We start from the raw sequence: 72,089 nt of genomic DNA, 5'->3' as shown, positions 1-72,089 counted from the left end.
CCTTTATTTGGTTTAGGTTTAGTTTTTACTTTTTGCTTATTGATTGAATGTTTTTTAAATCAATGAATCAACACAGTCATATTTTCAACAGAAGTGTCACATCATCATCATCATCAACTTTATTGGAAGAGACTCTAGGTCCATTTTTTAAAAGACATACAACACTCAACTATAAATATAAATATATATCGTAGTCCGTGTGCAATATACACGTTTACATTTTCACACACTGTCAATGTTATCACCCGCTTCTCCCTAATATGTTTGTCACTGGAAATGTTGCTTATTTCTGTCTCGTGGAGGTTCTTATAGGATTTTCTTTATTAACGTGTCCCTGCCTCGATTTAATTTGTTGCTTCATACATTAGTAATTTTCTAATATTTTGAGTGACTTTAATATTTAAATTGCTCTTAAATTTACAATGTCAAATGTATTCAAGGGCTAATTTTCATATATCTGTATCCATAGGTCACCATCTCTTTTTAAGTTCAATTTCCTCTGCTAAGTGGATGCACATTAACAATAGAACCGCCAGAGATTTTTATACCTAAAACCGCCACCGGGGTCAAATTGACCCGGCATTAGAATGCATTGATTTTCAAGGTAAAAGTATTGTTTTAAAGCCCTGAATGGCAGGACTGCTTGATTACGTAATCTTGCTGAGTCCTACTGGGGTCCACTTGTTTCTGAAAGCGAATCTGGGCCTCCCTCAAAGCTAAGCAGCTCATGCTGAGAGTGACTCAGAAAAGACTGACACAGCAATGACCTCAGTCTCTGCTGATTCATATATGTTACACTCAAGACACTGTGATCCGTTTCCTGCGCTCACTCGCTGTGCAAGGAGGTTTCTTTTCACTCTCTGTGGTATTTGTGATAATAATCAAAACATCAACTAGGTCAGTGGGTCCATTTCAGCTCTTTTTCTATATGTGAGGTGGAATATCTATAGCATGGATACATAATAACAGCACAGAGCAGCCAACTTTGTGACTGTTAATTTCCCATGCAGTTAAATGTCTAGGGAGAGGAGTACACTATACAATGAGCTGGGTTGTGTTAGTGAGGCTGTTGAGGGGAGGGTGACATACTTGCAAAAAGGATCCTGTTGACATGACTACAGCATTACGAAAGTAGTCAAGGGTCAACCTAAAGCATAAATTAATACATCTGACCATATAGTTCACTAGCACGAGATCAACAGAACTTTTTTAATTATTTAATTATGAAAGCATTATTGGTGCAGTATAAAGTCTTGAAACTCTCCTGTAGTTCTTGTCACATTAACACACCCTGAAAACACAGGAAATTGCTCTTGATGTCAATCTATATCATGCTTCTCTGACTGTTTGTGACAGGTTACCACTGCTGCGGTCGGTGTTGTGCACTCAAACTTTAAACCATTTGACATACATCACGTTAAACCCTTCACATGCTGTATTGGTAGCTTGTGGAGGTGTTGAAATGCCTTGGTTAGAAAAAAACAACTAAGCACTGCTCAAGTGCTAACCTCAAACGACACAAGAATGTCAGCTTTTACCAAACGATTAACAGGATGCATGTTGTCTTTCTGGACCCACTGACATGATGGTAACCATAAAACATCATCAGAGTTTCCATAGTGTGTGAGATGCTGTGCAGCCTGTTACCATTACTAACAAGACAGATGACAGCAACAAGCATTAATAGCTCTCTGTTTCTGTTATACATTTTATCAAGGATGCATTTAACATGGAGCCTGCACACGTTGTTACTGAAATATTTGTTTTTGTCACAATACCACATGCTGTTGGGAAAAGCGGAGGAATTGATTGGAAAGAACCTGATGTTCAGAAGCCAATATGTTTTATTGTCCAACAGAGACTACAGCATGCATGTGATCAAATCCAAGTGAGTTACGTTCTAAAAAGTATTCACCTACGGAGGACAATATCCATATCAACATGAAGGCTGTACTTAAAATCTTCGCTTTGAACAGGATTTATACTTTAATGAATACCAAGATTATTAAAACATGAGATCAGCATCTTTCTCTGAACACCACAGGGTAGCAACTAACAAGAAGCAAGATATAAAGGTGAACATGGCCAGAGAAAATGACGCTAACAAGGAACCGACTGCACGGCTGGAGGTAGTGGACAGATGATGGGAGCAGTGAATTGGGTAACAGCTGGTCTGGGAACATTCCCAACACATCAGTATTACAAGGCCAAAAGGAAACAGAGGTGAAGACAGCGCTGGAGTAGGAAAGCTCATGGAAACACTCCGGGGGCCGAAAAGTGACGTGGACTTACTGACAGGTCAAACCACTGTTCCTCATCTAGGAAATGCATGATGTCCTCTCCAACCCATGGGACCTCTTCACCGTGTAAAGCAGAATCTCTGTGTTGTGCACAAAGGAAAGACCGTCGAAAAGCACATACTGAGCTTCTAATTCAGCCTATTAATTGGGTTGCTATAATCAAATTGACTTGGGTTGGTCTTGGCCTATTGCAATCAAAATGTGTTGGAGTGCTAGCCAATAGAAGCACAAGTGTTACATAGTGATGTCATTGTGTTACCTACATAAACAAAGGAGACCAATCGAGGCATTTAAGGAAAGGGGGGAGTGTGTGGGAGAGAACGTTTTGGATTTTAGCCTTTGCAGATCATTTACATGCAAAAAAACATACCACACTACAGGAAAAGAAAAACCCCAAAAAGCATAATAGGGACTCTTTAATTTGGTTTTACTGGTTTGGGTGCATCTGGTTTACTATACAATACGGATGAGAGATTGTAATTTGTGAGCACAAAGTCGACCTCCACCCATCTTTCCACACACCAAAGGTTATGGTTTCACAGTGGTACTTTGAAGTGAACTGTTGGGGCTCTGGCCCATTGTATATACCATCACAACACAAAGAATGTTACTGTTCCACACATGGGTCTTCAAGTTTTTTATTAGTTCTCCAATTTTTTCCCATGAAAAGCTGTTGAAGTGGAATGTGCTGCAGAGTCACTGCATGCGAGGTAAACATGGAGGTACACAGGGATCTCCCCATGATCCCTAACAAGATTGTTTGTCACTATTGACGTCACTATTTGTATTACATACACTTTATGGGAGTGCAATGATGGTGGTCCATTGTCAGACCCTCACAAAGGAGCCCTAACATGTTGCAATGATGCTGTTTTTCTCTAGCCATAAACCGACTTTTGTTTAGTGAATGGTGTGGTCCTTCTAAGTGAAGTAAATAATTACAACAGATGTCGAGCGACTCTATTTGCTTAGTTGCATGCAGTCAACAGGAGCAGCTGACACATGTAGTGCATATTTTGGAGAAGTCAGAACATTGTGGAACATGCAGATAGGCAGAAAAACATGCGTTATGTAGCAGGATCAGGTTATGAGTTAAATCCAAGATACTTTTTCTTCTTTGTCAGAATTGGAAAAAATCTTACCAGACATTAATTCAAAGCATTTCTGGGGGGAAATAATACATTTTAGGCAATCTTACTGTTCAGAACAAGCCCTCTCTTTATACCCTCATTGTTCTTATTGCCCTCCTCTGTAGGCCACATGTGGAAGCTATTTCCTGATGCTGTAGACCCCGGAAGAAGGGAAGCAGCAAGGGGCAGCTGCACATCACTGTTAAAATGGCTTTACTGTCAGCCTGTCTGATTCAGAAAAGCCATACACTAGCCAAAGCGGTAAAACGGTTTCAAAGCCATGACAGGAGTGAATGAAGAGACTTTTGTATTCAAGACCCAGTGATTCATGTGTCCATTTTGTAACTCCCTTTACCCCCTTGTATGTTCTGTAGGATGTCTTCGTGATTCAGAGCTTTTATTTAAAAATGGCGCTGTTTTTAAAATGATGATCAACACAAAGGCAAGGGAGGAGGAGAAGTATAAGGGAGTGTGTTATGTTTAGTGGTATAGAAGAAAAAAGGCGTAAGGGGGCAAGGGTGAATGAGTGAATGGGAAAATAATGGGCATGACAATAATATCCCACAGCTCTGCTATAAAGAAAAAGTTGTTACTTTGCCCAGAACACAACAGTGTTGGACAGCTTTGTCTGAATTTTTTAGACCTGATTGCAGAACAACTCTAGATGATATCTACAGTTCTGTATTATTGCTTGCACTTACTTACTTTCTTTCTTTTTAAATAAAAACAAAATCCTTTGCTTAGCACAGAGGGATACATCTTTGATCTTTCCGACTGGAATCAATTCCAGTTTTTATTTTGTTGAATTATGTGGGGAAACAATGGAACATTATGTAGAAGAAGGTTATGCCAGTGCTACAGGATATAGGAGAACAGATAACAACATTTAACGGTCTCTATACAACCCACATGTTTATTAAGTGGTTGCAAATTTCTAGAAAAATAAGAACAGCTGGGCTTTGTACCCATCACTGTCGCTGAACCCATTTGAGGTTTGAGGGGTGGTCTCAAACCTATAGACCTTCCTGTCTATACAGAATTGTAGGGTGGTCCACAAACCTTGTCCCCCCCACCATTGGTCAACCCCTTGTCATCGCTTAAAATCACTACCATTGATATAGTGTTTACATTGCAGCATTAACAGAAACAACTGGAGTAAGACAAACTTGTTTTGTAAGTGCTAAGATGGATGTTTTAAGGATACACCAAGGAATTTCAGGAGTTGATATCCACACGATTTATCAAATCCCTGTTAAGTCATTTATTATGGTGGGTGGAGTGAGTTAAAAGACATACAATAATAAAAACAACTTGGATTTATAAAGCGCCTTTCTTTTAAACAGCATAAAAGTCGATTCATATTGCTTTTGTTAATGTTGATTCTTAAAAACTGTTTATAAACACTTTATAGTCTGTCGTGTTGTGTAAAGTACGTCAAAGTATGAATCATTGACCTTAAACCATCATACTTAACCTTGGAGTGTGATCACAGCCGCACAGTTTGCTTCAAATAAAACACAGCAGACCATGTGCCTCCTGAGAGACTGGGAACAGCTCCAGCTTCGCAATGAAACCATTAATGAGAGAAAGTCAAAGTGAAGCATCAGTTTAAAATGTATAATCATAATCTTTGATGTTTTTCTTCTTCTACTTCTTCTTCTTCTTCTTATACCTCTGCTTTTTATACTTCTTCTTCTCATTATTCTATTCATGTACAGCAGTACAGACAAGAGAAGAGGATGGAACAAATTCATGCCTCTCTCATTTCGGCACTCTTTTCACAGTGCTTCCTGTTACACAAAGGATCCTCTGTGAGAGGAGATGTTTTGTGGCAGGGGAGGGGGTGAGCGGGGAGTTGGGTTTAGTCCAATGGGTGGAACTGTGTTGGATGGCGTTGAACTGCCGGCTAAAAGGATTATCAAAAACTCTACACCCCTGAATCAGAATCAAATCAAAATGCTGCCCTGGGACTGTCGTCCGTGTTGATGTTCGGCCCAGATTATCTGGTAATGTGAGGAGTTTAAAGATCCAGTCATACATCTCCTGTCATGTTTGATATGTACAGGTTAAAAGCTGGAAGATTATGTCAGCAGCATATGGTATCTACAACTTAAACTGTAGGGAGATCTACTACGTTACTTGACATCGCACATGTTTGTCCAGCTGTTCTGTAAAATGAATTCTTTATCACTAAACATTTTACGGTTAACTGACAGTTTTAAGTGTGTGTGTGTGATTTTGTTAAGTCAGAGTTGCTTTAACTGTCTCATATGGTTTAAGCATCTTTTAGCCTTTATCCCGCTTTTCTTGTTTTGCCAGCATCTGTTTCCAGTTTGCAAATAGATGCAAAAGCTCACTTTTAAGGTTAAAAGTGAAATGTAAACAGAATGATTGAAGTTGATATCTGCCTTCTTTCCACAGTGCCAGGTGGCTCAGAGTCCCCGCCCGTGTCCTTGGCCAGAGCTCCGGTTAGGACCCTGAAGTCTTGCAGAATTTTATGGCTCCTTAAATCAATCATGAATACAGATCCGGTGTTAAACCTCCCAAAATGTTTGCATAGTCATCAGGGCCGCCTCAATAATTTCAAACATGTTGATATTTAGGAGTTCAAACCTGCATGATTACGTCAAAGCTTTTCTAGTGGGACCACAGCAGGTGATGGTGTGGCATATTAGCATTGTACTGTTGACATATATTAAAACTGACAGTTAAAATCTCAACTCCACTCTGGTTGAAAAATACACCCTGTCTCCCAAACCATTCACTCAACCAGACTCTTTTAGACTCCTGTTTTGTTTTTTCTCACTGCAAAGCTATAAAAAAGCAAATTGTTACAACATGTCTAAACATGTCTCTTTTGTGTTTGAATTGGCTAAACCAAGATATCCTGCTTGGTATTGCATTGTTCCCATGAGGAGAATTTAAAGAGCCATTTTATACATTTAAGATAATTAAATCCGACTGAGAGAGTGAGCAATTTTCTGTAAGTCAACAGAAGCGTGCTGAATAATCTTCTCCTTCAAAAGCTAAAAGAGCAGCATTTGAGCATGTTTTATAATCAACATTTCAAAACAGCTTATCTGCATTCCTTTTTTTAAATAGACTTATGTCAGCAATCAATGAAATGAAAGCAGTGCTGAAAAAAGTACTAACATATTGTATTTCTATGTAAGTACATGTACTATTCAACCCAGTCTCACGGCATTTCGTGTAATAGTCACAAAATGTAATCTATTGATTCGTGTTCACCAACACGATTTTCCCTTTTTTTTCGTGTCACACAGAACGATTTTAAAAGCAATGTATTTCTATTGGTAGTATGTTTTGTGCCTGCACCACGTCTTTTTGTCCAGTCGGGTCTTGGAAGACCAGAAGCTGTGTGGTTCATAAAAACATTTTCTTACTCAATATCAAGCCACAATTATTGTTTTTATTTTAAATTGTATAATATCGGATTTTTTTTGCCGTCCACGAGGAAAATAAATGGGGCTCAGAATACTGAAATCTGTATTTTTTTATATATGTTTTTCCTTCAAATGTGTTATTATTGACATTGCTTTTAAATCGTTCTGTGTGACACAAAATAAATGGGGAAATCGTGTTGGTGAACACAAATCAATAGATTCATTTCGTGACTATAACACGAAATGCCGTGAGACTGGGTTGTACTATAAACAATTAAGAACCTAGTTTATTACTCATTATAAAACACTTATTAATGCCTTCTTCTACATGACCATATTCTACAAGTAATAAGCCATTAGTTGAGAGTTTTTTCCAAATAACCCTCTAATTAGTGCTTATATATTGCAAGTAAGGAAGTTGTTGTACATGCGTTTTGGTCTTAATATGCGCTGCTCAATATGGGCCTAATAAGGCAGTAGTACCACAAGAATAATAATTCTCCCATATTAACACTTACAACAAATATGATCTATTCTTATGTAACAAGACATGAAACTATAAGTGTTAATTGTGTCTAAATAACTCAAAATTAGGTTTTTATATCTAAGAATATGTTTTGGCGTATTGACAGTTCATCTACCAATAGCAAGGTGATATTGACCTGTATGTTTCATATTTGCACTTCGTATTTTTGTAAAATGTGCACTGAAGGTTAGACAGCAAACCGGGTACAGGAAGTAGGCGAGAGAGAGTAGCATGGCAGTAGACTGCTACTAATTTTCCCTATGCAACCTGAAGAGTAAAAGGTGTCAAGTCCGTAAGAAAGCAATGACTACTGTAAGGATTAGTAACATGTATTGTGTTTATGGGATGACATTCGGAGATGTTTAAACACAATGAGAAAATGTGTTAGCATTCACGATAGCGTTAGCATACATGCTAGCGTTAGCCATACTAGCCAGTATAAATGCTTATTGCACAGCTAGCTTTAGCTATATTTACCTTGTCTACATTTAGCGGTCCTATGTGTTAATCTGTGTATGTTACACTTGCATGTATGAGATCATTAAGTGCCTTATAACTTCTTTTTTTATAGTTTCACTCCGTTTGAATGTCAGTGGACTGCAAACAAGTCAATAAAAGAGCATGGCTGCTCATTCCCTGGCTCTCAAAAGAGTTTGGCGTTCACACTGAGACAGTACAACACATAGAGAGAACAGTACACCTATTGTGTAAGAACAAACAAGCAGGTCACACAGTATGATCACAAATACATAAAATCTGTTTAAAATCTTTTTTTCTTAAAGGCTAAATAGCATGTGTTCTCTGCCTTGGAGAAACTTGACATGTTTTGGTATGTGTCTGAACCTCTCTTTAGTGGTTCATTAATAAAACATATTTCAACGTGTGCCTACTTTGTTCATGTACTGTTGAGGTTAATTTCAGTAGTCGTGTGCTATAATGTATTTAGAAAGTGTGAAGAGGAGGCAACTTTAGAATAGGGAACCTGTTCAGGTCAATTAGAGTCAAACTAGCTTATTGGTTATATGAACAAGACTTCACTTTAAAATAGGGAACATGTTCTTGGATATAAATACCTACTTTTGAGTTATTTAGACACAACTAAAACTTATCGTTTCATGTCTTGTTACATAAGAATAGATCATATTTGTTAAGTGTTATTATGGGAGAATTACTATTCTTGTACTACTGCCTTATTAGGCCCATATTGAGCAGTGCATATTAAGACCAAAACTCATGTACAACAACTTCCTTACTTGCAACAAATAAGCACTAATTAGAGGGTTATTGAGGAAAAACTCTCAATTAATGTCTTATTAATTGTAGAATATGGTCATTTAGAATAAGGCATTAATAAGTGTTTTATAATTACTATTAAAGAGCCTATACTGCTAATATGCATGTTAATTAAAAACTAGTTGATGGTTAATTTGTGTACCTTAATATAAAGTGTTACCCTGGCAACGTAACCTTTTAAATAAATATATAAACATGCAGCTGTGCGCCTAGGCAGTTGTTTCATTTTGTTTGTTGTATTTTATCGAATATTTGTGTGGTTTTGACAAGTTTTTGCTTTGTGAGCTAAAATATCTGGTGATGTGTGTAATTTGGCAATCATTTTTATTTGATTCAAGCTTTATTTAAGTGCTAATAAGTGAAAGACTTTTCTAAACATCTGCAGAAGTACCCTTCATTAGAGAACTGGGGGACTTTACTCATAATTTCTAACTGTGTTTGGCCCACAGAATGGGTCTTTTATGTCTAATCGTTTACAAATGAAGTAAACTGCTCGGGAGTAATCACTGCTCTGTTAAACACATGGCTTGAAACAAATCACAGTTTATCTTGAAAGCTTTTTTTTCAATTCAAGTCCTTACCTTGAGCCTCCGACAACATATGGTATCTATAACTTCACTCTACTACCGGCTTGGGGGAGATCTACTAATCTACTTGAAGTCTAACACGCCTTTCCAGCTGTCCTGTGAAATCATTTCTCCATCGCTACAGATTCTCTGGTTTACTGAAAGGTGTTCAGGTCCCAAAGTGTGTGTAAAAGTCAGAGAAGTTAAAACCTTTAAAACTTTTTTTCTTTGCACCATATACTTTCATTTTGTGCTGCTCTTGTTTGAACATTCTCCGGAAAATAGATGCTTAAAGGTCACCTATGTGAAATCCACTTTTTCATGTATTTTATACATGTGTCCCCTCTGTGTAAAGAGATTCTGAAAGTTTCAGGAAAAAAGATTCTCTCACTTTTTTTCCTGATCCATTTATATAAAAACCTGTCTGAAAATGAGCTGATCAGATTTTGGCCACTTTATGATGTCATAACGATTTGGCTTGTGTAACCATTAGCCAATCACCCGCCCACCTTATCACCTGAATCTCCTCCTAGAGCACCATTGTGTTCTTTTAACCAAATATCTCTCAGAAGGGCGTGGGGAGTGGATCCTTATGTTCACCTAAAGTAACAGACAGAGAATCAGCACTTTTGAAACAGGGCCGAAACAGAGGGGTTTATGGCATGCTTCAATTATCTGTTTGGTATTTCGAGGCCAAACATTTCAGAGACATGTTTGTATATATCTGAGACATCTCATATATTGAGGAAAAACAGTCAACTTTAAAGCCCACTTTTTTAAGTTTCAAGTGAAGTGCAAACAGAATAATTGAAGTCGATGGCTTCAGTGCTGCCTGTCCTCCATCAATGCCAGGTGGCGGAGTGACCCCGCCCATGTTCTTGGCCGGAGATTTGGGTGAGACCCTGAAGTCTGCATGGATTGTATGACTATTTATGCCGTTAAATCTATCATGAATAAGAAGCACATGCGGCTGAAGTGCTGGCTCCTGTGTTATTCATTACATTTATATGAGTGAAGTAGTCTGTCATGAATCCGCCCAAACTGTCTCCCTACACTCCAGCCCTTAATATCTCAATTGTCATTTGATGCTGAATTTTCCTCTTTACTAAAGCTGTTTTCAACCACATTCTGGCACCCAGACTCACTGTGGCTCAACAAAGCGTTTCTCAAATCAATATTTTAATTTCATTTTAACTCCAATCGTTGATCTCTTTATCTCACAGGAAATTGAGTTAAGACGTGTTTTTACTGTATTGTCTTCAGTAAAACAGAAGTTTGTCATTTATTCCTGCATGACAACATATTCATAGTTTTAACTGCACAACATTTAAATTATTTCATAGTTCCTCTAGACATTTCAACATGACTTACTAATGCTCAGAAAGGTTACTTTATTGTACATATGAGTAATGATAAAGAAAATACTGTGCTGGACCAATTAAAGAGTGGGTAAACCATGACCTTTTTGATGGTGACACATTATTATACATAGTACCTAACTTTTTTCCCTTTTACCAGAAGAAAACTGAATGCAGACTGGTTTCCCATAAATGATGACCTATACATTTCCCAGGGCAGCTGCATATTCTCAAACTATGCCAATGGTCTGTAAATGCATCCCAAAAACAACTCAAGAGAAAGGAGTGGGCTTTGACAAAATACTGTGATTATATCTAAGTTCCCCAGGCAAAGTTTTGTTTATCTTTTACACAGCTCCATCAGTATGGACCATACAGCTTTCCACTCAACATATTTAAAGATACATACTACTTTAAAGTACAATGCCAGTGGTTATGCATCTTCCAACCCGTTTGGTTACAGTTTATGTTAATACCAATATTTTGGTTCAAAACTTGGTGTTTTATAAAGGTCCATAAAATTGAGTACAAAATGAGGATTTACTTAAAAACAGCAGTAAACTTGCTTGAGATAGATACTTTAATCCCTGATTAATCCCCATCATCTACGGCCAATTTTAAATTATGTGTGGGCTTTTGTAACAATGTCAGTCGGCTGATTATGACAACTCAATGTCTTCATATGGATTTTACTGACACTGTTGTCGCAATGCAATACAATGGAGAAACTTGTATGGCTAGGAAACAGGATAAATTGGTTGAAGAACAAACACATAAATGAATCCTGGCATGTCTATTTTTAATTTCCTTTTAGTAGTGCTTGGGTTATATTTCCGATTGGCAAGATTGACAGTGCACATCGATTTGAATGTCTTCACTGCTTTACCGGAGAATAATATAGCAAGTTTGGCAAGAGTATAAGCAAAACTATGTTGTTCTCTCTGATGTGATAGCTGTCACAAGAAATGTCCAATACGCAGTTTGAAACCCTTCTCTGTGAAACCCATTGCTGCACAGATTGTAAAGCTCTTTGAATTTGAAATGTTGGATTATACAGTAGGTGCGTAGACTTGACTACTGCTCACGGTTTTTAGTTTTTAAGATTCAGAGTTTGAAACTCTGTTTAAGGTGCAATTGGCAAAGATATCTGGAGAAACAAATATCAAACTAGTAGGTTTATGCATCTCTTGGTATGCTCTTTTTATGACAAACTTTCCTCTTTTCCGCTTTCTTAATGAAGGAGATTTAGTGCCTGTCATGGCCTGGCATGGCAATCTCAATGTGTTACTTACTTTGTTATGGTTACCCAGACTCCATTAGTTTACCTCAAACACTTGTCAAATGAATCCATTGCTGCTTCCAGTTAAATCTCTCGATGCATGCAGACTGTGGGCCATTTGTTTTTGTGAGGTGTGACTCAGATACACGTATGCTGCTCTGAGTCATGTGAACTAGCACTTTTGGTGTGTAATCTGTCAGTAATGCTGCGTGTGATTGTGTGTGTGTGTGTGTGTGTGTGTGTGTGTGTGTGTGTGTGTGTGTGTGTGTGTGTGTGTGTGTGTGTGTGTGTGGGGGTGTGTGTGTGTGTGTGTGTGTGTGTGTGTGTGTGTGTGTGTGTGTGTGTGTGTGTGTGTGTGTGTGTGTGTGTGTGTGTGTGTGTGTGTGTGTGTTTATGTGTGTGAGCCAATTTCGTTCTTACAAACCCTTTTTGTTAAATGTTTACAACAGATGACTAATCTAGTTATAAGAAATAATGACTGTATGAGATGTAATAAATATCTCTCTGTATTACTGTTTCTCCAAAATATGAGTTTTCCAAATGTCAATGCCTTTAAAGATCCCCTATTATACTGTGTTTCATCAATATATTATAGGTCTCAGATATATACAAAACATGCCTCTGAAGTGTTTGGCTTGAAAGACCAAACAGATCGTGCATTGCAGCATCCCATAATCCCCTCTGTTTCAGCCCTGTTTCCAAAGTGCTGATTCTCTGTCTGTTACTTTAGGTGAAAATAAGGAGCCCCTCCCCACGCCCTTCTGAGAGATATTTGGTTAAAAGAACACAAAGGTGCTCTTTGTGGTACACAAATGGTTACACAAGCCAAAACATCGTTATGACATCATAAAGTGGCCAAAATCTCATCAGATCATTTCAGACAGGTTTTTATATAAATGGATCAGGACAAAAAGGGAGCAAATGTTTTTACCTGAAACTTTCAGAATCTCTTTACACAGAGGGGACACATGTTGATATAGAAAATACATGAAAAAGTGGATTTTGCACAATAGGTGACCTTTAAGTAATAATGAAAAATGTAATCATGGTTGAGGACATTATCCAGGCTCCTAAAGCTGAACAACCACCATCGACTACATGATTGTGAGTTCACAAAACTGGAGTGAAGTTGTGTAACAGCAGAGACTCTCCCACAGTCTTCTGCAGCTGTGGCTAACATGGAGCCATACACCCACATGCCCCCCGGTGAGTGCTTGGCAGCCAAGTGAAAGAAGAAAGCAAACCATCAGATGGAAGAGGTGAAAAAGGAGACAGAGAGAAAAGCATAAACAAATGTCTGCTTATGACACAGCAGAATTTTATGATGTAAAGCAGTTCAATTCGTGTGGTCAGGTGTTCATGTTAAGATAGATAACACAGGTCTTATATGATGATAATATAGCAAAACAAATATTCACTATTGTTCTATGGGTTCTACGGACTGATTTACAGTTGTGTTCCCTAAACTAGATAACATTCCAAAATAAGGAGCAGTCAAATCAACTTACAAGGACAATTTGAACCAGTGCTGCTCTGCAGGTAAACGTTTGTTTTTCTTTCTTGAAGTAGACATACAGATATTTGAAAGAAATGTGACTTTCAGTCTCAAGAAACCAGGCACTCGTATGAGAAATACAACACAAGCTGTATAACATAATACAGGACAATGTACATGTCAGTGATTTGTTATCCACTGGGCTGTGGAGAATCATTTGAAGCTGTTGGGTTTCTTTAGTGCTGTTTGTGTTTCTGTGTTGAAGATCGCAGATTGATGGTTTTGACCAAAACCCAGTTCCACAACGCTGCATCCACTGCCGCCCTGTCCACCCACTGCACAGAAAATGGCCCATAGAATGGCCAGAGAAGCCAAGTGAAAGCCACCATGTGTGAAACAATCTCTGCTCAGGATTTGATGACGGAGAAAATCCATTACACACCTCAACATGAAACATGCTCTTTCTGTGCCTCCCTGATCTAATGTTGAGAAGGGACTGTGACACACCAGCTGCATGGCGTCAGAACTGCTCTGCTCACGTATGTACACTTTTGATTTCTCATCCCACCCAGACCTTTTAAAGCCCTACAGTCACCATCTTCATTATTTCATCTTATTACCAGGAGCGAAAAGCATATTATCCCCACGTCATCTACAAAATAGTTTCCAAGTCTTATCACGTGTGTGCAGATAATGAGGAACACATGTTTGGTGCTGGCTAATGTGAATAAGGCTAACAGGGGATAACCCATGCATGTTCAGCTTTGACCTTTTCTTGTACAGCCGTATGGAAAGGTTTATATACAGTAAGAGGCACCCAAAGGTCCTGACTGTCACTTTGCTGAACACATCTTTTCCTTGTGCCTCTGATAGCTCGGGACCCAAAAACCCGCTAAGTTTTAATAGGAATAGTACCATCCGTCCAAGAGCTGGGACCTCAGGCTGCAGAGAGCCAGCTGTGAATGCGCTCATGGCCATGAGGCTTGGCTCTGACTCAGCAGACCCATGAAGAAGTCTCTGGGTGGGACTCATCTGAGTAGACATTCAATATACATCTATATAGGCCAGTACATTCTGTACTCCCAAATGTGCTTGCATACAGATGCATATGATTATACAGTATTATGAAATGGGCAAAAGTAGATACACATGTCCCACTACTGCTCTGTCTTGTATGAACAGGCGTATAACAAAATCTTACACAAACCAGAAAAGTCATATTCATTTAGAATGCCAATACTAATCTGCAGGGCTACTCTAGATTTGCCAAACAGAATGTCTCAATACCGCATGTTTGAGGTTAGAGCTAGGTCTATGTATTTAGAAAAGTATACTTTTAAAAGTACTTTGTGGGTTCCTAAATGTTTGGAGTCGAATACTGTATTTTATGCATTGGACAGTTTAGTTTGAGTTGCTGCAATTCTATCCACCAATTGTTTATGAATACTTTCAAGTTTTGTATTCCAAGCCAAGGCGGAAAAGTATTGATAATAGCCAATATGTCAAAATTCACATTGCAAAAAATACTTGGCGAAGTGATCATGGCGCCCATAAAAGAAATGTGACACAAGAAACAGAGAACCTGAACTCGAGTGGAGAACAACGCCAACATGATATTGATTAACCCAGTGTGGTGGATTTGCATTGGAATTTGCATTATCATTTTTTGTAATCATCTGGAAATGCTGGTGAAATCTACCTGAAATTGGAAGGAAATGTAGCCAAAGTTCAGGTCTTTGTCTGGACAATAATCCATCATTATGTTCACTCCTGTACGAGTAAGACATTCAGATGGAAGGAAAAAAAACATATCTATCCATCTATCCAATCATTGCTGCTTATGAATCAGTCATAGTTTTTCATTATTAGTACTGTACGTGTTTCCCTTTAGGCAGCTGTAAATAATAGCATTATGTTGCATTTAATCACTCATGTTTAATCAGAATAGAAGACTGAGCGGTTTTTCAAGCAGAGCAGAAATTCAGCAATGAGTGCAGGCCATGTAGTTTCTCCAAACCCAAATCAGCACTGTAGTTGCCAAGCTCTTTCAAAAACAATTACGTTGACTGCCCAAATATTACAGTTTCATAATGTGAGTTAGATATCTGTTGATGGATTGGCTACACATGTTAAGCCAAGTAACACTTCCATCATGCATGCACAGTGCACACCCTTCACGAACACTACCAAAGCTGCTCTAATCCATTCTTCTTTGTATTTTTTGGTCAAGCATGACTGAATGGGAATATTGTAAAAAAAAAAGTCTTTCTTTTCAAACACATGTTAACACATAATGTGCTCACAAATGATTGGTTGCTGGAGGGTATGGAAGCGCTCGCTTTTAGGCAGCAATCTTGCCGTAAACAGTTAAATTGCCATAATTGGGGTCTACATCGGCTTTGATATTCGCGAAGTATCTTACAGATGCTGCCATAGGTGATTGCAGCTCTAGTTGAAACTCACAGTCTGTGTCTGGAGTTTCTGTGCCCTCACACTGGAGCCAAGTATGTTTATAATTTCACCTTTGAGTACTGGGACCTTTAGCCATGTTATGTAAAAGTTATAGATCTCCAGAGGATTTGGAGGCAGGGGCAGAGAGGATGTGCCCAGGGTGTGTTGGGACTTTAGAATATACAACAGAGGCCCACCATGTATTCTGTTGACATCTCTGCGGGGTTTGAAAGATTGGCAGACGGGGCAGAGAAGAGAAAGAGAGGGACAGAGAGAAAGAAAACAGCTTGAGCTGTCCCAGCTGTAACAACTCTAGTGACGGAGAGGTCCAGAACAGCATCTGCAGCATGTCGCTCCACTCCCAGTCTTGCCATCATCCTAAGACAATCTGGGTGGCTGAGAAAACTTTTAAGAGAGACCACACAGCTTCCCTGTGCTCATGGCTGGTTGTTAATGCACTTAGAGTTACTCTGCTGTTACTCTGCTACAGCATCAGACAAAACTGATAAAAATTCTCACACAATATATACAGCAACCATGGAAGTTGTCCAACTGGGAGTCTGGCTATCAACTTAATTGGGCATTTACCTTCTCGTTTACAGATGTTGCAACAAAAGATATATAGGCTGCAAATGTCTGTATAGAATGAATGGTAGGGGAAATAAAGTGAAGAGGAGAGCAATATAGAAGGAAAGGAGGAGGAGGGTGTGTGTGTGTGTGTGTGTGTGTGTGTGTGTGTGTGTGTGTGTGTGTGTGTGTGTGTGTGTGTGTGTGTGTGTGTGTGTGTGTGTGTGTGTGTGTGTGTGTGTGTGTGTGTGTGTGTGTGTGTGTGTGTGTGTGTGTGTGTGTGTGTGTGTGTGTGTGTGTGTGTGTGTGTGATGATTAAATGGGGGTGTACACCAGAATGAGTTATTAAACTGATAACATACCTAGTCATGTGACAATGGATGTGGTGCAAAAATAGTTTTAAATTGATATCTTAACTAAAAAAGATCATGCCTAAGTTGTCTAACATTTTGTGCATTGCATTACTAATGGTTTAATTGTAGTTTCACTTCGATTCAATGCACGCAACACTCTGGATAATGATCTGCTGGGTAATTGAACTTGTAATTCTGCTGTATGCTTCGGTCTCTCAGGGGGAAGAGAAGGGAGTTTTTCCTAAATAATGTGGCAAAGGGGAGCCAGTATGGAGCTGTGCATGGTGATGGGCTGAGGGGAGGGGGAGTGGTCTCAATCGTGTAAGGCTACAATAAAAGCCACTTGTCAGGACCTCTAAGGAGCCCAAACTTTCCAGTAGCACCACCGGCGGCTGCTGCATAAAGACAGACAAAAGAGGGACAGCTAAATTAATATAAAGCAGAGGAAAAGTTGTAAAAGCTAATATTTGGCTCTCCTAAAATATTTAAGACAACTCAGTGCAGTTTTTACCTATCAAGGTTTATATATTACATGTTTTTACTAGAGAGGGCCTTTTGTGCAAAAGAGAAAATGACGAGTCTGCTGTGCATCACAATTATCTCCCTCACCCTGGCTGGCAGTGCGTTCAGTCTGCCAACAGGCTCTGCATCCCAACTACAAGGTAAGAAAAGTATTCATATAAAAAATTTGATATTTAAATATGTGAGTCTGTAACCAGCCATTGTGAATGCATATGTCTGTATGTGTGCAAGACTCTTACCATGCATAAAGGAAAAAGATCAATGTAAAGGACCTGAAACACGTGGTACCTCATCTTAGCCTCGTGTAACAACAGGGTCTTTGTAGCAGTAGGTAACAGAGGAGTCTCTGGGGTAACATGCACACACACACACACACACACACACACACACACACACACACACACACACACACACACACACACACACACACACACACACACACACACACATGCACACACACACGCACACACACACACACACACACACACACACACACACACAAACACACACACACACACACACACAGTGTAACTCACCATTGACAAGCTGCAAACAGACGACCACAGGATGAACTGGCTGTAAACTGTAAATGACAGTACCATTCAGGCTCACTCCCCACACTACTGAATGAAAACCACACCACAAATACTACTGTGTGTACTAAAATTAGTCACAGGTTCCTCAGTGGCTAAAACTTGGCTAGTACTACTTGTCCATTTTTGGATATAAATCCTAGAGTGCCAAAACAGTCAGGAAATTCCCACAGTAAAGTCTTGGCTTTCTCTCATTTTTCTTGTAATTTGGTCGGTGGTTTGTCCTGCTTGTTCCTGCGGCAGACACACAAATGAAACCCTAGAAGGATGTCCGTATCGCAGAGCACCTGCACTCCATCATAAGGCTTTCATAATTCAAATTCACATCAGCCTTCAGGATGACACACTGAGATGGTTGCTGCATCAACCTGAATATATATATACCGCTGTGGTGAAAGAAAGCTAGGAGCTCATCATCATATGAGTGATATTTAATGCGCTTTCAGCAGCCCTGCTAGCTGACTCAGTGGATGTCAAATTAAGGGCTTCTCAGCTCTCTCTGTTCCAAGACGGGAGGAAACGGTTTGTCTATGGGGAGAAAAGTTTCACTCACTTAATATAAACATTGGAAATGTTCCCATTAGCCAGTGATGTCACAGGTTTGTTTGTGTGTGTGTGTGTGTGTGTGTGTGTGTGACTATACAGTACAAATATGTTTATATATGACCTCATTGTCTGCATGATATAAACACTTTGGCAAGGCTCAGGGAAACGTAATCATATAGTATAGCTTTTATTGGCTATATGAGCAGTGTAGTTTGTTCACGGGGCGTTGCCTTTTCTTATACCTATACTGACTCACTCTGGCGCTGATGCTTGTGGAAATCCACCATGGCAACAGGCAGCCTGACAGGAGCAGAGTTAAGATTAATGTCCCGCAGCCAAACGTATAGGGCCCCATGCTGAACAGCAGCCAAATGACTCTCTTTCCCTGTGAGGTAATAGTCTGCTAAGTCTAATGCTCAATGTAGTTGTTGGGTACTGAGGCTTGGCCCCGTTGCTAGGGCTGGGTGGGAAAAAGGAGCTTGGCCGGAAATGGGTTGGGGCGGGGGGCTCAGTTGAAAATGTGTTTAGGCTAGGAGATAGGACGTTGACGGAGCCACGGAGCATTTTTGGTGCTTTTGCATTTTGTGTTAGCGTTAGACATTGATGATAGTCTGCTGTACATGCGTGAGGATTGCAAAAGTGTACCCAAAAGAGCCATGCACTCCCACACCCTGGGCATGTCCTGCATGACAGGGAGGAGGAAAGAGTTTATTGGAATAAGTGTGTAGGAGTTGGCCTGCTGTGTTTGTCACAGCTGTGCTTGTTAATTATGTTTCCATATTGACAAAAGAGGCCAGCAGCAGAACAAAACAAAGCTGTGAGATATCGCAAATCATCCCACATCTAGATGCTCTGTCAGTGGGTGTGGCACATTGTTGCATAAAGATGTGATTCCTCCCTGATTTCCATCCTTTCACAGAGGAGGGATTTCAGCCAAATTAACATTTTGTTCATTCAATAACCTAAAGTGCAAATTATGCTTAGGGTTTTTAACAACATAATTACACTTTTGTTGATTCAGGTCACTGAGTAAACTTGGACCACAGTAATGTTGTTGTTCATTTACAGTTTGGTGTTACGATGAAGCAGATGGTTCCAATCCCTTGCTATTACCTCCTTTAACACAGTCAGAGAGAATTGTGCTCGATCATAAAATGGCAGCGGGTCTTGGCTGCAGCTGTGGGGCTTTTTATTGTCATGCCCACGTATTCATTTACTTTGCTGTGTTTTCATCCCAAGCCGCATGCACCCCACAGAGATTTCTGATGGAATCCGTTCAGAATTATTTGACAGACATTTTTCTGTTAAATTTGACAATTTGACACAGCCTTTGACCTCAGAGAGACTTATATAAATAGGATGTGGGTGAGGTGTGACAACGAAAAGAATGGCTTCCTTCTCCTGAAAGGCTAAGTACACACAACAGGCTGCTACTTTATGAGTGCAGTGAGCATGGTCGGGGCCACATTCTCCCGTGGGACATGTCTGCTGGTAACTGTAGGAGCACATGCCTGTTCCTCTGTCTGCTACTGCTGTCTCGCAGGAACCATTACTGTAGGTAATGGTTCCTGCAAGGTTTCTCCATTTCAAAGAGACATTAAGTGATCTATAAGGTATTAAGTTGGTCTGTAAACCGTAAATCATTTCAAGCTTTTTTCAGCATTATGTTGGCACTTTGATGTTTAATCAATCCCCTTCTATCTCACATTACAGGGTTAGAAACTGCATGCAGGGGTTGGTTTCAGAGCAAATACAGCAAAATGAACTCCTTTGTTTGAGCTTCTCCTTAATACCAAGTAATGTTTAAAACTGTGGACATTTGAAGGCATACATGTCTGAAAGCTGCACATCTGGTGAGCTGGTGTTGACGTCACCATCGGCTTCACCTTGGCCAGGGCTTTGATGAGCGGATTAGTCATTCTGGGTCCTACAGGTTTCAAACGCACCTCATGCAACTACTACTCATGTGGAGAATTTATGAGGCACTGCGAGGCTGTGAGTCATTCCTCACTGACAGAATGGGCAAGGGGAGCCTTGTCCAGACTGCTTTTAAAATCTGCTTTCGAAGACATTAGTAATTAGCAGTGGCAAAAAGGGGGTTTAGCCTGCTCATAAAATACCTGGCATCTTAGTGAACAGTCAAGAGGTGAATGGGGCTACTGGGTGTGATGATGAGGTAATAGGAGTAGTCTGGAATATGAGAACGTTTGCAGTGTAATGAAAATAAATTGAAAAGAAGTGGAAGAAGAACTGGCAAGAGGTTTAACTGAAGGGTAGAGTAGGTATGTCAGCACTGCTTCTGCTAATTAAATCTTTCTGCAGGAGAGCTCAATACTAATGATCTTAGCACCACTGAATAAAGTCCAGGCACACGTGTACTGTGTGCTTAGAGAGGAGGTTTGGGACAGTTTAGGCATGGGGTTGATTAGAAGCAATTTCATCGTCCATATTTGTGTGTGTGTGTGTGTGTGTGTGTGTGTGTGTGTGTGTGTGTGTGTGTGTGTGTGTGTGTGTGTGTGTGTGTGTGTGTGTGTGTGTGTGTGTGTGTGTGTGTGTGTGTGTGTGTGTGTGTGTGTGTGTGTGTGTGTGTGTGTGTGTGTGTGTGTGTGTGTGTGTGTGTGTGTGTGTGTGTGTGTGTGTGTGTGTGTGTGTGTGTGTGTGTGTGTGTGTGTGTGTGTGTGTGTGTGTGTGTGTGTGTGTCTGTGGTTGCAGGCCAGTGGCTCATATTAGTTCCTGTATTTCCCATCTGGGAAACATTTCCCTGTTGAGGAGCCAGTGACACAGTATTCAATTCATGGCTTTGGTGTTTCTACTTAACTGAGTCGCCTCAAACACAAACACTGGCATCATCCATCAGAAAAGAGAAACAGACTGGTTTAGACTGAGTTCATCCATTTTGAGTAAGTTGGAAGGAAAACCACTTGAAACAGAGCAAGTTTTTTTTTTTAAACTACAAGACATGGCAATGGCAGTGAACCAGGATTCCAACAACGGCTTGGTTGCATTAGATAACTAGTTATACCTGCAGACTACTTATAGCCACAAAGCAAGTTTATTCAGGTATATAATTACCATATTCTCTTACAAGTCCTGTGCATGACAGGATTTGACTCAACTTACAAGGTTGAGTGTTCAAGGCTGTACCTGCGGTGGTGGGGGTCAGGGGTTGTGTACATCCATCCATCTGGTGCTTATTATTGCCTGGCACAGTCGGCCTTGCTGGCTGGGGTCCTCTTAACTAAGCAAGCCCTGTGAGGTCTAAACATGGAGGTCAGCAAGATTGTGGGAACCCATAGAGAGGAACAAATGACCTGAGGGGTAAAGGCTGGCCTACTCTGGACAGGAGTGCAACACATATATATGATTGAAATTACGACAGCTGAATTCTGTATTTCATTATCTTATCAGATACAGTGGATGAAAGATAAGAGCTTTATTTTGAAGGTTAATGCTAAGGAACCAAAGGTTTATTAGAACCACGATTGACAAGAATAGGAAGGAGACTGAAGAGGAGGATTGGCTCCAGGGCCTGACGACTGGCTGCTTTCCAATACTGAATCTAATAAAACAAAACAGGCTACACTAAGAGTCTTTGAACGTTTTGTGGGAGAAAGAGTGTATGCTGTGTTTACAATAATACATACAGTAAACACATGCCATAACGTGATGTACAATCATGAACAAAAAGGGTGACCAAAAAGGAGGTAGACATTGGAAAGGTCTTTTTGTTTAGATTTGTAGCTGTAATATTTGGAAACAAAGTTTAAAATAGAGCTGTAATCAAATGAATAAAACATATTTTCCAGCATATGTACAAGTATCATAATCCATATCACTACCACTCTAAATCTCAAAGAGGTTATATAATGTTCTCCTTTTTTCCAGTTAAGGTATTCGCAGACCTCGGTTCCAACGTCACTCTGCCCTGCAGACTCCTGTCCCAAGATGCCATGGCCTTTGGTAACAATGGTATGCGGATCAAATGGACCAAGGTGGAAGATGATGAAGCACTGAATAAGATTGTTCTGACTTCAATGGGATTCCATAAGAAAACCTATGGAGGCTTCGAGAACCGTGTCTTTTTGCAGGAGCTCGACAATGAAGATGCCTCCATGGTAATAACTGACTTCTCCAGGGATGACGTAGGAAAGTACCACTGTGAGATCATCAACGGAGTAGAAGACTACATGCAAGAGGTTTCCTTGGAAATGTTGGGTGGTCTGATTGACGGTAAATCCTCTTTATCTGTTGTGAAGCTAATCTTAGGGATAGGCCTAAGAATGAGTTAATATACCAACTGTGATTACAATAGGAGTTCTTTCAACAGTCATGCACATACATTTCCATATAAAACATGAATCAGAATTAATCATCACATTTTTCTTTCTTGAGTTATTGAAAACATCCACATTTTCTTTTCTTGTGGTAAAACAAAAAGAAAGAAAACAATCAGCCTCTGCTGTTACATCCAAACTGCGGTGATGATTCAGCCAAGATTACATTTTAATAGTGTTCAACAAAAGTAAACGGAAACACATTTTCGATGTTTTACAGCCCATGTCCTCAAACAACTGACCGACTGATTGCTTTGGTGTCTAATTATTAGCACATTGTATGCCTTTAGTTTACATAAGACGATCCTTTAATTCATGCAGAGTGATAGAGAAGCCCAATATTATAAATTTTTGGCGTATGAGACAACTGCCTTTCACTTCACATGTACATTTGTATCTTTTCTGCTTTGCTCAGGCGTTGTGTTCCCATATACCCCACTTGTTGCCCGCTACAATCTGAACTTCGACGATGCTGTGCAGGCCTGTCAGAAGCAAAATGCTTCTGTCGCCACCTTTGATCAGCTATTTGATGCCTGGAAGGGCGGCCTGGACTGGTGCAATGCTGGTTGGCTCAGTGATGGCACAGTACAGTACCCCATCAACAACCCCAGAGGGCCTTGTGGAGGTACCAACAACGGGCCAGGCCTGAGAAGCTATGGCCGCCGTGATAAACAGATCAGCCGATTTGACGTGTTCTGCTTTTCTAGTGCTCTCACAGGTAAGTTCTTTTTATTTGTTAACCATTCTCTAATTTTAATACATTTTATATTCATTGTCCCTACACCAGAAAACACATGACATGTATGGTTCTGTAAAAATGTGACTATCGATGGCCTAGATTGGTAGACCAATGTGGGAAGAGGATACTCAACGCTACTTGAAACCTACTAATAGTTATATTTTCTCCAGACCATTCATTTTGCTCTCTCTGCTGCAGGACGTTTCTATTGGCTGGTTCAACCCGACAGGCTGACCTTTGATGAGGCCGTGCAAGCATGCTTAGACGATGGTGCAGAGATCGCCAAGGTGGGCCACATATACTCCGCCTGGAAGCTTGATAGCTACGATCGCTGCGATGCCGGATGGTTGGCTGACGGAAGTGTCCGCTACCCCATTTCCAGGCCCCGCAAGAACTGCAGTCCCGAAGAAGCTGCAGTGCGCCTTCTTGGATTCCCAGACAAGACTCAAAAGTCTTATGGTGTCTACTGTTTCGAGGAGCAGTAAGGCTTTAGCTAGGAAAAGGGAAGTCATAACCACCAAAGAGCAGCAACAACCACAACAAATAAATACAACAACAAAGCAGATTAGCTTTGGATCTTACCTAGCATGAATACCTTTCTGAAGCTGTGATAACCCTCTTTAACTCCTTAAAAACAAATACTGTACATCTTACTTCCATATGCAATGACTGACAACATATTCTGTAGCCATTAAGTTTTGTTTTTCTCGACTGTGCATTCATTCATTTTAAACAGACTGTTGGGGTAAATGCGACACTGTTAATATGAGTGATGTGACAGAGATTAAAACTTGATTGTTGTGAAACATTATCTCAGTTTGGTTTGTCCTCCACTGAATGATCAGATGTGTGAAGTTCAAGATTAATAGCATTCATGCTCATGTGCAGATGATATTTGCTGCTTTGAAAATGATCTTAAGAAAAGACCAATGTAATAAGCTATGCATTTATCAAGTATCACATCGATGAAATACCTAAGATTGATTAAAGACTCATGAACAAAACTACCACTATTGAGCGATTTAATTGAGCATTAAACTGGATCATTCTCTTATAAGAGTAAAGCTCTGTTTGCCCTGTAAAGCTCTAGACATATTTTCAACCTGAGAAATGTACTGTTTAACAAGAAAATGAATTTAAATGTCTTGATGGACTGTGATCTATTCTGCATCTATAGCTCCCATTACATCATCTTTGTTACAATTTGAAAGACAGTTGTACTATTGTAACCATGCTTGTTTTAACATTTATTATAAAACATGTTGTAATAGTTTCTTCCATGACATGTTTATTTTTAAAGACGGAAAAACTAATTCTCTCACTTGCAGATTATTTTGGGTGAAATTTAGTTTTTAGAAAACAATACAAACCAGCACGATTTCAGCCATAGTGAATGCAGAATATGTACAGATTTTCCTCTGATACCCTGAACCTTTTATACCCCTCACATTTGTAGTCCTTCCCTAAGACAAACAAAGCATTTAATATCACAGTAAGTAATACTGGCGGTCCCTCTTAGTTAAACGATTCATTAAAAGTATGCTGCGGTAACTATGATCTGAACCATTATCTGGTAATAAAGAAATCTAGACGACAGCACCCTTTTTAGGTACCGTTACAAAAATGATTTGATATTTCGTGTTTTACTTTTTGTAACCCTGGGCACTGAGTTGGGGTACTTACTGCAAACTACATGTGAAAAAATGGTGATTACTTGTTTTTAAAAGCAAAACTTGTCTCACATTTGTGCATTTGTAAACACTTGTGTATGAAAAAAGTGAAGACATGTTTGTATCTTATCGCCATGTAGGCTACCTTTTTACAAAAAAACAGTTTGAAATAAAGAATACGACTTTTACATTAAATTTGATTCTTTTTTTACTTCAACTACAACCAAATCAACATGCAGTATGTGAGGACGTAGAGGTTTAAGCAGATTGCAACAGTATTGTTAAAGCTGCCAAATAAGGGGCCATGTATCTGGCATGAACCCATGTCGTTGAGAGGATTTAAGATTAAACTTTTCTCACATTTATGTATTCTTTGGCATTTTTTATTCAGTGCCAGCATGCCCGCCCACCATTAAGTTAGACAAAGGGTATAGTAACACAGTGCTTAAGACTGCTTGTGGAAATGCATGGGAATGGGGTCAGATTAAGGTTTATGCAGCAGTGAAATGTAAATGTGTGTTGTGGTAAAAAGTCCATTGAAGCAAGCTTGTTGTTCAGTGGAAGCTATATTAGATAGCAAAAGAAGAAACTGAGAATTTGCAGTAAAGGTTTTACATTTTTTTCAGCATAGAGAAATGTAATTATGATATTGAATCCTCAAATGTGAGAAGTAAACTATACTCATGCACACTTTGTGCCTGTACAGTTTAAGCATAGTGGACTTTTCTTTTTCCTTTAGTTTGGTTATGCTAGAAACAGACAGTTTAATCGGTGAGAAATTGTGAATTGAGGCTCTTGTGGACCACCTCTGTTTCATTGCTGAGTGATTTTATTTGGTTTGCTTTTGTGGCTTCAACCAATAAATGTTGGCTGACTCCCATGAAGTCTGGAGATGCTACATCCAAAAAGCTTGTCACTTACAGGACTCCAGAGTAAGTAATGTGACTGGAAAATATAGCAGATTATGGAATGAATAATGCCCAAACATGATCTCCTTCTAAAACTTACCAAGTATGTTTGTTCTTTCAATTTAAGATTTCTTTCAGAAAGCCCAAAAGGCAAGCTTCTCCAATGCGAGCGAATGATATATACTCTGCAACTAACTAGACGCCTGGCAAATGGAAACAAAATCAGGAGCCAGGGTGGGTTTCCTTTCCCAAACAAACCGAGTAAGCCTGTTAAATCCCAGAGAGAAATGCGCTGAGAGGGCCAGGTTTTTCCACTGATCACCCATGAGACATTTTATGAGGTAAGAGTATGGTTTTACTCCTGCTGGGGCACCCAGGAGCCGCCTTTAATCACAAGTCAAGTCTGCTCTTAATGACATCAGTTGGCAGTCACAGTAAAAACCAGCAATCCATACTGACATGAAGATTACATAAACCAACTTGATGTTATTACACTGGTAATGCTGCTTTTTGATATTAGGCATATTATGATATCACTGACAACTTCCAGTCAGTGTAAAGAGGCCAGTGGGAACAGCGGTGCATTGTAATGTACTAAAGCAGCTTCTGTTTTTACACCCAGTTGAACTATCTGTTTCCTTAATGCACGGCCATGAAGGCATGACAAATATGTTACATTCCATAGGAGCCACAAACAGCCATGTTATCGGAAAACTATATTGTAATTGCAAGTCCACAGTTCTGCAGCATCAGCCATTTCAGAACAAGCGTCCTTAATCCAATTCTGACTCCATATGTTAGCTATAATTCACATCTCCCACTTCCTTTCCACTCCCCCTGAATGTACTGTCTGTCGACCAAGAGGTTTGTTGCATGTCTGATTTGTTTATGTAGGGGCAAGAAGCGACACTACTTTGAACATTGGTATGATCCTCTGCAAAGCTTGATTGTGATTCACAGAATTCAGTGTTAATTCCATATATTATGTTTATATTTTGTGTGGTGGCTTTACAGAATTCAATGAAAGGTCTACCCTTGTCTTTGGTATTCTGCAGACAAAATGTCAGGTTTATGGTCTAGTCTTATAGTGCTACCTGCTGGTGAAACACCCACACTACTTACTCAATACAAAATGTATCTTGGTGTATGAGGACATCTGAATTCATTTAGCCTCTTTAACTGCCTATTTGAATAGTGAACATACTTTTAAAAGGTGGCTTCTCCATAAAAGCGCTACAAAACTGAAAAACAAACATATTGCTAATTGAATTTCTGTTGAATTGAATCGTAAAAATGAACATGCACAACTCTCAAACACTGTACAATGCTTTCCAATACATTTCCCAAACATTTCCTTAAAAAGTCCAAATGAAATGTTATTAGTATAGAATATCCATATATTTATTTTTATTTCTTTGGTGATTTAAAGCAGAAAAAAAAACACTTTGAGCTCTTTAAAAAAAATTCACAAACATCCCAGACATTCACATTGTAAAATAAAAACAAATAAAAAACAGTTTAAATAGAAAATGATGTTATGTGCACATTAAGGCACACACACTGACATTCACAGGCAGACAAAACAAATACATTTTCCCTTTAAAAATGCTGGAGAAATACACAAACATACACATGTAAAAGTGTGTTGTTAATTTTACAGAACATTATTGCAGCCAATGGGGCTATAGTCTCTGGTCCACTGCTGGCCTTAAAGATCCATTCGCTTCCAACAGCCTGTGATTGTGGCTGGTCTCCTCTTGATCATACAATAGAAATATATGAAGAGTACAGCTGGGACAGGGGATAGAATCACATGTATCTGTAAGTGTAGAACAAGTAAGGAGTTCAAGAGCAGCTTGAAAATAAATTATATGCATCTGTTCCTAAACAGCCGTAATGTTCAAGTCTTTTTGAGTGTTTCACAAAATACATTCTCTCAAAGGCTGATTTTAATCGATCACAATAACAGAAAGGTTACGTGTCCCGAAGAAAAGCATAACCTAGAAAAACCATCACAGGCTACAGCACAACAGCAACAGATGAGAGCAGGACTATTTGGTGTGTAATTATAAACTGCAATAAAGTTATTGTAAACATGCTGTGGCAACTCAGTTTTGCACTGAACACACAGGAGCAGAAGATACAGGCTGCTGAGACACCTCCATCTTTCATTTGAAAGTAGTGATGGACATCAACTTTGATCAGTGGATAAAGGCTTTGTCCGTAAGTACTTAGAGAACAATCTCTCATATTAAATTGCTTAAAATCACACAAAATAATATTAATAAGTTTAAAAAATGTCTGTGTAAAGAAAAGTTTTCATAAACATTATCCTGACAACACATTGATGATAGCCATTGACGAATGGAAGTTGAAGGTCTCCATCACAGACATGGGCCTGTTAATAATCTGGACTCTAAATATTTCCATGGCTCCAATTGTGTAGTGGGAATTTGGATGTCTTGACACAGAATAAACAAGGTTAAAATGTGAGGACTTCAATATATTTATATCTGCATATGCATGCATGCTCTTTAAAATGAAGTCCAGCTTAAAACAGCACGACAACATAATGGATTGCTTTACATAACATAAGCGCTATATTTTCACAACAGCTTTTTTTTCTATGAATAAGGAATACTTATGGTGATTTTAAATAAAACATTTGGTGTACAAGTCATTAGACAACAGTCATGAATGTATTATTTGATAAGCTGGAAAAATAAAAAACGTCCGCAGTTTAAAAAGAATGAGTACACTTTTTTGCTTTTCCAGTAGCCAGCTGAAAGTGTTAAATCAACATTGTCATTGTTATAAAACTGTGCTCCTTGATAAGAAATGTTATGTATCAACATCTTTTCAAAAGGCACTTGATAAGATTCCATTGTCATCCAAAACGCAACAAAAGCTGCAGGTTATCCGCCTGGTTTCTTTTGATGAGTTTTCTCATGTGCTTTTTCTTGGGGAATCGTTTTCCTCTTTCACACAAGCATCAGCCATGTGTTCTTGTCCAGGGGAAGCTGTGCCCCGTTAAATGGCATTACTTTCTGTTCTGCTTATGTTCAGTTCTCTCTCTTCTTCCCCGGTAGCGCTGATGGTGAAAGCGAAAGGCTGCGTCCGGCGAACTTTCAAAGTTGTTTACGCTGTAGAGACTCTTGTGTTGATGTCTTTGGAAAACATTCCTCTGATAGCTTGATGCTGTTAGAAAAAAAAGGATGTATTAGTTAAAAAAACACGTATTGTAATTGTCAAAATCCTAAACAGTAAGAGACACTAAGAATATTATTTTTTGTACTTACGGTTATTGCAGGCTATTTTAGGGCTATCCCATCGTCCATCTCCACGACAACGGATAGTTGGGACGTGCCTCTGAATAAAGCCTGTTCGACACTGGTATCTCACCAGCGAGTTGATCTCATACCTCTCACGCTTTTTACCAAAGGTACGTGCATTCTCCACCAGAGGGGGCTGGTTACAGGCCACTGAGAATCAGAGGTGATGATAACATTTAAAGTGAGTATTTTTTACAGTAACAGAAGACCTTTCTCCTCTCAAAAACACATGCAGTAAAGTAAAAGAGGATATGTGCTAACACCAAAGTCCTTTTTACCTGTGCCCTTTTTGCAAGTGTAGGTCAGATGGTAGTTGCAAGGAACATCATTCCATTGGCCGTCCTCGTGCCATATCATCACAACACAATCCTCACCAGAAGAGAAGAAGCTGTCAGGCTGGTTGGGTCTCCAGTTTTCATATTGCTGAAATAAGAGCAGAGAATTAAGAACTTTGATTGTAAATATAGTCTATTATACCTACACCAAAAATCTTAAAGTGGTGTTGCCAACTATGTTCAGCAAATCTAATTGTAAGCTGTGGAATGAGCAGCCATAACAGTGATTTGACAGGTTTCTAAAAGACAGTGTCCATTGCCCTTTACTACGATTCATGACGAACAACAACACACTCACATGTCACTTCATATGGGAAATAATCGGTATACAGTTAATGCCACAGGTACTGACCGAAAGGGCTGCATTAGAATGAAAAACCATAAACGCAATGTTATTACGTCACACCTGCATACCTAGCATTACATGTGTAGTCTGCAATAATCCCAACGAACACAGATGTACATTTACAAAGTAATACAGTATACACACAGCTGTAGTGCTGTGGGGCATTCAACCAGGAGTCGCTGCTACCTGAAGTCTTTCAGCACATTCAAGGTTCAAACAGCCTCTTCAAAGCTGTGACCCCCATCACCCACCCACTCCGATCATGCCTTGAGGCTCTGCTACTCTGTCATTATGGTTAACAAACACACACTGACTTCCTGCTCAGCTCACTAAAAGTTACAAATGGGTGACCCATCAACTGCACAGCAGGCCTGCATCCTACTCAAAACAATCACACAAACTTTGATCACCCACACGCACAACCAAACATACACCAACCTGACCATTTTGGTTGATAATAATAAAATATATTTTAATGTTTGCAAAGCAAACATGTTACTGTTATTTATTAGGTATCCATGTTTAATAGTTAGATCAACTAGAGGGGACCACCCACCCAGGTCCCCTGGGCTGCTTCCAATGTTTTTGTCTCTCTGCGGCCAAGCACAGGTGCTGTCCATCTGTGTGTCTGCCTGCGTGGTAGCCCTTCCCCCGGGTGGCTGTCTACTGGCTGGACCTTCTGATATGTGTGAGGGTTGAAGGGGGATCCTTCCTGTCCACGCCTGCCAAACTCCCCTCTACACAGTCTCACTCACACCCTCAACCCCCCTCAATCTCTCAGCTGAGCAAGGGTCCCCATAGGCAGCCTCTGCTTGTCTTTTTACCCCCAGGCTGCCTCTATGCTTCCCCTATCTCTGTTCCTGGATGATTATCTTTAAAGTGAGGACATCTATCTGTACGACACGGATGCACATAGTCGTTAGAAACTTTCCTATCTAGTGAGGGGAATTTTCAGCAGCTGATTACTATCCTAAACATGCTTCCACTTCTGTGCTGTTTTTAAACACTGCATATATGAGCAGCATGCATTTCCAATCTGTGCCATCTCCTCTAAATTAGATTTATCTTCAAGTATTTTTGAAACTATTGGTTTTCTTGTACTGGACTGACACTTATTAAAAACAACCTTACGATATGTGCTAAAACAAAGCAGCCACCCATCAGGCTGTAACAATGTGAGGCAGGAGAGAACGTCATGAGAAATCCACCAAAGACCCAAATAATAATAACTCTCCCAAGATGACTGTGTCTATCATTGGCAGCTTTTACACATGTTTAACCTGTCTCTGTGCCACATTTCTTGAGACAAAAAAAGGTGAGAAATTATCTTACCACAGGTCTGCCGTCAGTCCAGCTGAAATCACTGTCAAACATCTTATCATTCAGGCCAATCCACTGGTAGTCCTGTCCAAGACCTGCCATAGAAGAAAGAGTGAATTACAGCAGATTGCGTTTCCCTCTGGAAAAATGTCCAGGACTGGTTTCAAACAAAGGAAGATATAGGGATAGCATTTTGATTAATACTTTTCCTGCCTTGAATGTAAAGCTGAATTGGTGTTTAATGATAAGGGTTTAATAAATATCTTGTTTTGCCCTTGTTGATAGTCTACAAATGTGATTTTTAACTTACGGTTGACATAATGTTGCTCCTCGAGGGAGAGGATGCTGGTGAGATGAGCCCCATGCATGCGACACTCTCTCTCTGCTGTGTCCCAGTTTCTTCTTTGGGGGAAGTACTTGTAGCAGTGGCCCTGGAACTTATGCCAGCCATAGTCACATGTTTCTGTATCTGATGGTAGAGAAAGCAATATGGGATGAGGTACATATTTGCAACAGATTGATAGACATTACATGCATTTAAAAAATGGAAGAACCCTATTTTACTTTCATCCATGAATCGATGTATCTACACCTCCACCACATAATGACATTATCTGATCTACTGCATCCAAACTACCTCTAACACCTGATATACTGAGCCTTCAGGCCTGCTGTTATCTCTGACTCTAACCTGGCTGGGAACAACATTATGGATTAGTTATTGCAGCCCTTAACATCATCACTATAAGGAGGTGGAGGCAAAACTAGAAGGAATGTAATTCAGTGCCAATTATCATCAAAAGGTAGATGAGTATGGTTCTTTTCAGAGTACTTCACAGGTAAGCAAGACTGCAAAACCAAATCAATAAATCAAGATTCCGAATTACAGACAGAAAAATCAATGGAGCTATGGAGTTGCAAAAAGGTCAAATTGATGTCAGACCCAGACACTCAAAAGATGATGCGATATGAAATAGATTTGGGATAAGGTTAAATTGTTTTTAGATATTATTTTACCAAACATTTGAACTTTTCTCTGTCACACCTTGATAGTGTCTTCTTCTTGACCCTACCAATGGTATATTTCCCTCAGATATAAAGTATTATTTTACTCCTTCCACTCCTCCGAGGCACTGAGGAAAAACATTTTTTGGGTTGTTTCATTTTCTCACGTTCTCCTGGCAAAAAATTTAAGACAGCAGCTGTGTCTGAGTACAGCGCTCGGGTGTGATTCACTGATGAGTGATCCCTACTTCTGGTTCTGGTCAAGACTAATCGGATTCAGAATTCAGATGATGCCCTGGGTTTCAACCCATTTGATAAGAAAGGTGGCCATAACTGGAAAACTATATAGGGATATAGAAATGACAGAATACATTTTAAGGAGTGACTCAATGTCTAGCATACCTAAGGTATAGTGTACACCGCATTTAACCTAGCACTGAGAAATGAATGTCTGTGTGTCTGTAACATGTGGAAACTAAAATTCAATAGTTCCTGAAGTACTTTCAGACACAACTTTCTGATTGTGGTTATGAGATGATTAAAGTGTTTATGATTCAGCTAATGCAGTGGAGAAACAGAAGACAATGCTCTATAGATGTATTGTGAGTTTGTCATTAGTGATTCACAGTCTATATTTTCTGTTTTATTTCCCAGGGCAGCAATCGTGTGTAACAATTGCCTAACAAGTTACCAAATTCAAGACTTACCCATAGGTTACAATTATTTATCATGTAATTTAAAAATGGTGCAAACTAAATGAAGAGATTTTAGCTGAACAGCTGGACCAATTTAGAATAATAATGACATGAAAAAATGGGGTTATCTGAAATAAAATAAGACAAGAAGAGAATCATTCCAACCAACCACAAACTTACCCTCCTCGCAATACAGCCCAGAGTAGCTCGGTAGGCAGACACAAGTAAAGTAGGCCAGCCGATCAAAACATGTACCTCCATTGCGGCATGGGTTTGACTGGCACTCATCGATATCTACATAAGAAACAGACATAATGAATAACAAAATATAGTTAAAACAAGATTTGGCAGATGCTTCCTGGTTCAAAGTTAAGGCCATGAGAAATTGTGAGAGAAATAATTGACAGTTTAATTACCTGTTTCACAGCGATAACCACCGTAACCAGGAGTGCAGCTACACGTATAGATGCTGCCACTCTTGAAGCAAGATCCTCCATTGAGACAAATATTTTCTGTACACGAGTCTGTACATGAAAAAGTGTAATAAGAGTTGCATGAAAAGGAAATTATTATGAGCATACACATTTTGTTGTATTGGAATATAAGCCGTTAAAAGACATACCTTGTATTTCGACTGTCTCGCCAAGGACAGTGTGCCCCAACTCGAATCCTAGGTCAGCTAATGCAGTTGTTTCCTCCCCTGTTAGTGGTGGTTCTCCTTTAATGACTGTTGTGTCATTATGTTGTTCCTCAGAAAAAGATGACGGAGTGGTGGCTAGAGATGCAACCAAAACTGAATGGCTTTGGGCTTGAGCTGGTGCCGTTGTGAACTCTGTTTGGGTCCTTGTGGGTATTTCAGTGTAAGTAGAGGCGTCCATTTTGCTCTCATCTTCTTTATCAGAGGTACTATCAACACTAGAGGACTCTATCTTTGAGGCTGTGGTAGCATTGACCTTGAATACTGTCAGAATTTCATCTAGGGACAGGGACTGTTGCTCCGTATTGATGATCTTTGGTTTCTTTGTAGTAATTGTAATTTCATCAGACACATTCTCAGAACTGACGGACCCACTTTCAGCCCTAGTGCTAAGGATAAATGGTGACCTAGTCGTGGCAGATATCATTTCAGGTGTGACGTTCGCAACTTCATTATTATCGATCTTGATCAACATGCTTTCTTCTGAGCTGCTAATGCTTTCTGAACCACTCTCAGAACTAGAGGAGGATGCTGTACTGACGGGAGCTGAAGCAGAAGGCAAGAAAGTGATAGCTGCTGCTGCTTCTACGGGAGACTTCGTAGAAGACCTTTCTTCTGAGCTACTTCCAGAACTGCTTACTGAGTCGGTAGGTTGACTCTCAGATGGTTGAGGAGCAACAGCTGGTGTAGTAAGGAACACTGCTGTGTCTTGTGATTTTTTGATTTCATGGGATGGTGGAGTTGATTCAACAATGGTAAGGTTTGGATCTTCATAATCTGGGATGGGATCATCTGCATCGAAATTATATATATTTTCTAAAGAGGTGGGTTGGTGAACTGTATCTGGAGATGGTTCTGGCTTTGCACCAGGATTCAAGGATTCAACTGTCCCATCTTCCACTGAAGCAGAAACAGCTTCAGCCACAGAAGAAGAGGTAGCGGGCACAGTTGTTGATTCTGTAATCTGGTTTGCTTCATGACTTGTGAACATAGGGCGAGTCGTGGTCAGTGATATATCCTGAGAAGAAAGATCAGTGTGAGGCATGTGTGTTATTGCAATCTCTGATCTGGCCTGTTCAAATGACCTCTGGGGAGTGGTTAGGTGTTCTGCAGGGGAAAATGTTGTGAGAAATTGGACCATGACTTCAGGCTGTGATGGTGATGATTTTGAGGGAACATTTGAAGTAGATTCAAGGGAAATGTGTTCTGTTGGCATTGTGGTGACTACTACTTTAGTCTCTGAACTCATAGAGATTTCTGCTGCATGTGTAACACCAGTAGGTTGATGTGTGCTTGTTAGGTCTGCATCTTGTGTCTCTTCACTTTCAGAAGCTGTTGAACCTGATTCAACAGAAGTTAATGTATTTGGTGACTCTTCAGTGCTGGTCACAGCAGTGTATTGTGTTGCATAAGCGTCAGTGATGAAGGTCTCAGTTGCCTTCGGACCTGAGGTTTGTTCAGAGGTAGAGGGTTCTAGTTGATCTGTTTGGGTGTTTGCCATCTCAGGTGATAAAGTGCTTGTGGTTATATCCAAATCAATAGTACCGGAAACAGAGGAAACATCCGGAGTGACAGAACCTGAACCTTCTTCTTCTGTTAAAATGCTCATAGTTGTTTCTGTTAAAACAGGGATGTCCTCACTCTCCGATGATGTACTTGCAAAACTTGACACTGCAGTTGACTTTTGATAGGTGGATGGGGAAGTTGCAGTCTCTCCTCTCTTTCCTGTCACCGTTTTGGGCAATGTTGTTGATGACTTTTCAAAAGACACTCGATCAGTGACATCAGAAATGGAAGCAACCAATGGAGTCTCGGTGCTAAAAGGTGAGGACACAGTTGAGGATGGCATCTCTTTTGTTGGCATTGAAAGTGAAGAAGCTGTTGCTTCTAGAGTTTGTTCACTTGAACTCACTGCAGATGTTTCCACTGAGCTTGAGTCTGCAGAGGAAGGCTCTGTCCCTTTAGAATAAACAGTTTGATCAGTAAGATGGGAAGTTATTGACTCGTCAACAGATGTTTTACTATCTTCAACTGTGCTACCTCTAGCATCAGTTGAAACTTCGTTGGTCATAGCTGCTTGGCTCTGTGCTTCAGCTGTTTTCTCTTTCAGTGATGAGGGTGTAATTGCAGTCTGGGAAATCACATCACTAGGTTCAAAGTGCTGGCTTGACTCCTCACTTGGCATCATTGGGCTGGTTGTGGCCAACACAGTGTTCTCAGAGGAGATTTCAATGTGTGGATGATGAGTGAACATGATCTCAGAGCGGGCCTGTTGGAAGGACACCTCAGATTGTGCCGTATCTGGTTCAGGTACATAAGTAGTAACAAACTGAACCATTACATCAGGCTTGGGAGTGCTTGAAAGAGAAGATTCTGTCAATGTGGAAGTTGATTCTTTTGTAGATTTAGAGGTAACGTGGTCCCTTGTGCTCTCTTCATGTGCTGGGGTTGATAATGCACCATTGGTAGGAGTTGAAACTGTTTCTGATGATGATGCTTTCACTAACTCTGTGGTTATCTCACTCATTTGAGTTGTATACTCTAAGGTCATTGTGGTGGGTTTCTCTGTGCTGAAATGATGGGAGAGTGGAGGGGCCACAGTATTTTCAGTCTTGATTGTCAAAGTCTTAGATGATGCAGTTGTGGTTTCTGAAAGGTAATCTCCAGAGCCTACAACATCAATGTTACTTGGGATTAAAGATGTATCTGTGCTGTAGTGAGGAGGTGATGTCATTGTGGAAAGCAATTGGTCCATTGTACTGTGCAGAAGAGTATCTTTTTGTGTTGCAGGTTTTGTGACAGTGTAATCATCAGAGCTATCCTTCCCAGTAACATCAGGAGATGATGTGACAGTTGGCTTCTCAGTGCTATAAAGACTGGAAGCAGTATGTGATACTGCAATTGCTATATGCTCCATGGCAGGTTCAGTTGAGGTCACGGAAAATGTTGAAGTTGTTAGTGTAGCAGAAGTTGGATACATTGAAGTGTCTGCATCAGTTACGTCTTTCAAAACAGTGACAGATGGTTTCCCTGTACTATAAAGAGAAGAGGGAGCACTTGCTGGTGACTTTGTAAACTCTCCTGTGGCAGTGCCAGGTGAGGTTGGTGAGATGTGTTCTGCCTTATCTGTTGTTATTATGCCCTCAGTGAACACACTTTGATTTTGTTCACCTGGACTCACCTCATTTGTATGTCTTTGTTCAGGGGCAACAGTTGGTTTTTCAGTGCTGAACAGTGAAGAGACTGTTTTCTCAGATGCTGTCCATTCACTAGAGTCATCACCTGAAGATTCTTCATCAAAAGCTTTACTCGTTGTTTTCAGTGTGCCAGGTTCAGTGGACACTGATGTAAGTTGTGTGGCAGCAACAGTTTGCGTGGAAATGGTCACACTTAATGTTTCATCTGTTGGGCCATGACTTGTGTCAGGAACGGCTGTGGGTAAGGATGTCATGTCATTTTCTTTTTCCACTGTGCTGAACATATACTCCTCACTTGACACCGGTGTGATTGAGCTTGAGTCTGTTGTTTCAGTTAAAGTTTGAGAAGGCACAAATGATGAAGCAGCAATCTCAGTGATAGACTCAGTAACATTATCAGCAGTGTCATCGCCTGAAAATTCATTGTCCACCAGCTCTGGAACTGGTTTTGATTGTGTCTCATTAGGAAATACAGTATATGGTGTAGTTAAATGGGTTACTTGAGAGACTGAATTTGTGGACGGAGTGTTAGCTGGAGTGGCCTGTGGTGCAGATGTAACCACCTCTTCACTAGATGTCTCCACCTCTTCACTAGATGTCTCCATACTAGATACACCTTCCACAATTGTTGGTTTTGGAGTGGGTGTTGAATATTCTGAAGACGAAAAGGCTAATGCCAATTCAGTGATTGAGGTTGCATCTAAAGTTACTGGTGTAGGAGTAAAGAAGGTGGCATCAGTCCCTGAACCTTCTGATTGTTCTGTTACTTCCAACATTTGAGACATTGTAATTGGTGTGACACCTCCAGCTTCCTCTGTCTGAATTGTTGGGTAAAAGGAAGAAGAGGGAACTATGGAGATAGTGTCTGCATCAATGATATTATCATCTTTGGTAATAAGTTCGGGAGTGGGGCTTCCTTCCCTCATACTGTCTGTAGCTGTAGAGAAAAGCTCATCTTCATCTTTTGCATCCTCTGTGAATATGATGGTTGTGCTGTCTGATGGTTTAGACACATGCAGGACCATGGTAGGTGTTTGTTCAGTTAGGTCAGTTTTGGCTATGCTGCTACTGGGAGTAATGATGACAACCTGTTGGTCTGTGATGCTTTGATATATAATGGAGGGAATAGGGGGGGACATCATTGTGCCTACAGTTTGCTTATGTTCAGTGCTTGAGCTTTCTGTGGTGAAGTCAATTGCAGAGTGATCACTAACTGACGCTTCTTTTGTATGGGGGGAGACAGTTGTATAGGATGACTGCGTTACGTGCTCGGCTAGAGTAAATTCCTCCTGGTTAAAGCTTGAGACAGAAGGCACTGTCGATTCAGAAGCTATGGGTCTTTCTGTATCTGGAGCAATGTCCCCCGACTCTGAGGAAACCTGCTCATCAGTGGTTGCTGTGAAAGACACAAGGGTTTCAGTTTCACCTGTGGCTTCTCCAAATGTGAAGGCTGAACTTGGTGTTGATGTAGCTGTTGCAGATAAAGACGTGTTACCCAACTGGGCAGATGTTACAGCATATACTGTTATGTTTGGTTTCTCAGTGCTGTAGAGAGAAGATGATACTGTTTGAGCAGATGTTGAAACATATGGTCCACTTTCATGCAATGATGTTGTTGTTTTAGGTGTCTCTGTGCTGAATAGGGAAGAAGCTGTACTATTTATCTCTATATCTTCAATATCCAAGAAAGCAGTTGTTTGGTCACTTGAGCTCTCCTCAGGAAAAGCAACAGCACTAGATGATAACATGATTCCTTTTGTAGCTGCAACAGTTGTGGACAGGGGATGACTTGTGACTCGTTCAAATGTAGTTGGTCCATCAGAAAGATCATCACCTGAACTCTCATCCTCCAATGTAGAGTCATCGGTTAAGACCCCACTGCCCTGTTCAGTAATAAAATGCTCACTGCTTGTCAGGTGTGGTGATTGAGTTGATGTCATAAATTCCTTGGTAAGCTGTGTGTTGGATTGAGTTGAGGATGTGACACTTAACATGTCAGGGGTGCTCTCTTTGTCATCAAATTCAGTCTCATCTATGGCTTCAGTCAATTCTTTCTGGGGTTTTATGGTAGTCTCAACGGATATCCCTGCACCAGATCCATCTGTACTAGATTCCAAATCATCTTCATCGGTAGAGCTGCCAGAGCTCTCCATGTCAATAAATGTGGAGGTTTCCTTTAAGGTATACACAGTGACACTAGGGATCGCCATGGGTTGAAAGGTTCCCAAGGTAAAAGTACTTGTTGGGACTGTTGTAAAATCTCCTGCACTTGAACTTTCTCCTCCCATAAAAGTGGAGGCAATTGATGGCTCAGAGGTCATTATTGTGTGTTGATCAAAGGCTGTTGTTGTTGGAGTTTTATCTGTGGATTCAGATGTGTCTTCTCCTGAGCCCTCTAGTTCAGCAAAATCACCGCTTTCTAACTCAGAGTCTGATACAGAAGTAGCCTCAATTGTGGTAGAAAAGTGGGTAACATCTGTAGATTCTTCTTTCATCAACAGTGAAGTAGTTTGGGATGATGATTCAACAATAGGTTGTGATGTGGTCTGAGTCTCAGCTATTTCAATTGTATCTGTGGCTGTAGAAAATGGGATTTTGGTTTTAGATTCGATGGATGCAGTTGGTGGTACTAGTGTGGGTTTCTCAGTACTGTAGAGAGAAGAAGCTATGGTTACTTGAGATTTTAAAACGTCAATGGTTTTAGTGCCATGAGAGGAGGTTGCAACCGAAGAATCTTTCACAGCTGAGATCTGAGCCGACATATCAGTGAACTGGTCACCAGAGCCCTCTGCATGCATTGTGCTCGCTGAAACCACTTTAGGTTTTTCAGTACTGTGAAGAGATGAAGTAATATCTGTCATTGTCTTTGAGGCTGCCACACTTGCAACAGTTGTGATCATAGGTTTCGCTGTGCTGAACAAAGAGGATGATGAGATGTCAGTTGGAGGAGACGTAATAGTAGATTCAGAGGTATACATTTGTTCAGGTTCAAGTAATCCTGTGGTTACTGTTGGTCTTTCTGTGCTGAACATGGAAGAAAAAGTGCTTTTTTTACCAGCAACAGTGGTGGTTTGATAAATCAACTCACTCTCATCGATTATAGGAATGGATGAGCTTGTGAAGCTAGGAGATGCAGTAACTGTTTCCCGTGAGCTGCCAATAACTATAGCTGAGTGACTGCTTGGATTCACTTTTTGGTCAGTAGTTGGCACAAAAGACAGAGTGGATGATTCCTCTGTTAGAATTGCAGTTGTGTGCCCATTTGAGCTGTCTTCTTCTGAAAAACTAATTGTAGAACTTGTCTCCAAATCTTCAATGATCTGGATTGCTGAAGTTTTACTTGTTTCAGTTTCACGTGATGCTGTGATTGGTGGCAAATCTGTGCTAGACATTGATAAGACAGCAGTTACTGTGGTGAAGGGCGCTTTAGTGAAATTGTCAGTGCTGTCTGTTTTCGAGAGAGTAGGACTTGTCTCTGGTGTAGCTGATGTTTTACTTGTTACACTTGTCGTAACAGTATCTTGAGTTTTAGCTGATCCCGATGTTGGTTTCTCAGTACTGTATAATGACGAAGCTCTGGTAATAGCTGTTTTCAAAGTGTCACTTGTTCCAGTTTCATGTGATGCTGTCACTGATGGTGACTTTGTACTCGACAATGAAGAGAAAGTAGTTGCTCTGATGGTTGACTCTTGAGGAAAATCATGGGTGATGTCTCCAGAACCCTCTGTTCCTGTGGGAATGAGCAATGATGATGTTTCCGGTTTAAGGGTTGATCCAATTGAGGTAAGAACTGAATCAGCCTTTATAGTTCCACTGCTAATGTCTTGATCCTTACTGTCTGAAACAGCAGATGATGTAACCGGAGATGTTGCAGTTGCTGCCTCAGTGCTAAACAGAGAGGTTTTAGACGTGACAGACGAAGACTGCGTGGACATGTCTTGGGTTTGGTCACCTGAGCCATCTTCATCTGTATTTGAGAGAGTATAACTTGTCTCTGGTGTAGCTGACAATGTTTCTGTTTGACTTGTGGCAGTCACTGATGGAGTTTCAGTGTTTAACATTGAGGGCGGAGTGGTTGCCTGAAGTAAGGACTCTGCGGTGAAATCAACACTGCTGTCTCCAGACTTTTCAGCATGAGTGGTTGGTTGAACTGCCAATGATGCAGTTCCAGGGCCCATGGTTGGTCCACTGAATGAAGGAATGGACTCCACCATTGTAGATATATTGCTGATAGAATCATCATCCATTAACGTAACAGAGGATTTAACAGATGCCCAACTTGGAGACATTGTCATTGAGCTTGTGAGTGTCTCATCAGAGGATGGCGAAATGGATGGTTCTCCTGTAAATGATGGCAGTTTTGTGACATTTATGACGGAAGAGATATCAGTGTACATGTCAGATGTTTGGTCACCTGAGCCATCTTCAGCTGCTTTAGTGACCATGGCACTTTGTTCCGTCTTATCAGTTATTGCAGAGACTGAGGACCTCTCTGTCTGAGCTGTGGTAGCACTGGCTTGTTCCCCAATGGAAAGAACAGTTGATTTCTCAGTGCTAAACAACGAAGAAGATGTAGGAACCGTAGTGTCTTTGCTGGACATTTTAGTAGTTTGCTCTACTGAGCTCTCTTCCTCTAATGTTGGGAAACTAGGACTTGTCTCTGGTGTAGCTGATGTTTTACTTGTTACACTTGTCGTAACAGTATCTTGAGTTTTAGCTGATCCCGATGTTGGTTTCTCAGTACTGTATAATGACGAAGCTCTGGTAATAGCTGTTTTCAAAGTGTCACTTGTTCCAGTTTCATGTGATGCTGTCACTGATGGTGACTTTGTACTCGACAATGAAGAGAAAGTAGTTGCTCTGATGGTTGACTCTTGAGGAAAATCATGGGTGATGTCTCCAGAACCCTCTGTTCCTGTGGGAATGAGCAATGATGATGTTTCCGGTTTAAGGGTTGATCCAATTGAGGTAAGAACTGAATCAGCCTTTATAGTTCCACTGCTAATTTCTTGATCCTTACTGTCTGAAACAGCAGATGATGTAACCGGAGATGTTGCAGTTGCTGTCTCAGTGCTAAACAGAGAGGTTTTAGACGAAGACTGCGTGGACATGTCTTGGGTTTGGTCACCTGAGCCATCTTCATCTGTTATTGAGAGAGTATAACTTGTCTCTGGTGTAGCTGACAATGTTTCTGTTTGACTTGTGGCAGTCACTGATGGAGTTTCAGTGTTTAACATTGAGGACGGAGTGGTTGCCTGAAGTAAGGACTCTGCAGGGAAATCTACACTGCTGTCTCCAGACTTTTCAGCTTGAGTGGTTGGTTGAACTTCCAATAATTCAGTTCCAGGGCCCATGGTTGGTCCACTGAATGAAGGAATGGACTCCACCATTGTAGATATATTGCTGATAGAATCATCATCCATTCCCGTAACAGAGGATTTAACAGATGCCCAACTTGGAGACATTGTCATTGAGCTTGTGAGTGTCTCATCAGAGGATGGCGAAATGGATGGTTCTCCTGTAAATGATGGCAGTTTTGTGACATTTATGACGGAAGAGATATCAGTGTACATGTCAGATGTTTGGTCACCTGAGCCATCTTCAGCTGCTTTAGTGACCATGGCACTTTGTTCCGTCTTATCAGTTATTGCAGAGACTGAGGACCTCTCTGTCTGAGCTGTGGTAGCACTGGCTTGTTCCCCAATGGAAAGAACAGTTGATTTCTCAGTGCTAAACAACGAAGAAGATGTAGGAACCGTAGTGTCTTTGCTGGACATTTTAGTAGTTTGCTCTACTGAGCTCTCTTCCTCTAATGTTGGGAAACTAGGACTTGTCTCTGGTGTAGCTGATGTTTTACTTGTTACACTTGTCGTAACAGTATCTTGAGTTTTAGCTGATCCCGATGTTGGTTTCTCAGTACTGTATAATGACGAAGCTCTGGTAATAGCTGTTTTCAAAGTGTCACTTGTTCCAGTTTCATGTGATGCTGTCACTGATGGTGACTTTGTACTCGACAATGAAGAGAAAGTAGTTGCTCTGATGGTTGACTCTTGAGGAAAATCATGGGTGATGTCTCCAGAACCCTCTGTTCCTGTGGGAATGAGCAATGATGATGTTTCCGGTTTAAGGGTTGATCCAATTGAGGTAAGAACTGAATCAGCCTTTATAGTTCCACTGCTAATGTCTTGATCCTTACTGTCTGAAACAGCAGATGATGTAACCGGAGATGTTGCAGTTGCTGCCTCAGTGCTAAACAGAGAGGTTTTAGACGTGACAGACGAAGACTGCGTGGACATGTCTTGGGTTTGGTCACCTGAGCCATCTTCATCTGTATTTGAGAGAGTATAACTTGTCTCTGGTGTAGCTGACAATGTTTCTGTTTGACTTGTGGCAGTCACTGATGGAGTTTCAGTGTTTAACATTGAGGGCAGAGTGGTTGCCTGAAGTAAGGACTCTGCGGTGAAATCAACACTGCTGTCTCCAGACTTTTCAGCTTGAGTGGTTGGTTGAACTGCCAATGATGCAGTTCCAGGGCCCATGGTTTGTCCACTGAATGAAGGAATGGACTCCACCATTGTAGATATACTGCTGATAGAATCATCATCCATTCCCGTAACAGAGGATTTAACAGATGCCCAACTTGGAGACATTGTCATTGAGCTTGTGAGTGTCTCATCAGAGGATGGCGAAATGGATGGTTCTCCTGTAAATGATGGCAGTTTTGTGACATTTATGACGGAAGAGATATCAGTGTACATGTCAGATGTTTGGTCACCTGAGCCATCTTCAGCTGCTTTAGTGACCATGGCACTTTGTTCCGTCTTATCAGTTATTGCAGAGACTGAGGACCTCTCTGTCTGAGCTGTGGTAGCACTGGCTTGTTCCCCAATGGAAAGAACAGTTGATTTCTCAGTGCTAAACAACGAAGAAGATGTAGGAACCGTAGTGTCGTTGCTGGACATTTTAGTAGTTTGCTCTACTGAGCTCTCTTCCTCTAATGTTGGGAAACTAGGACTTGTCTCTGGTGTAGCTGATGTTTTACTTGTTACACTTGTCGTAACAGTATCTTGAGTTTTAGCTGATCCCGATGTTGGTTTCTCAGTACTGTATAATGACGAAGCTCTGGTAATAGCTGTTTTCAAAGTGTCACTTGTTCCAGTTTCATGTGATGCTGTCACTGATGGTGACTTTGTACTCGACAATGAAGAGAAAGTAGTTGCTCTGATGGTTGACTCTTGAGGAAAATCATGGGTGATGTCTCCAGAACCCTCTGTTCCTGTGGGAATGAGCAATGATGATGTTTCCGGTTTAAGGGTTGATCCAATTGAGGTAAGAACTGAATCAGCCTTTATAGTTCCACTGCTAATGTCTTGACCCTTACTGTCTGAAACAGCAGATGATGTAACCGGAGATGTTGCAGTTGCTGCCTCAGTGCTAAACAGAGAGGTTTTAGACGTGACAGACGAAGACTGCGTGGACATGTCTTGGGTTTGGTCACCTGAGCCATCTTCATCTGTATTTGAGAGAGTATAACTTGTCTCTGGTGTAGCTGACAATGTTTCTGTTTGACTTGTGGCAGTCACTGATGGAGTTTCAGTGTTTAACATTGAGGGCAGAGTGGTTGCCTGAAGTAAGGACTCTGCGGTGAAATCAACACTGCTGTCTCCAGACTTTTCAGCTTGAGTGGTTGGTTGAACTGCCAATGATGCAGTTCCAGGGCCCATGGTTTGTCCACTGAATGAAGGAATGGACTCCACCATTGTAGATATACTGCTGATAGAATCATCATCCATTCCCGTAACAGAGGATTTAACAGATGCCCAACTTGGAGACATTGTCATTGAGCTTGTGAGTGTCTCATCAGAGGATGGCGAAATGGATGGTTCTCCTGTAAATGATGGCAGTTTTGTGACATTTATGACGGAAGAGATATCAGTGTACATGTCAGATGTTTGGTCACCTGAGCCATCTTCAGCTGCTTTAGTGACCATGGCACTTTGTTCCGTCTTATCAGTTATTGCAGAGACTGAGGACCTCTCTGTCTGAGCTGTGGTAGCACTGGCTTGTTCCCCAATGGAAAGAACAGTTGATTTCTCAGTGCTAAACAACGAAGAAGATGTAGGAACCGTAGTGTCGTTGCTGGACATTTTAGTAGTTTGCTCTACTGAGCTCTCTTCCTCTAATGTTGGGAAACTAGGACTTGTCTCTGGTGTAGCTGATGTTTTTCTTGTTACACTTGTCGTAACAGTATCTTGAGTTTCAGCTGATCCCGATGTTGGTTTCTCAGTACTGTATAATGACGAAGCTCTGGTAATAGCTGTTTTCAAAGTGTCACTTGTTCCAGTTTCATGTGATGCTGTCACTGATGGTGACTTTGTACTCGACAATGAAGAGAAAGTAGTTGCTCTGATGGTTGACTCTTGAGGAAAATCATGGGTGATGTCTCCAGGACCCTCTGTTCCTGTGGGAATGAGCAATGATGATGTTTCCGGTTTAAGGGTTGATCCAATTGAGGTAAGAACTGAATCAGCCTTTATAGTTCCACTGCTAATGTCTTGATCCTTACTGTCTGAAACAGCAGATGATGTAACCGGAGATGTTGCAGTTGGTGCCTCAGTGCTAAACAGAGAGGTTTTAGACGTGACAGACGAAGACTGCGTGGACATGTCTTGGGTTTGGTCACCTGAGCCATCTTCATCTGTATTTGAGAGAGTATAACTTGTCTCTGGTGTAGCTGACAATGTTTCTGTTTGACTTGTGGCAGTCACTGATGGAGTTTCAGTGTTTAACATTGAGGGCGGAGTGGTTGCCTGAAGTAAGGACTCTGCAGGGAAATCTACACTGCTGTCTCCAGACTTTTCAGCTTGAGTGGTTGGTTGAACTTCCAATAATTCAGTTCCAGGGCCCATGGTTGGTCCACTGAATGAAGGAATGGAGTCCACCATTGTAGATATACTGCTGATAGAATCCTCATCCATTTCCGTAACAGAGGATTTAACAGATGCCCAACTTGGAGACATTGTCATTGAGCTTGTGAGTGTCTCATCAGAGGATGGCGAAATGGATGGTTCTCCTGTAAATGATGGCAGTTTTGTGACATTTATGACGGAAGAGATATCAGTGTACATGTCAGATGTTTGGTCACCTGAGCCATCTTCAGCTGCTTTAGTGACCATGGCACTTTGTTCCGTCTTATCAGTTATTGCAGAGACTGAGGACCTCTCTGTCTGAGCTGTGGTAGCACTGGCTTGTTCCCCAATGGAAAGAACAGTTGATTTCTCAGTGCTAAACAACGAAGAAGATGTAGGAACCGTAGTGTCTTTGCTGGACATTTTAGTAGTTTGCTCTACTGAGCTCTCTTCCTCTAATGTTGGGAAACTAGGACTTGTCTCTGGTGTAGCTGATGTTTTACTTGTTACACTTGTCGTAACAGTATCTTGAGTTTTAGCTGATCCCGATGTTGGTTTCTCAGTACTGTATAATGACGAAGCTCTGGTAATAGCTGTTTTCAAAGTGTCACTTGTTCCAGTTTCATGTGATGCTGTCACTGATGGTGACTTTGTACTCGACAATGAAGAGAAAGTAGTTGCTCTGATGGTTGACTCTTGAGGAAAATCATGGGTGATGTCTCCAGAACCCTCTGTTCCTGTGGGAATGAGCAATGATGATGTTTCCGGTTTAAGGGTTGATCCAATTGAGGTAAGAACTGAATCAGCCTTTATAGTTCCACTGCTAATGTCTTGATCCTTACTGTCTGAAACAGCAGATGATGTAACCGGAGATGTTGCAGTTGCTGCCTCAGTGCTAAACAGAGAGGTTTTAGACGAAGACTGCGTGGACATGTCTTGGGTTTGGTCACCTGAGCCATCTTCATCTGTTATTGAGAGAGTATAACTTGTCTCTGGTGTAGCTGACAATGTTTCTGTTTGACTTGTGGCAGTCACTGATGGAGTTTCAGTGTTTAACATTGAGGACGGAGTGGTTGCCTGAAGTAAGGACTCTGCAGGGAAATCTACACTGCTGTCTCCAGACTTTTCAGCTTGAGTGGTTGGTTGAACTTCCAATAATTCAGTTCCAGGGCCCATGGTTGGTCCACTGAATGAAGGAATGGACTCCACCATTGTAGATATATTGCTGATAGAATCCTCATCCATTTCCGTAACAGAGGATTTAACAGATGCCCAACTTGGAGACATTGTCATTGAGCTTGTGAGTGTCTCATCAGAGGATGGCGAAATGGATGGTTCTCCTGTAAATGATGGCAGTTTTGTGACATTTATGACGGAAGAGATATCAGTGTACATGTCAGATGTTTGGTCACCTGAGCCATCTTCAGCTGCTTTAGTGACCATGGCACTTTGTTCCGTCTTATCAGTTATTGCAGAGACTGAGGACCTCTCTGTCTGAGCTGTGGTAGCACTGGCTTGTTCCCCAATGGAAAGAACAGTTGATTTCTCAGTGCTAAACAACGAAGAAGATGTAGGAACCGTAGTGTCTTTGCTGGACATTTTAGTAGTTTGCTCTACTGAGCTCTCTTCCTCTAATGTTGGGAAACTAGGACTTGTCTCTGGTGTAGCTGATGTTTTACTTGTTACACTTGTCGTAACAGTATCTTGAGTTTTAGCTGATCCCGATGTTGGTTTCTCAGTACTGTATAATGACGAAGCTCTGGTAATAGCTGTTTTCAAAGTGTCACTTGTTCCAGTTTCATGTGATGCTGTCACTGATGGTGACTTTGTACTCGACAATGAAGAGAAAGTAGTTGCTCTGATGGTTGACTCTTGAGGAAAATCATGGGTGATGTCTCCAGAACCCTCTGTTCCTGTGGGAATGAGCAATGATGATGTCTCCGGTTTAAGGGTTGATCCAATTGAGGTAAGAACTGAATCAGCCTTTATAGTTCCACTGCTAATGTCTTGATCCTTACTGTCTGAAACAGCAGATGATGTAACTGGAGATGTTGCAGTTGCTGCCTCAGTGCTAAACAGAGAGGTTTTAGACGAAGACTGCGTGGACATGTCTTGGGTTTGGTCACCTGAGCCATCTTCATCTGTTATTGAGAGAGTATAACTTGTCTCTGGTGTAGCTGACAATGTTTCTGTTTGACTTGTGGCAGTCACTGATGGAGTTTCAGTTTTTAACATTGAGGACGGAGTGGTTGCCTGAAGTAAGGACTCTGCAGGGAAATCTACACTGCTGTCTCCAGACTTTTCAGCTTGAGTGGTTGGTTGAACTGCCAATGATGCAGTTCCAGGGCCCATGGTTGGTCCACTGAATGAAGGAATGGACTCCACCATTGTAGATATACTGCTGATAGAATCATCATCCATTTCCGGAACAGAGGATTTAACAGATGCCAAACTTGGAGACATTGTCATTGAGCTTGTGAGTGTCTCATCAGAGGATGGCGAAATGGATGGTTCTCCTGTAAATGATGGCAGTTTTGTGACATTTATGACGGAAGAGATATCAGTGTACATGTCAGATGTTTGGTCACCTGAGCCATCTTCAGCTGCTTTAGTGACCATGGCACTTTGTTCCGTCTTATCAGTTATTGCAGAGACTGAGGACCTCTCTGTCTGAGCTGTGGTAGCACTGGCTTGTTCCCCAATGGAAAGAACAGTTGATTTCTCAGTGCTAAACAATGAAGAAGATGTAGGAACCGTAGTGTCTTTGCTGGACATTTTAGTAGTTTGCTCTACTGAGCTCTCTTCCTCTAATGTTGGGAAACTAGGACTTGTCTCTGGTGTAGCTGATGTTTTTCTTGTTACACTTGTCGTAACAGTATCTTGAGTTTTAGCTGATCCCGATGTTGGTTTCTCAGTACTGTATAATGACGAAGCTCTGGTAATAGCTGTTTTCAAAGTGTCACTTGTTCCAGTTTCATGTGATGCTGTCACTGATGGTGACTTTGTACTCGACAATGAAGAGAAAGTAGTTGCTCTGATGGTTGACTCTTGAGGAAAATCATGGGTGATGTCTCCAGAACCCTCTGTTCCTGTGGGAATGAGCAATGATGATGTTTCCGGTTTAAGGGTTGATCCAATTGAGGTAAGAACTGAATCAGCCTTTATAGTTCCACTGTTAATGTCTTGATCCTTACTGTCTGAAACAGCAGATGATGTAACCGGAGATGTTGCAGTTGCTGCCTCAGTGCTAAACAGAGAGGTTTTAGACGTGACAGACGAAGACTGCGTGGACATGTCTTGGGTTTGGTCACTTGAGCCATCTTCATCTGTTTTTGAGAGAGTATAACTTGTCTCTGGTGTAGCTGACAATGTTTCTGTTTGACTTGTGGCAGTCACTGATGGAGTTTCAGTGTTTAACATAGAGGGCAGAGTGGTTGCCTGAAGTAAGGACTCTGCGGTGAAATCAACACTGCTGTCTCCAGACTTTTCAGCTTGAGTGGTTGGTTGAACTGCCAATGATGCAGTTCCAGGGCCCATGGTTGGTCCACTGAATGAAGGAATGGACTCCACCATTGTAGATATACTGCTGATAGAATCATCATCCATTTCCGTAACAGAGGATTTAACAGATGCCCAACTTGGAGACATTGTCATTGAGCTTGTGAGTGTCTCATCAGAGGATGGCGAAATGGATGGTTCTCCTGTAAATGATGGCAGTTTTGTGACATTTATGACGGAAGAGATATCAGTGTACATGTCAGATGTTTGGTCACCTGAGCCATCTTCAGCTGCTTTAGTGACCATGGCACTTTGTTCCGTCTTATCAGTTATTGCAGAGACTGAGGACGTCTCTGTCTGAGCTGTGGTAGCACTGGCTTGTTCCCCAATGGAAAGAACAGCTGATTTCTCAGTGCTAAACAATGAAGAAGATGTAGGAACCGTAGTGTCTTTGCTGGACATTTTAGTAGTTTGCTCTACTGAGCTCTCTTCCTCTAATGTTGGGAAACTAGGACTTGTCTCTGGTGAAGCTGATGTTTTACTTGTTACACTTGTCGTAACAGTATCTTGAGTTTTAGCTGATCCCGATGTTGGTTTCTCAGTACTGTATAATGACGAAGCTCTGGTAATAGCTGTTTTCAAAGTGTCACTTGTTCCAGTTTCATGTGATGCTGTCACTGATGGTGACTTTGTACTCGACAATGAAGAGAAAGTAGTTGCTCTGATGGTTGACTCTTGAGGAAAATCATGGGTGATGTCTCCAGAACCCTCTGTTCCTGTGGGAATGAGCAATGATGATGTTTCCGGTTTAAGGGTTGATCCAATTGAGGTAAGAACTGAATCAGCCTTTATAGTTCCACTGCTAATGTCTTGATCCTTACTGTCTGAAACAGCAAATGATGTAACCGGAGATGTTGCAGTTGGTGCCTCAGTGCTAAACAGAGAGGTTTTAGACGTGACAGACGAAGACTGCGTGGACATGTCTTGGGTTTGGTCACCTGAGCCATCTTCATCTGTTATTGAGAGAGTATAACTTGTCTCTGGTGTAGCTGACAATGTTTCTGTTTGACTTGTGGCAGTCACTGATGGAGTTTCAGTGTTTAACATTGAGGGCGGAGTGGTTGCCTGAAGTAAGGACTCTGCGGTGAAATCAACACTGCTGTCTCCAGACTTTTCAGCTTGAGTGGTTGGTTGAACTGCCAATGATGCAGTTCCAGGGCCCATGGTTGGTCCACTGAATGAAGGAATGGACTCCACCATTGTAGATATACTGCTGATAGAATCATCATCCATTTCCGTATCAGATGATTTAACAGATGCCCAACTTGGAGACATTGTCATTGAGCTTGTGAGTGTCTCATCAGAGGATGGCGAAATGGATGGTTCTCCTGTAAATGATGGCAGTTTTGTGACATTTATGACGGAAGAGATATCAGTGTACATGTCAGATGTTTGGTCACCTGAGCCATCTTCAGCTGCTTTAGTGACCATGGCACTTTGTTCCGTCTTATAAGTTATTGCAGAGACTGAGGACCTCTCTGTCTGAGCTGTGGTAGCACTGGCTTGTTCCCCAATGGAAAGAACAGTTGATTTCTCATTGCTAAACAACGAAGAAGATGTAGGAACCGTAGTGTCTTTGCCGGACATTTTAGTAGTTTGCTCTACTGAGCTCTCTTCCTCTAATGTTGGGAAACTAGGACTTGTCTCTGGTGTAGCGGATGTTTTACTTGTTACACTTGTCGTAACAGTATCTTGAGTTTTAGCTGATCCCAATGTTGGTTTCTCAGTACTGTATAATGACGAAGCTCTGGTAATAGCTGTTTTCAAAGTGTCACTTGTTCCAGTTTCATGTGATGCTGTCACTGATGGTGACTTTGTACTCGACAATGAAGAGAAAGTAGTTGCTCTGATGGTTGACTCTTGAGGGAAATCATGGGTGATGTCTCCAGAACCCTCTGTTCCTGTGGGAATGAGCAATGATGATGTTTTCGGTTTAAGGGTTGATCCAATTGAGGTAAGAACTGAATCAGCCTTTATAGTTCCACTGCTAATGTCTTGATCCTTACTGTCTGAAACAGCAGATGATGTAACCGGAGATGTTGCAGTTGGTGCCTCAGTGCTAAACAGAGAGGTTTTAGAAGTGACAGACGAAGACTGCGTGGACATGTCTTGGGTTTGGTCACCTGAGCCATCTTCATCTGTTTTTGAGAGAGTATAACTTGTCTCTGGTGTAGCTGACAATGTTTCTGTTTGACTTGTGGCAGTCACTGATGGAGTTTCAGTGTTTAACATTGAGGACGGAGTGGTTGCCTGAAGTAAGGACTCTGCAGGGAAATCTACACTGCTGTCTCCAGACTTTTCAGTTTGAGTGGTTGGTTGAACTTCCAATAATTCAGTTCCAGGGCCCATGGTTGGTCCACTGAATGAAGGAATGGACTCCACCATTGTAGATATATTGCTGATAGAATCATCATCCATTACCGTAACAGAGGATTTAACAGATGCCCAACTTGGAGACATTGTTATTGAGCTTGTGAGTGTCTCATCAGAGGATGGCGAAATGGATGGTTCTCCTGTAAATGATGGCAGTTTTGTGACATTTATGACGGAAGAGATATCAGTGTACATGTCAGATGTTTGGTCACCTGAGCCATCTTCAGCTGCTTTAGTGACCATGGCACTTTGTTCCGTCTTATCAGTTATTGCAGAGACTGAGGACCTCTCTGTCTGAGCTGTGGTAGCACTGGCTTGTTCCCCAATGGAAAGAACAGTTGATTTCTCAGTGCTAAACAACGAAGAAGATGTAGGAACCGTAGTGTCTTTGCTGGACATTTTAGTAGTTTGCTCTACTGAGCTCTCTTCCTCTAATGTTGGGAAACTAGGACTTGTCTCTGGTGTAGCTGATGTTTTACTTGTTACACTTGTCGTAACAGTATCTTGAGTTTTAGCTGATCCCGATGTTGGTTTCTCAGTACTGTATAATGACGAAGCTCTGGTAATAGCTGTTTTCAAAGTGTCACTTGTTCCAGTTTCATGTGATGCTGTCACTGATGGTGACTTTGTACTCGACAATGAAGAGAAAGTAGTTGCTCTGATGGTTGACTCTTGAGGGAAATCATGGGTGATGTCTCCAGAACCCTCTGTTCCTGTGGGAATGAGCAATGATGATGTTTCCGGTTTAAGGGTTGATCCAATTGAGGTAAGAACTGAATCAGCCTTTATAGTTCCACTGCTAATGTCTTGATCCTTACTGTCTGAAACAGCAGATGATGTAACCGGAGATGTTGCAGTTGGTGCCTCAGTGCTAAACAGAGAGGTTTTAGACGTGACAGACGAAGACTGCGTGGACATGTCTTGGGTTTGGTCACCTGAGCCATCTTCATCAGTTTTTGAGAGAGTATAACTTGTCTCTGGTGTAGCTGACAATGTTTCTGTTTGACTTGTGGCAGTCACCGATGGAGTTTCAGTGTTTAACATTGAGGACGGAGTGGTTGCCTGAAGTAAGGACTCTGCGGTGAAATCAACACTGCTGTCTCCAGACTTTTCAGCTTGAGTGGTTGGTTGAACTGCCAATGATGCAGTTCCAGGGCCCATGGTTGGTCCACTGAATGAAGGAATGGACTCCACCATTGTAGATATACTGCTGATAGAATCATCATCCATTCCCGTAACAGAGGATTTAACAGATGCCCAACTTGGAGACATTGTCATTGAGCTTGTGAGTGTCTCATCAGAGGATGGCGAAATGGATGGTTCTCCTGTAAATGATGGCAGTTTTGTGACATTTATGACGGAAGAGATATCAGTGTACATGTCAGATGTTTGGTCACCTGAGCCATCTTCAGCTGCTTCAGTGACCATGGCACTTTGTTCCGTCTTATCAGTTATTGCAGAGACTGAGGACCTCTCTGTCTGAGCTGTGGTAGCACTGGCTTGTTCCCCAATGGAAAGAACAGTTGATTTCTCAGTGCTAAACAATGAAGAAGATGTAGGAACCGTAGTGTCTTTGCTGGACATTTTAGTAGTTTGCTCTACTGAGCTCTCTTCCTCTAATGTTGGGAAACTAGGACTTGTCTCTGGTGTAGCTGATGTTTTTCTTGTTACACTTGTCGTAACAGTATCTTGAGTTTTAGCTGATCCCGATGTTGGTTTCTCAGTACTGTATAATGACGAAGCTCTGGTAATAGCTGTTTTCAAAGTGTCACTTGTTCCAGTTTCATGTGATGCTGTCACTGATGGTGACTTTGTACTCGACAATGAAGAGAAAGTAGTTGCTCTGATGGTTGACTCTTGAGGAAAATCATGGGTGATGTCTCCAGAACCCTCTGTTCCTGTGGGAATGAGCAATGATGATGTTTCCGGTTTAAGGGTTGATCCAATTGAGGTAAGAACTGAATCAGCCTTTATAGTTCCACTGCTAATGTCTTGATCCTTACTGTCTGAAACAGCAGATGATGTAACCGGAGATGTTGCAGTTGCTGCCTCAGTGCTAAACAGAGAGGTTTTAGACGTGACAGACGAAGACTGCGTGGACATGTCTTGGGTTTGGTCACCTGAGCCATCTTCATCTGTTTTTGAGAGAGTATAACTTGTCTCTGGTGTAGCTGACAATGTTTCTGTTTGACTTGTGGCAGTCACTGATGGAGTTTCAGTGTTTAACATTGAGGGCAGAGTGGTTGCCTGAAGTAAGGACTCTGCGGTGAAATCAACACTGCTGTCTCCAGACTTTTCAGCTTGAGTGGTTGGTTGAACTGCCAATGATGCAGTTCCAGGGCCCATGGTTTGTCCACTGAATGAAGGAATGGACTCCACCATTGTAGATATACTGCTGATAGAATCATCATCCATTCCCGTAACAGAGGATTTAACAGATGCCCAACTTGGAGACATTGTCATTGAGCTTGTGAGTGTCTCATCAGAGGATGGCGAAATGGATGGTTCTCCTGTAAATGATGGCAGTTTTGTGACATTTATGACGGAAGAGATATCAGTGTACATGTCAGATGTTTGGTCACCTGAGCCATCTTCAGCTGCTTTAGTGACCATGGCACTTTGTTCCGTCTTATCAGTTATTGCAGAGACTGAGGACCTCTCTGTCTGAGCTGTGGTAGCACTGGCTTGTTCCCCAATGGAAAGAACAGCTGATTTCTCAGTGCTAAACAATGAAGAAGATGTAGGAACCGTAGTGTCTTTGCTGGACATTTTAGTAGTTTGCTCTACTGAGCTCTCTTCCTCTAATGTTGGGAAACTAGGACTTGTCTCTGGTGAAGCTGATGTTTTACTTGTTACACTTGTCGTAACAGTATCTTGAGTTTTAGCTGATCCCGATGTTGGTTTCTCAGTACTGTATAATGACGAAGCTCTGGTAATAGCTGTTTTCAAAGTGTCACTTGTTCCAGTTTCATGTGATGCTGTCACTGATGGTGACTTTGTACTCGACAATGAAGAGAAAGTAGTTGCTCTGATGGTTGACTCTTGAGGAAAATCATGGGTGATGTCTCCAGGACCCTCTGTTCCTGTGGGAATGAGCAATGATGATGTTTCCGGTTTAAGGGTTGATCCAATTGAGGTAAGAACTGAATCAGCCTTTATAGTTCCACTGCTAATGTCTTGATCCTTACTGTCTGAAACAGCAGATGATGTAACCGGAGATGTTGCAGTTGCTGCCTCAGTGCTAAACAGAGAGGTTTTAGACGAAGACTGCGTGGACATGTCTTGGGTTTGGTCACCTGAGCCATCTTCATCTGTTTTTGAGAGAGTATAACTTGTCTCTGGTGTAGCTGACAATGTTTCTGTTTGACTTGTGGCAGTCACTGATGGAGTTTCAGTGTTTAACATTGAGGACGGAGTGGTTGCCTGAAGTAAGGACTCTGCAGGGAAATCTACACTGCTGTCTCCAGACTTTTCAGCTTGAGTGGTTGGTTGAACTGCCAATGATGCAGTTCCAGGGCCCATGGTTGGTCCACTGAATGAAGGAATGGACTCCACCATTGTAGATATACTGCTGATAGAATCATCATCCATTCCCGTAACAGAGGATTTAACAGATGCCCAACTTGGAGACATTGTCATTGAGCTTGTGAGTGTCTCATCAGAGGATGGCGAAATGGATGGTTCTCCTGTAAATGATGGCAGTTTTGTGACATTTATGACGGAAGAGATATCAGTGTACATGTCAGATGTTTGGTCACCTGAGCCATCTTCAGCTGCTTCAGTGACCATGGCACTTTGTTCCGTCTTATCAGTTATTGCAGAGACTGAGGACCTCTCTGTCTGAGCTGTGGTAGCACTGGCTTGTTCCCCAATGGAAAGAACAGTTGATTTCTCAGTGCTAAACAATGAAGAAGATGTAGGAACCGTAGTGTCTTTGCTGGACATTTTAGTAGTTTGCTCTACTGAGCTCTCTTCCTCTAATGTTGGGAAACTAGGACTTGTCTCTGGTGTAGCTGATGTTTTTCTTGTTACACTTGTCGTAACAGTATCTTGAGTTTTAGCTGATCCCGATGTTGGTTTCTCAGTACTGTATAATGACGAAGCTCTGGTAATAGCTGTTTTCAAAGTGTCACTTGTTCCAGTTTCATGTGATGCTGTCACTGATGGTGACTTTGTACTCGACAATGAAGAGAAAGTAGTTGCTCTGATGGTTGACTCTTGAGGAAAATCATGGGTGATGTCTCCAGAACCCTCTGTTCCTGTGGGAATGAGCAATGATGATGTTTCCGGTTTAAGGGTTGATCCAATTGAGGTAAGAACTGAATCAGCCTTTATAGTTCCACTGCTAATGTCTTGATCCTTACTGTCTGAAACAGCAGATGATGTAACCGGAGATGTTGCAGTTGCTGCCTCAGTGCTAAACAGAGAGGTTTTAGACGTGACAGACGAAGACTGCGTGGACATGTCTTGGGTTTGGTCACCTGAGCCATCTTCATCTGTTTTTGAGAGAGTATAACTTGTCTCTGGTGTAGCTGACAATGTTTCTGTTTGACTTGTGGCAGTCACTGATGGAGTTTCAGTGTTTAACATTGAGGGCAGAGTGGTTGCCTGAAGTAAGGACTCTGCGGTGAAATCAACACTGCTGTCTCCAGACTTTTCAGCTTGAGTGGTTGGTTGAACTGCCAATGATGCAGTTCCAGGGCCCATGGTTTGTCCACTGAATGAAGGAATGGACTCCACCATTGTAGATATACTGCTGATAGAATCATCATCCATTCCCGTAACAGAGGATTTAACAGATGCCCAACTTGGAGACATTGTCATTGAGCTTGTGAGTGTCTCATCAGAGGATGGCGAAATGGATGGTTCTCCTGTAAATGATGGCAGTTTTGTGACATTTATGACGGAAGAGATATCAGTGTACATGTCAGATGTTTGGTCACCTGAGCCATCTTCAGCTGCTTTAGTGACCATGGCACTTTGTTCCGTCTTATCAGTTATTGCAGAGACTGAGGACCTCTCTGTCTGAGCTGTGGTAGCACTGGCTTGTTCCCCAATGGAAAGAACAGCTGATTTCTCAGTGCTAAACAACGAAGAAGATGTAGGAACCGTAGTGTCTTTGCTGGACATTTTAGTAGTTTGCTCTACTGAGCTCTCTTCCTCTAATGTTGGGAAACTAGGACTTGTCTCTGGTGTAGCTGATGTTTTACTTGTTACACTTGTCGTAACAGTATCTTGAGTTTTAGCTGATCCCGATGTTGGTTTCTCAGTACTGTATAATGACGAAGCTCTGGTAATAGCTGTTTTCAAAGTGTCACTTGTTCCAGTTTCATGTGATGCTGTCACTGATGGTGACTTTGTACTCGACAATGAAGAGAAAGTAGTTGCTCTGATGGTTGACTCTTGAGGAAAATCATGGGTGATGTCTCCAGAACCCTCTGTTCCTGTGGGAATGAGCAATGATGATGTTTCCGGTTTAAGGGTTGATCCAATTGAGGTAAGAACTGAATCAGCCTTTATAGTTCCACTGCTAATGTCTTGATCCTTACTGTCTGAAACAGCAGATGATGTAACCGGAGATGTTGCAGTTGGTGCCTCAGTGCTAAACAGAGAGGTTTTAGACGTGACAGACGAAGACTGCGTGGACATGTCTTGGGTTTGGTCACCTGAGCCATCTTCATCTGTTTTTGAGAGAGTATAACTTGTCTCTGGTGTAGCTGACAATGTTTCTGTTTGACTTGTGGCAGTCACTGATGGAGTTTCAGTGTTTAACATTGAGGACGGAGTGGTTGCCTGAAGTAAGGACTCTGCGGTGAAATCAACACTGCTGTCTCCAGACTTTTCAGCTTGAGTGGTTGGTTGAACTGCCAATGATGCAGTTCCAGGGCCCATGGTTGGTCCACTGAATGAAGGAATGGACTCCACCATTGTAGATATATTGCTGATAGAATCCTCATCCATTTCCGTAACAGAGGATTTAACAGATGCCCAACTTGGAGACATTGTCATTGAGCTTGTGAGTGTCTCATCAGAGGATGGCGAAATGGATGGTTCTCCTGTAAATGATGGCAGTTTTGTGACATTTATGATGGAAGAGATATCAGTGTACATGTCAGATGTTTGGTCACCTGAGCCATCTTCAGCTGCTTTAGTGACCGTGGCACTTTGTTCCGTCTTATCAGTTATTGCAGAGACTGAGGACCTCTCTGTCTGAGCTGTGGTAGCACTGGCTTGTTCCCCAATGGAAAGAACAGTTGATTTCTCAGTGCTAAACAACGAAGAAGATGTAGGAACCGTAGTGTCTTTGCTGGACATTTTAGTAGTTTGCTCTACTGAGCTCTCTTCCTCTAATGTTGGGAAACTAGGACTTGTCTCTGGTGTAGCTGATGTTTTACTTGTTACACTTGTCGTAACAGTATCTTGAGTTTTAGCTGATCCCGATGTTGGTTTCTCAGTACTGTATAATGACGAAGCTCTGGTAATAGCTGTTTTCAAAGTGTCACTTGTTCCAGTTTCATGTGATGCTGTCACTGATGGTGACTTTGTACTCGACAATGAAGAGAAAGTAGTTGCTCTGATGGTTGACTCTTGAGGAAAATCATGGGTGATGTCTCCAGAACCCTCTGTTCCTGTGGGAATGAGCAATGATGATGTTTCCGGTTTAAGGGTTGATCCAATTGAGGTAAGAACTGAATCAGCCTTTATAGTTCCACTGCTAATGTCTTGATCCTTACTGTCTGAAACAGCAGATGATGTAACCGGAGATGTTGCAGTTGCTGCCTCAGTGCTAAACAGAGAGGTTTTAGACGAAGACTGCGTGGACATGTCTTGGGTTTGGTCACCTGAGCCATCTTCATCTGTTATTGAGAGAGTATAACTTGTCTCTGGTGTAGCTGACAATGTTTCTGTTTGACTTGTGGCAGTCACTGATGGAGTTTCAGTGTTTAACATTGAGGACGGAGTGGTTGCCTGAAGTAAGGACTCTGCAGGGAAATCTACACTGCTGTCTCCAGACTTTTCAGCTTGAGTGGTTGGTTGAACTTCCAATAATTCAGTTCCAGGGCCCATGGTTGGTCCACTGAATGAAGGAATGGACTCCACCATTGTAGATATACTGCTGATAGAATCATCATCCATTACCGTAACAGAGGATTTAACAGATGCCCAACTTGGAGACATTGTCATTGAGCTTGTGAGTGTCTCATCAGAGGATGGCGAAATGGATGGTTCTCCTGTAAATGATGGCAGTTTTGTGACATTTATGACGGAAGAGATATCAGTGTACATGTCAGATGTTTGGTCACCTGAGCCATCTTCAGCTGCTTTAGTGACCATGGCGCTTTGTTCCGTCTTATCAGTTATTGCAGAGACTGAGGACCTCTCTGTCTGAGCTGTGGTAGCACTGGCTTGTTCCCCAATGGAAAGAACAGTTGATTTCTCAGTGCTAAACAACGAAGAAGATGTAGGAACCGTAGTGTCTTTGCTGGACATTTTAGTAGTTTGCTCTACTGAGCTCTCTTCCTCTAATGTTGGGAAACTAGGACTTGTCTCTGGTGTAGCTGATGTTTTACTTGTTACACTTGTCGTAACAGTATCTTGAGTTTTAGCTGATCCCGATGTTGGTTTCTCAGTACTGTATAATGACGAAGCTCTGGTAATAGCTGTTTTCAAAGTGTCACTTGTTCCAGTTTCATGTGATGCTGTCACTGATGGTGACTTTGTACTCGACAATGAAGAGAAAGTAGTTGCTCTGATGGTTGACTCTTGAGGAAAATCCTGGGTGATGTCTCCAGAACCCTCTGTTCCTGTGGGAATGAGCAATGATGATGTTTCCGGTTTAAGGGTTGATCCAATTGAGGTAAGAACTGAATCAGCCTTTATAGTTCCACTGCTAATGTCTTGATCCTTACTGTCTGAAACAGCAGATGATGTAACTGGAGATGTTGCAGTTGCTGCCTCAGTGCTAAACAGAGAGGTTTTAGACGAAGACTGCGTGGACATGTCTTGGGTTTGGTCACCTGAGCCATCTTCATCTGTTTTTGAGAGAGTATAACTTGTCTCTGGTGTAGCTGACAATGTTTCTGTTTGACTTGTGGCAGTCACTGATGGAGTTTCAGTGTTTAACATTGAGGACGGAGTGGTTGCCTGAAGTAAGGACTCTGCAGGGAAATCTACACTGCTGTCTCCAGACTTTTCAGCTTGAGTGGTTGGTTGAACTTCCAATAATTCAGTTCCAGGGCCCATGGTTGGTCCACTGAATGAAGGAATGGACTCCACCATTGTAGATATACTGCTGATAGAATCATCATCCATTACCGTAACAGAGGATTTAACAGATGCCCAACTTGGAGACATTGTCATTGAGCTTGTGAGTGTCTCATCAGAGGATGGCGAAATGGATGGTTCTCCTGTAAATGATGGCAGTTTTGTGACATTTATGACGGGAGAGATATCAGTGTACATGTCAGATGTTTGGTCACCTGAGCCATCTTCAGCTGCTTTAGTGACCATGGCACTTTGTTCCGTCTTATCAGTTATTGCAGAGACTGAGGACCTCTCTGTCTGAGCTGTGGTAGCACTGGCTTGTTCCCCAATGGAAAGAACAGTTGATTTCTCAGTGCTAAACAACGAAGAAGATGTATGAACCGTAGTGTCTTTGCTGGACATTTTAGTAGTTTGCTCTACTGAGCTCTCTTCCTCTAATGTTGGGAAACTAGGACTTGTCTCTGGTGAAGCTGATGTTTTACTTGTTACACTTGTCGTAACAGTATCTTGAGTTTTAGCTGATCCCGATGTTGGTTTCTCAGTACTGTGTAATGACGAAGCTCTGGTAATAGCTGTTTTCAAAGTGTCACTTGTTCCAGTTTCATGTGATGCTGTCACTGATGGTGACTTTGTACTCGACAATGAAGAGAAAGTAGTTGCTCTGATGGTTGACTCTTGAGGAAAATCCTGGGTGATGTCTCCAGAACCCTCTGTTCCTGTGGGAATGAGTAATGATGATGTTTCCGGTTTAAGGGTTGATCCAATTGAGGTAAGAACTGAATCAGCCTTTATAGTTCCACTGCTAATGTCTTGATCCTTACTGTCTGAAACAGCAGATGATGTAACCGGAGATGTTGCAGTTGGTGCCTCAGTGCTAAACAGAGAGGTTTTAGACGTGACAGACGAAGACTGCGTGGACATGTCTTGGGTTTGGTCACCTGAGCCATCTTCATCTGTTTTTGAGAGAGTATAACTTGTCTCTGGTGTAGCTGACAATGTTTCTGTTTGACTTGTGGCAGTCACTGATGGAGTTTCAGTGTTTAACATTGAGGACGGAGTGGTTGCCTGAAGTAAGGACTCTGCGGTGAAATCAACACTGCTGTCTCCAGACTTTTCAGCTTGAGTGGTTGGTTGAACTGCCAATGATGCAGTTCCAGGGCCCATGGTTGGTCCACTGAATGAAGGAATGGACTCCACCATTGTAGATATATTGCTGATAGAATCCTCATCCATTTCCGTAACAGAGGATTTAACAGATGCCCAACTTGGAGACATTGCCATTGAGCTTGTGAGTGTCTCATCAGAGGATGGCGAAATGGATGGTTCTCCTGTAAAGGATGGCAGTTTTGTGACATTTATGATGGAAGAGATATCAGTGTACATGTCAGATGTTTGGTCACCTGAGCCATCTTCAGCTGCTTTAGTGACCATGGCACTTTGTTCCGTCTTATCAGTTATTGCAGAGACTGAGGACCTCTCTGTCTGAGCTGTGGTAGCACTGGCTTGTTCCCCAATGGAAAGAACAGTTGATTTCTCAGTGCTAAACAACGAAGAAGATGTAGGAACCGTAGTGTCTTTGCTGGACATTTTAGTAGTTTGCTCTACTGAGCTCTCTTCCTCTAATGTTGGGAAACTAGGACTTGTCTCTGGTGTAGCTGATGTTTTACTTGTTACACTTGTCGTAACAGTATCTTGAGTTTTAGCTGATCCCGATGTTGGTTTCTCAGTACTGTATAATGACGAAGCTCTGGTAATAGCTGTTTTCAAAGTGTCACTTGTTCCAGTTTCATGTGATGCTGTCACTGATGGTGACTTTGTACTCGACAATGAAGAGAAAGTAGTTGCTCTGATGGTTGACTCTTGAGGAAAATCCTGGGTGATGTCTCCAGAACCCTCTGTTCCTGTGGGAATGAGCAATGATGATGTTTCCGGTTTAAGGGTTGATCCAATTGAGGTAAGAACTGAATCAGCCTTTATAGTTCCACTGCTAATGTCTTTATCCTCAATGCTTGAGGCAGATGATGTAGCCAGATAAGTTACATCAACTTGTTCCATAGTTGATGCACTTTGTGTTGAGTAATGTCTGAAATATTCGGTGAATGACGACATTGTTGTCTTAATCATTTCAAGAGCACCGTATAAAGGGAATGCAGTGGTTGCAATGGATTGATGTGAGGAAGGAGTGGTTGTATCATCCTGTTTCAACTCTTCATGCATAGTTGTGGGTGTTGAAGTTGAAGCAACATTTGTTTTATCCGTGCCTATTGATTTCACTGTTTGTGATTTTACTTGACTCTCCCATGGAGCTTGATCTGTTGTATTTATAGCGCTTGATGTTGCAGTCTCTACAGTAGTATGCAACGTTGGGCCAGTTGTGAAACTATTTAAGGTTTGAACCATTAAACCCTCTACCTTTGGTATAGACATATCAGCAGTCCCAAATTCTGGTATTATCTCAGTCTTCTCAGTCTGTTTAGTAATGGTTGAACTACTAGAAACTAAAGGGGCTGTTGTGCTTATGTTTTGATCATCCATGTCTGAAACAGCAGATGAGGTAACATGAGATGTTGCTTTTGATTCTTCAGTCCTGTATAGTTTTGATTTAGCTGTGACAGAGAAGGTCTGAGTCAACCCTTCTTGGGTTTGGTCACCTGAACTTTCTTCATCGGTTGTTGCAAAAGTAGAACTCATCTCTGGTGTTATTGATGCTTTCTGTGTCTCACTTGTGGTCACAGTCTCCTGTGTTCCAGTTGAAACTGAGGTTGTTTTCTCAGTACTATACAGTGATGATTCTTTAGTGACAGCTGTTTTTGAAGTATTGATTGTTTCAGTTTCTCGCGATGCTATCACTGATGTTGACTGTGTACTCAAGAATGAAGAAACAGCAGATATTGTAACAGGAGATGTTACTGTTGGTACCTCAGTGCTGTATGGAGTTGATTTAGCTGTGACAGAGGAAGTCTGAGGGAACATGTCTTGGGTTTGGTCTCCTGAGCTTTCTTCATCTGTTGTTGTAGAACTTGTCTCTGGTGTAGCTGATGTTTTTTCAGTTTGACTTGTTACAGTCTCCTGTGTTTCTGAAGTTGGTGTCTCAGTACTGAATAGTGATGAAGCTTTAGTGACAGCTGTCTTTGAAGTATCAATAGCTTTAGTTCCTTGCAATGCTGTCATTGATAGGGACTCTGTGCTCAACAATGAAGGACCAGTAGTTGCTTTGATTATTGACTTTTCTGTGAAGTCTTCACTGCTGTCTCCAGAACTCTCTGTATCTGTGGTAATGAGAAACGACGATGTTTCAGGTTTCATTGTTGATCCAGTGGATGTAAGAATATACTCTGGCTTTGTAGTTTCACCATTAATGTCTTTCTTATCAATGTCTGAAACAGCAGAAGATGTAAAAACAGATCTTGCAGTTGGTGCCTCAGTGCTGTAGAGAGACGATTTAGCTGTGACAGAGAAGGTACTAGTGAACATGTCTTGGGTTTGGTCACCTGAGCTTTCTTCATCTGTAGTTGGGAAAGTAGAACTTGTCTCTGGTGTAGCTGATGTTTTACTTGTTAGAGTTGTCATAACAGTATCTTGAGTTTTAGCTGACCCTGATGTTGGTTTCTCAGTACTGTATAATGATGAAGCTCTAGTAATAGCTGTTTTCAAAATGTCACTTGTTTCAGTTTCATGCGGTGCTGTCACTGATGGTGACTTTGTACTCAACAATGAAGAGAAAGTAGTTGCTCTGATGGTTGACTCTTGGGTAAAATCATCAGTGATGTCTCCAGAACCCTCTGTTCCTGTGGGAATAAGCAATGATGATGTTTCAGGTTTAAGGGTTGATCCTATTGAGGTAGGAATTGAGTCCAGCGTTGTAGTTTCACCACTTATCTCTCTATCCTCAATGCCTGAAACAGCAGATATTGTAACAGGAGATGTTACTGTTGGTACCTCAGTGCTGTATGGAGTTGATTTAGCTGTGACAGAGGAAGTCTGAGGGAACATGTCTTGGGTTTGGTCTCCTGAGCTTTCTTCATCTGTTGTTGTAGAACTTGTCTCTGGTGTAGCTGATGTTTTTTCAGTTTGACTTGTTACAGTCTCCTGTGTTTCTGAAGTTGGTGTCTCAGTACTGAATAGTGATGAAGCTTTAGTGACAGCTGTTCTTGAAGTATCGATTTTGTCAGTTTCTTGCAATGCTGTCACTGATGGGGACTCTGTGCTCAACAATGAAGGACCAGTAGTTTCTGTGATTATTGACTTTTCTGTGAAGTCTTCACTGCTGTCTCCAGAACTCTCTGTATCTGTGGTAATGAGAAACGACGATGTTTCAGGTTTCATTGTTGATCCAGTGGATGTAAGAATATACTCTGGCTTTGTAGTTTCACCATTAATGTCTTTCTTATCAATGTCTGAAACAGCAGAAGATGTAAAAACAGATCTTGCAGTTGGTGCCTCAGTGCTGTAGAGAGACGATTTAGCTGTGACAGAGAAGGTACTAGTGAACATGTCTTGGGTTTGGTCTCCTGAGCTTTCTTCATCTGTAGTTGGGAAAGTAGAACTTGTCTCTGGTGTAGCTGATGTTTTACTTGTTAGAGTTGTCGTAACAGTATCTTGAGTTTTAGCTGACCCCGATGTTGGTTTCTCAGTACTGTATAATGACGAAGCTCTGGTAATAGCTGTTTTCAAAGTGTCACTTGTTCCAGTTTCATGCGGTGCTGTCACTGATGGTGACTTTGTACTCGACAATGAAGAGAAAGTAGTTGCTCTGATGGTTGACTCTTGGGTAAAATCATCAGTGATGTCTCCAGAACCCTCTGTTCCTGTGGGAATAAGCAATGATGATGTTTCAGGTTTAAGGGTTGATCCTATTGAGGTAGGAATTGAGTCCAGCGTTGTAGTTTCACCACTTATCTCTCTATCCTCAATGCCTGAAACAGCAGATGTTGTAACAGGAGATGTTACTGTTGGTACCTCAGTGCTGTATGGAGTTGATTTAGCTGTGACAGAGGAAGTCTGAGGGAACATGTCTTGGGTTTGGTCTCCTGAGCTTTCTTCATCTGTTGTTGTAGAACTTGTCTCTGGTGTAGCTGATATTTTTTCAGTTTGACTTGTTACAGTCTCCTGTGTTTCTGAAGTTGGTGTCTCAGTACTGAATAGTGATGAAGCTTTAGTGACAGCTGTTTTTGAAGTATCAATAGCTTTAGTTCCTTGCAATGCTGTCACTGATGGGGACTCTGTGCTCAACAATGAAAAATCTGTAGTTGCTGTTATGATTGACCCTTCGGTAAAGTCATCTGTGCTGTCTCCAGAAATCTCTGTACCTGTTTTAATCAGGACTGATGCCGTTTCTGGTGTCACAGTTGATCCACTCAATTGAATTGACTCCGCCATTGTAGTTTCACTACTAATTTCTTTATCTTCAATGCTTGTTATAGCAGACAATGTAACAGGAGATGTTGCAGCTAGGGCCTCAGTGCTGGAGACAGGGGATTTAGCTGTGACAGAGGAGTCCTGAGTGAACATCTCTTGGGTTTGGTCACCCGAGCTTTCTTCATCTGTTGTTGTAGAACTTGTCTCTGGTGTAGCTGATGTTTTTTCAGTTTGACTCGTTACAGTCTCCTGTGTTTCTGAAGTTGGTGTCTCAGTACTGAATAGTGATGAAGCTTTAGTGACAGCTGTTTTTGAAGTATTGATTGTTTCAGTTTCTCGCAATGCTATCACTGATGCTGACTGTGTACTCAAGAATGAAGAAACAGCAGATATTGTAACAGGAGATGTTACTGTTGGTACCTCAGTGCTGTATGGAGTTGATTTAGCTGTGACAGAGGAAGTCTGAGGGAACATCTCTTGGGTTTGGTCACCCGAGCTTTCTTCATCTGTTGTTGTAGAACTTGTCTCTGGTGTAGCTGATGTTTTTTCAGTTTGACTTGTTACAGTCTCCTGTGTTTCTGAAGTTGGTGTCTCAGTACTGAATAGTGATGAAGCTTTAGTGACAGCTGTTTTTGAAGTATTGATTGTTTCAGTTTCTCGCAATGCTATCACTGATGTTGACTGTGTACTCAAGAATGAAGAAACAGCAGATATTGTAACAGGAGATGTTACTGTTGGTACCTCAGTGCTGTATGGAGTTGATTTAGCTGTGACAGAGGAAGTCTGAGGGAACATGTCTTGGGTTTGGTCTCCTGAGCTTTCTTCATCTGTTGTTGTAGAACTTGTCTCTGGTGTAGCTGATATTTTTTCAGTTTGACTTGTTACAGTCTCCTGTGTTTCTGAAGTTGGTGTCTCAGTACTGAATAGTGATGAAGCTTTAGTGACAGCTGTCTTTGAAGCATCAATAGCTTTAGTTCCTTGCAATGCTGTCACCGATGGGGACTCTGTGCTCAACAATGAATAATCAGTAGTTGCTGTTATGATTGACCCTTCGGTAAAGTCATCTGTGCTGTCTCCAGAAATCTCTGTACCTGTTGTAATCAGGACTGATGCCGTTTCTGGTGTCACAGTTGATCCACTCAATTGAATTGACTCCGCCATTGTAGTTTCACTACTCATTTCTTTATCTTCAATGCTTGTTATAGCAGACAATGTAACAGGAGATGTTGCAGCTAGGGCCTCAGTGCTGGAGACAGGGGATTTAGCTGTGACAGAGGAGTCCTGAGTGAACATCTCTTGGGTTTGGTCACCCGAGCTTTCTTCATCTGTTGTTGGTAAATTCAAACTTGCCTCTTGTTTTATTGAGGCCTTCTCAGTCTGCCTTGTGTTAACAGTCTCCTGTTTTTGAGTTGACACTGATGTTGGTCGCTCAGTACTGTATAGTGATGAAGTGGAAGTTACATCTTTTTTTGAAGTATCACTTGTTTCAGTTACTGTTTTGGTTTCTGTTTGAATAAAGGGTGATGTCCTTAACATTGAAGAGACTGTGGAGGCTACAGTGACATCCGAAGTGTGCTCTACCGAACTTAGTGTATCTGTTGGAGTTAAGAGTGACATTGTTTCAGGTTTGATGGTGTCTCCACTGGAGGAGGGAATTGATTCTACTATTGATAATTCAGTGCTAATATCTTCCTTCTCAATGTCTGAAACAGTAGAAGATATAACAGAGGCCAAACTTGGAGGCGTTGTTTCTGCGCTCATTACTGTCATATCAGAATCAGAAAAAACTGATGGGTCTTCTGAAGGTGACATTGTTTTTGACTCAAAGGTTTCAACAGTTGTGGTTGTTTTAGGTGACATTTCTGCCTTTGGTGTCCCAGTGCTGTATAGAGATGATGTTTCTGAAACAAAAGATGTATGAGTAGACATATCTGGGATTGTGTCACCCGACCCATTGGCATCTGTTGTAGGGAATACAGAACTTTCTATGATTTTGTCAGTCATTGTAGTGTCTCTTAACTTTTCTGTCTGACTTGTGACCTGTGCTGATGGTGTCTCAGTGCTAAACAAAGTGACCAACTCTTCACTTGATCTTTCAGTTGTCTGTGTGCCTAACCTTTCTTCTTGTGTTAAAGGTGGTAATGAAATTGTTTCTGTTGTACCAGTAGGAGCAAATGTGCTTGGTTGTAGTGATGCTCCTGTTTTTTGTGTCCCTTCATACATTTCTGTTGGTTTTTCAGTGCTGTACACAGAAGATGTAGTTGTTTGACCTCCAGTGCCAACCTCTGCTTTTGAAGTGTGTAGTGGGATGGTAACTTTGTCAGTGATGCTACTAACTGTGGGTTCCTGTGAACTGGATAGTTTTTCTGTTTGTTTTCCAGTCACTACGCCACCTGTGCTTAATGCAGAAGAGGGACTTTGGGTCCCATTGGTGTCATGAGAAACAGTAGTCCCTAATATTACCTCTGACTCTGACGGTGTTACAGTTATTTCTGTAATGTCACTCTTTGAAGCATCAGGTGATATTGTCTGGCCCTCTAAAGTCACCTCATCTGTGGGGGTGGAAATAGAGCTAATTTCTGAAGTGACTGATTTACTTTCGGTGGTTTTGATTTCTGACATTTCTTGCGATACTGATGTTGGTATCTCAGTGGTTAAAGCAGAAGATGCCGTTGTTGAAGTATAAGCTGATTCATATTGTGTGGTTCCTGATACTGATTCCTCTACTGCTGCACTTGCTCCACTTGATGTCATACCAGAGGTTTGGTCATCTGTAATCTGTTGAGCAGTGCTGGGACGCGATGAACCTGTTTCCCTAATGCCACTTGTTGGGGTCACTGTTAGAGTTTGTGTCTGTTTTATGTCCACAGTTACGCTTGAGATTTTGGCTGTAGAAGCCGCAGTTGAAAGAGACTGATTTGGTTTAACAGTGCTAATGACTGCAGAAATAGAAGTCGCCACAGGTGATGAAGTGTGCTCATCCGTCACACTAGTCACTGTTTCCCCAAGTAACTCAGTCATTGGTGATGCACTTTGTGTTGAGTAATCGAAATATCCAGTGAAAGATACCATTGTTGTCTTGATCATTTCAATAGCACTGTATAAAGTCGAAGCAGTGGTTGCAATGGATTTATGTGAGGAAGGAGTTGTTGTCTCATCCTGTTTCAACTCTTCATGCATAGTGGTGGGTGTTGATATTTTCTTTAACTCACCAGTGGAATAAACAGATGTTAAATCTCTGCCTGCTGTTTCTGTACGTGATGTTACTTCACTCTCCCCTGTAGCTTGATCGCTATGTGTAATGCCTGATATTGCTGTCCCTGCAGATGTTTCTGATGGTGAGCCAGTTGTCAGCTGCACCGTTTGAACCCCCGAACTCTCGTCCTCTGGTGTAGACATTGCATCAGTTGTAGCTTTCTCTGCTGATGAGACTGAAGACATTTGGCTGGCTGTACTTCCTCCCTGACTCGTGACTGTACGCTCTACATTTTCAGCCAGGGTAGATGGTACAGATGCTGATGACTCAGTGCTGCGTACATCTATAGCTGGTGCTATCTCAGTCTTGGCTGTCTGTTTATGAGTGGTTAAACTACTTGATACTAAAGGAGCTGTTGTGCTGAAGGCAAATTCTTTTGGGGTTTGGGTCTCTTTCTCTCCTTCCACATCTTGAGTGGAGCTCTGTGAGTCACTAGTTGTTGATGTTAGTGTTGTCTCATCAGCGTCATCCGAATAGGGAGTGTACACAGTCTGTAATGTAGACTGAGGGCTGTCTTCAGCAGCTGGAGGGGCAGATGTGCTCTTTGTCTCCTCTGTGGTTTCTGCTTTATCTCGGACTCTGTAAAGTTCAGTTGGAGAAGTAACAGGGGATTCGTCCTTGGGCTTCTCTGTCTGAGTCACGTATGAGTCACTTTTCACATACAGCGGAGTCCTCCCTGACTCGCCTACCTCTTCTTGTGCAGATGTGGTAACGACAGACGTGGTTCTCACATCAGCCTTTGTGGTTTGGGTGTCTTTAGTTACTGTGTTGATGTGTGGTGCAGCTGGTGTTACTGTAGGAACAAAGTCAGCAGAGGTAGCTGTGACATTATACATCCTCTCTGTGTCGTATGTGACAGCTGGGCCAGCTTCAACTTTTAGTGCACTTTTCGATTCTGTGTTCTCCATTGTTGAGGCTGGAACAGAGGTTGTGTGATTCTGTGTTGGGACTTTTGTAGTGAGTTCATCTACCCCAGGGAGTATCTGAGGAGGTGTCGATTCGACTATTGGGATTATATCAGTTTCATACTCATTTAGGATCTCTGTAGAGGTCAGCATTGTCGTCTGCAACTCTATAGATTCATTGGAGCTATCAACAGGGAGATCGGTATAATCAAACACTCTGGTTATTTCAGCACTTGCTCCCAGAGTTGTCACATTTGTCATAATCTGGGTACCTTTGGCCTCTTCTTCTATCTGGCTGTGTGGCTCCAGTGTGATTTCATGTCTACCATTTACAAAGCTAACCGTTGGAGTGATGGTTACTGCTGCTTGGGAGGCAAAATCTGGGTCTCCACTCTGCAGGATGGGCTCACCATCGGCTATGGAGGGGGTGGGATGGTCAGCTACAACTGGTATGGCAGGAGAGTGAGTATCTTGTGGTAGTATAGCCAGGTCAACTGCAAAGAAAATAAATGAAAAGGGGCAAATTGTGACAATTTCTTTGCCAATCATCTGAAAGTAAAGGTCATGGTTTGAACAAAAACTACAAAAGACATCTTACTTATAAAATTCCAGAAGTAGTAGGTTTGATATTGTATCAAAGATTGTCGCACCGTTACACACATCAAATAAAAGAGATATTTTTTAATTGTGAGTGGAAGAACACCCAACAAATTAAAAAACTAATTTCATGGTGGGGAACTCCACCATTTTTTTAATTAAATTAAAATATCAGTCAGGGTAATCGCGGATTAGCCTTTGAGACAAACATTTAAAAGAGAGAGTCTAACAATTGTATCATTTGTAACAAAAACCATTGTGATTTAACCTTCACAGTATTACGAGTATTCTCACAGAAACATTATTTAAAAAATTAATTGAAATAAACAAACATTGCGAAACACTGCACATAAATCTTTCTCGAACATATTAATGTCTGACCTTTATCCAAACCACTATTCAAAGATTTATATTCTAAATTGATGTGAAAACCAAATATGAAGAGGCCTTTTGAACATAGACATTGCCAAGTCATTCAACAATGTTAACAGCTTTGACCTGTCCTTTTTGAACCACTTTTAAAACACAACTCAGCACTCCTCAATTCATACATACATCCATACACTGGTGGCAGGGGCTGCAATTCAAAGTGCCACCTGCCCATCAGGAGCTATAAACATTCACACAAACAGCCATCCGAAGCTTATTTGAGATTCATCATGCCAACAGCATTTATGGCATATATCATACTGTAGTTGTATGCCCATGCATGTAGGATATAAAATATGAATCCAAACCTCATCCTCACAATCTACTACTTAAAAAATATAAGAGGAGAATTAAATCAAAACATGTATAGAATAATTCATGTTACAACATCCACTAGAGGTCCACAGACTCACAGATAAAGTGATTTCAGTTATCGGCAGTTGTCTGCTATTCATTTGAACACTAAAACAGAAGCAGTGTTCAATTCCCTTTATACAGTAGCAGACAATATCATCATGCACCTACTCGGTTTTGCCTCTGGTTGCCTTGACCTTGTTCATTTATTAGTTAGATAAATAAAAAAGATGTTGTCTTGCTGGACATGATTCACCTTTTTTATAAGATATTGGCCTTAAACTACTTTACAGAACACGCACCTAAAGAGAGTTATTAAAGCTACAATTCATTGAACTAATTTGAATTATTATCATCTTTTAAATAAAATGATTTAGGTTAATGCACTTCTTTTTAAGAAAATGAAGGATTGGTGTGAGGAAAAACCTGATGGGACTGACTGTCGATATAATGTGTCTGTAGAGTATCTCACTGATGACTGACCCAAATAAAAACCCTTCGTTTTGATAAAATAACTTAATCTCTCTCATTCACCATCATCCCTTCAAAGTTACCTTTTCTTTTTTTTACATGTTTTTAACCTTTTAAGCCACAGGGCTTTGTTTTTGACAAATGTGTTATTATGCTTAGGCCAGGTGGCAAAAGGAACAGAGCCACAGTGAATCCTAAAATTAACAGCTTGTTCTTGTTGAGCCTCAATTGTTGAGCCTCATTGTTTGCATAATGTACAAGCAAAGAAAAGGAAAAGATTATTCGCACAAAACAGGAAATCATTTGGTATACAAACTTTTCTCCATTCTCTCTCTCAATATTCATCTCTTTCCCTCTATGTTTCACTTTGCCCCTTGTCCCCCTATTCGGTTTCCCACAAATGGTGATTCAGATTATTGTTTGCACCAAGAACACCTGAACTAACACCTGAGCTCAGGCAGGAGGACACCTGTTTAACACCCAGAAAAGGCTTGGGAACTCAGAACTCAGCTATCCTGGCTCTGTACAAGAGCTACAACAAACAAACAACAATTCATTGGGCGGGTCCAGTTACAATGCAACAAGCCAAGACTCCAGGAAGTCATGGGTCTCAAAATGGTAATAAAGTGTATCTCCCAAAACGTAAAACTCTT

At 41.3% G+C, this 72,089-nt stretch overlaps 2 protein-coding genes across 2 annotated transcripts; one reads left to right on the top strand and one right to left on the bottom strand.

The window, feature by feature from the left end:
* Positions 1-17,074: 17,074 nt before the first annotated feature.
* Positions 17,075-24,262, top strand: LOC307043352 (hyaluronan and proteoglycan link protein 1-like). Its single transcript, XM_079687737.1, has 4 exons — positions 17,075-17,384; positions 22,269-22,613; positions 23,133-23,435; positions 23,655-24,262. Exons 1-4 carry the CDS (start codon positions 17,255-17,257, stop codon positions 23,939-23,941), a joined length of 1,065 nt encoding a protein of 354 aa, XP_079543863.1. The 5' UTR covers positions 17,075-17,254; the 3' UTR covers positions 23,942-24,262.
* Positions 24,263-27,419: 3,157 nt separating this feature from the next.
* On the bottom strand, positions 27,420-40,826 carry vcana (versican a). Its single transcript, XM_079687145.1, has 8 exons — positions 33,690-40,826; positions 33,484-33,591; positions 33,248-33,361; positions 31,678-31,836; positions 31,380-31,462; positions 29,645-29,789; positions 29,334-29,516; positions 27,420-29,232 (listed from the first exon to the last, which is right to left on the bottom strand). The coding sequence occupies exons 1-8, from the start codon at positions 40,351-40,353 to the stop codon at positions 29,075-29,077; spliced, it is 7,614 nt and encodes a 2,537-aa protein (XP_079543271.1). The 5' UTR covers positions 40,354-40,826; the 3' UTR covers positions 27,420-29,074.
* Positions 40,827-72,089: the final 31,263 nt, after the last annotated feature.

This window comes from Notothenia rossii, assembly GCF_949606895.1.
Source record: "Notothenia rossii genome assembly, chromosome: 6".
Taxonomy (NCBI): domain Eukaryota; kingdom Metazoa; phylum Chordata; class Actinopteri; order Perciformes; family Nototheniidae; genus Notothenia; species Notothenia rossii.
Note: the sequence above shows the minus strand (reverse complement) of the source record. Positions and strands in the feature narration are given on the sequence as shown.

Bases quoted from the DNA above. Each gene is read 5' to 3' on its own strand.
- LOC307043352 (XM_079687737.1), top strand. From the start codon at position 17,255: ATGTTTTTACTAGAGAGGGCCTTTTGTGCAAAAGAGAAAATGACGAGT. The intron at 17,385-22,268 runs GTAAGAAAAGTA...CCTTTTTTCCAG, and splicing joins CTCTGCATCCCAACTACAAG to TTAAGGTATTCGCAGACCTC. The intron at 22,614-23,132 runs GTAAATCCTCTT...TGCTTTGCTCAG, and splicing joins GTTGGGTGGTCTGATTGACG to GCGTTGTGTTCCCATATACC.
- vcana (XM_079687145.1), bottom strand. From the start codon at position 40,353: ATGTCTAGCACAGATTTGCCACCAATCACAGCATCACGTGAAACTGAA. The intron at 33,592-33,689 runs GTATGTCTTTTA...TTTCATGTACAG, and splicing joins CGAGACAGTCGAAATACAAG to ACTCGTGTACAGAAAATATT. The intron at 33,362-33,483 runs GTAATTAAACTG...TTTCTTATGTAG, and splicing joins TGGTTATCGCTGTGAAACAG to ATATCGATGAGTGCCAGTCA.